Raw genomic sequence first — 70,257 nt, forward strand, 5'->3', positions numbered from 1 at the left:
AAAAGGCATTTTTCGAAACATTTTTAGTTAATATATCTGCCAGTTGGTTTTCTATAGGAACAAAAGGAAAGCTGAAAATATTGGCATCAAGCTTTTCTTTTATGAAGTGACAATCAACATCGACATGTTTAGTGCGATCATGTTGTACCGGATTATGTGAAATATCAATTACTACTTAGTTGTCACAATACAATTTCATGGTAGTTTTTGGTTTAACACCTAAATCACATAACAGGTTTCTCAGCCACAGTAACTCACACATTCCATGAGTCATACCTCTATACTCAGCTTCCGCCCTAGACCGTGCCACCACCTTTTGTTTCTTAATTTTCCATCTAACTAGATTACCTCCCACAAAGGTAAAGTAACCTAATGTCGATATTATGTATGTGAAGCCACAAACTAGATTACTTCAAGCTCAATTTGTATCTGTGAAGCCACAAACTTCAAAAACATTGTTGTGTTTAGAAAACATCATTCCTATTACTGGAGCTGATTTCAAGTACCTTAAAATTCTCACAACAACATTCATGTGATCCTTACTCGGATTATACATGAACTGGCTTGCCACACTTACTGCATATGGAACATTTGTTCTGGTATGAGTCAAGTATATCAAGCGCCCAACTAATCTCTGATAACGAGCTCGATCAGTAGGAACTTGATCTGGATATTATGCTAAACGATGATTTTGCTCAATATGGGTGTCAACAGGTGTACAGTCCAACATACATGTCTCTGCTAGTAGATCAAAGATGTACTTCCTCTGACACAGATAGATACCCTCACTCCCCTTGGCTATCTCAATCCCCAAAAAGTACTTGAGTGTACCTAGATCCTTCATATCAAACTCTGTAGTTAGCTGCTTCTGTAATCTATCCATCCCAATAATATCATTACCAGTAACTATCATATCATCAACATATATAATTAGGGCTGTTACATTCCCTTGTTGGTGTTTGAGAAACAATGTATGGTCTGGATTACTCTGTTTGTAGCCAATCTTCCTCATGAATTGTGAAAACCTTCCAAACCAAGCACGAGGTGATTGCTTAAGACCATACAAAGATTTTCTCAATCTGCATATGAAGTTACCTGGAGAACCAGCTACATATCCTGGCGGAAGATCCATATACACTTCATCAGTAAGTTCTTCATGAAGAAATGCATTCTTGACATCACACTGTCTAAGTGGCTAGTTTAAGTTAGCAGCAAAAAAAGCAATACCTGGATAGTGTCATCTTTGCAACAAGTGAAAATATCGCGTCATAGTCTATGTCATATGTTTGGGTGAATCCCTTCTCTACTAGACGTGCTTTATACCGACTTACTGACCCATCTAAATTATGCTTCACTTAAACACCCAGCGACATCCCACAGCCTTCTTTCCATGTGGTGGAGATACAAGATCCCAAGTATTGTTATTTTGTAATGCTTCCATCTCTTCCTCAATTACTTTCCTCCATTTTAGGTCTCCCAATGCATCATGCACTTTGTTAGGTACTGATACAATGAATATTTGATTTACCGATGATTCATATGACTCAGACAATCTTTTGGTGGACACAAAATTAGCCACATGATACTTAGCTTTGGCATGAAGGGTAGGTTCATACTTTTTTTTAGTTGACCTCGAGTAGACCTATTTGGTAAAGTATATTGTCTACTATTAGCCTCATTAGTATTAACTCCAATAGAGTGACTAACCTCATATGAGTAATCTTCTGTACCAGGGAAACATGGGTCAGGGATAGAAGTAACAGTTGGGGAGGCAGGAGGGGCAGTTGCGTTGTCAGCTTCTGGTACCTAAATCTCTGGAGCAACTGTACCAAAATCATTTGGTGGTGTCTTTTGAGTTGATGCATCAGTGATCTCAACTGAACCTATCTCAGCCTCTTCACGATACAGCTTTTCAAAATATGAATGCTCCCCCTGAAGAGTAGTATCAAAAGAGGTAAAATATCTCATGTCCTCAAAGAAAGTAACATCCATAGTGACATAGTATTTCCTAGTAGGTGGATGATAGCACTTGTACCATTTCTGATATCCTCCATAACCAACACATATTTAAGTACCCGGACATCCAACTTTAACCTCTGAATTTTTGGAATATGGACAAAGGCAACACAAGCAGAGAAATTATGAAATGAGGGCAAGGAGACATGAGATGCAAACACCTCATATGGAACTTTTCCCTGGAGGACACTAGATGGAAGACGATTAATGAGGTGAGCAGATGTTATGATAGCATCATCCCAAAGATATTTAGGCATGTGGGCACTAAAGAGAAGAGAACGAGCCATATAAAGTAAATGACGATTTTTCCTTTCGGATACCCCATTCTGCTCAGGTGTATAAGGACACGTTGTTTGATGAACAATCCCATGTGTTTGAAAGAACTCCTGAAAGACACGGTTTTCACATATTCCCCCCCTTGTCAGAACGAAGAAATTTAATTTTGACATGGTACTGTGTTTGGACATTGGTATAGAAGGCGTAAAAAGACGCAAAAACCTCATCCTTGGTTTTAAGAAGAACAATCCATGAAAGACGTGTGCAATCTTTAATAAATGACACATAGTACCTCATACCCGACATAGTAGGTTCTTTCGAAGGTCACCAAACATCAGAATTAATTAATTCAAAAGGAAGAACGCTTTTATTAGAAATACTAGGAGAATAACTAGCTCGATGACTCTTATCCAAAACACATGTTTCACAACGTAAAGTTGACTCATCCACACCAATAAACAAAGTAGGTATGTATTTTTTCATAATACTAAAAAATGGATGCCCTAAGCGACAGTGCCATAACCAAACTTCACTTAGCTTACCAGAACTAGAGCTTAACGCAGTCCGAGACTGTGCTCCTGGTTTCTCCCATGCATATGTCTGATCCAGATGGAACAACCTGCCCCTCAGATATCCCCGACCAATTAACTCCCCGGTGAGAAGATCCTGAAATATCACATACATGGAAGGTCACAGAGCATTTAGCTTCAATATTCAGTTGTGGGACAAAAATCAAATGATGAGATAAAGTGGGTACATATAGCACATTATGAAGTTCTATTGTGGGAGTAATACGAACTGACCATTTTCCTAATACAGGGAATGCATCACCATTTTTCATAAGTCATATAATCTGAAGCACTAGAATCGATAATCTATGTATCAATACCAACAAAGCTAGAAATGTTTAAAGCCATACCAATCTTACCACGACTAGCTATTGATGTTGTGGGTATTCCTCCTCCGGCTGTATGATGATCATGTCCGACCAATGTTCGAAATATCGGATATATCGCCGATATTTCGAATCTGATACGATAAGGACATATCGGTCAAAATTTATCAGTCAACGCAGAAATGAATCAAATGATGGTCTACGGTCAAATATTGATCAAACTTTGATTTTTTTTCTTTTTCAATTTTTGTTTAATTTTTTAATATTTATTTCCTTTTTTTAAAAAAAATTATAATTTTTTTCTTCATTTTTTCATATATATTTTTAATTTATATATATTTGAAATATATATGATGAATTTCAAGTCTAAATAATCATTTTTTAAATACCTATTTTGTATTATTAAATGTCGTTCGTGTACTTTAATTTTCATAAAATCAAATATTTATTTTCTTTAGTTTACTTAGTACCGTTTTTATAGTTTATTTGGTACATATTGAAGTATAATTTTATAAATTTTATTGAAAATAAGTAAATCCGATAAAACCGATATATCCCCGATATATCTCCGATATATCGTTTTACCTCTCAACAGAGACGATACCGATAAGCGATATTTAGACCATTGTGTCCAACCATACCATAGATATCTGGTTCTTGGAACAAATGAATGGCTGCATTTGCTTTATGACGATAATTAGGCATTTAAGGCCTAAGATGCGAATACAACTTCCAACAAGTCTCACTGGCATGGTGAGTATCATTGCAATAAGAGTAAGAAGGAAGGGGCTGATTCCCAACGCCTGGTGGTGGTCCTTGCTTATGAAGTGGAACTGAATTTGATTGCTGAAGGAGTGGTGCTGGAGATCTTGCCTGAAAAGTAAGGCTAGAAACTTCAAGGCTTGGAACATGTGAAAGAATCGGCTACTTGAGAGCTTGTTTATTTTTTGGGAATTCGACGACTTTGAGGCTTGGAACGTGTGAAAGAATCAGCTATTTGGCAGCTTGTTGACTCTTCGCGGGCGCGAGAGGCTTCTGAGCCTCAGAATGATTCTCCGTCATCTCAGTGTCTACGCCTAAAGTCTTCCTCGTCTTGTGCTCCTCTTCTTGGCTGAAGTCCCCTTTTTTGATTTTGGAGAGGGTATTTATAGTGTTAAGGCTCCTCTACGTATGGAATGCTTTTTATGACACTGAATTAATTGTATTTCCTTAATTGTATAATCAAATCAATTTATATTTACTAATTAATTTTAAATATGGTTATTTCCATAATTAAAATCAATCATTGACTCAAATGTGACCATTAAGGAATTCCACCAATTTAATTAAATGTTCGACTTCCATTTTGATGATCAATCTCTTTTAATTGACACCAAATTATCGAAAACATTTAATATTTGATTAGTCGAAATCAAGAAATTGTATTCCTGACTATCCATTTATGTGTTGCCATGTGTCCCTCTCGGATCACTACTGACTTTATCGACTTTCGAGCCACGTATGCAATTTCTCGGATCCATTATTAATTTAATTATTTAATGAATATTATTTTTCATTAAATTTTCTATGTCAACTATAAACTAGTATAAGAAAATTATAATTTCATTCCATAAGGCAAATTGCTAGCTTATTTTGTCTCCTACACCTGACATACCTATCCTCCACGAGAGCTCATAGACATTTTGTTTTCTTAGCTCCCTCAGAGATGCTATAATACCCAGAAAGAAACAGAAAAACAAGAGTAACAAATAATTTCAAGATTATAGGACAACTACTTCAACGAATAGATTTTGAAGGCTGAAGTTTGGATAGTTCTCTATAGGATGTGTCATTAATGAATCCTTAAAAACTAAATACGTATAACAAAGCATTTGTCATACTAGCTATGGAATAGGTATATTCATTTCAAAAATTGGAAAACCCAAAGAAACAAGATCACTAGGCCAATTGTTTTCATCACAGAATCATTCTTTAATTATGCTAATTCATTTTTTATTGTTGTATTCTACTGTCTCCTGGGATGTCATATATATATATATATATCACCATCCAGTAATGTTCTCTCCCAATGTAGACCATAGTATATATATATATATAGAAATTCTCAGATGCGGACGTTCGTACGTGCGGATTCGGCGATTCCGGCCACTGGCGACGCGCAACAACGCCGCCGACCAGCACAGCCGCACTCCCCTCCCCAGGCGCTCATGTCTGTGCCGGCCGGAGCTACAGCGCCGGCCTACGGCGGCCGGAATCTCAAAATCTCCGCACGGTGCTAAGAAATTTAAAATTTCGAGATTCCTACCGGCCCACACCGGCACTGCAGCTCCGGCCGGTACAGACAGGAGCGCCGGGAGGAGAGGAGTGCGGCTGTGCTGGTCCGCGCCGTCGTTGCCCGTCGCCGATGGCCAGAATCGCCGAATCCGCACCGTGCGGACGTCCCCTAGAAGCTCTGTATATATATTGAAGCTTTATCCCTGTGAAGTAACTATTAGTGCGTATCACTTGCTCTTCAAGTAACATAGATGGAGCTGCAAGCAGGCTTCAAGTACAGTGGAGTGAATGGACTGAGAACAAAAAGTTTTCGAGAAGAAGATTACAGTAATAGAAGAGTGTTCCTGAGAAGCTATCCTCTTGACTGGGGATTAGAAGGCACTTTCGATCATGTTGATCATCATCAGGAAGTCTTAAAATCAAATCCAAATCCCAACAAGGAATGCAGAAGCAGCAGCAGCAGAAAGAGACCCATGGGCAAGATAATCTTATCTGTGTTTCACTGGGGTGGGAGGAAGGTGTTGGTGTTGAGGAGGTTTAAACATAAGGTTACAATTAATGTCATTTCTTGTATTCATCTTTGATTTAAGCCTCCCGCGGCTCTTATTTCTACTAGTTAGTATGATGAGTCAAGTCCCTCTTATGCCTCTGTTTACTTTGGTTTGTATATATGCAGGTTCGGAAAGTGAATTCAAACACTTTGTAACTATTTTGTAATCTAATCAAATCCAGCCATGCTTACTTGCTTCTTAAGATCATATCTCATGTAACTAACTCATATATTTTGGAGACCCATTTGTTGCTACAACTGTACCATGCAACCTATCTATCTTTAATTACTGACCTTGAGTTTGATGTCCGAGTACATACTGCCTTGAAGGCAAAGCTGCTAAGGCTGGCCGGGTTTTGTTGTAGAAGATTTTATACTGATTTTCACATTTCTTTTGCTTGGGGGTACTACAGAGAAGTTCTGAAGCATTAATTTCCTCTGAAAAAGTCATCCTTGGAAGCCTATACGTGCAACCTAAAAAGATGTCATCGTTTTGGAAGCTAGAACATCACTGGTGAGTCGTGGAGGAGGTGATACTGATACAGCATGAAAGGATTAGCAATGGCAAGAGTACCCCAAAGGCCGTGCTTAGGTTGACGGATGAGGAGGACCATCGTCAACGTCAGGACCTCACCACAAAGATGAAACTAACAGGAGGACCTCACCTTATAGAGGGTTGTATTTTTTGCAGAAGGAAACTAACAGGCTAATGGCTATATCTCACTTAGGGAGCTGGAGTACCTTATGTATATATATGTAAGGTATACTGTCAAAATTTCAGATAATCACTGAACTGCCACAATTCATATCAAACACATTCTGGCCTGGAACTTAATATCACACTTCTGCACTTTCCATTGTGAATACTGCTACCATCAAACACAATTCCCAAAAATAGAAACAATTTCCGGCCTGTCACAAAGTTTATGATCCAAAATTTGTCCAACTCCATCAAAGTGATCTAGTAGCAACTAGCAAGTGTCCAACTCAGTAGTATATGCAAACTGCCGGTTGCCATAATCTAAGACGCATCCACAGCTTCAGGAACTTGGTAAGTGCAAAACAAGAGCCAGGACATAGTGACATCCATACTGCAAACAGTTCATGTTTCATACCATCTAAAGCAGAATAACCAAGAGAGTTCCAATTGCAAAACACAAGCAAGAAAAGCGTGGATGTAATTTGCTATTTTCGTATACAAAATTCAATATACAAAGGACTGAGGCAGAATACAGCATGTACATCACAGAGAAAAATGATCTGGAATGCTCTGCTCAGAGCCTCAGACTATTCTCAATCTCTTGTAATATGGGAAATAATGATGGATGCTGCAACATAGATATGAAAGATTCAAACCCTAGATCACACAGAGAATATAACCATAGGAAAAGACAATTATATGACAATAGACTTACAGAGTCGCATCAGTTGGGATGATGACTTTAAGGGCCACTAAAGATACAAGAATGTAACCACTAAAAAGATGTTTGTTTCCCATGCATGAGAAAAGCTTAAAGTCATAGATGGCTAAAACTTTTTTTTTTAAATGCAACTTCATTGAAGATAACTAACGATTACAATCGTTTATGATGGCATCCCGTATCCTGACAGGAGAAGTTACAAGCCAAATCTGATTCTCACAAGAATTTAGAGCATGATTGGCAAGGATATATATGAGCTACTTTGTTAGATTCACGATGGGCGTGAATCAACTTAAAATCTGGATGCCTATTCATAATCTCCTTCACCTCAGCAAGAATAGGGCCCAGGCTTGATATATCAGCTGCAGCTTGCTTCAAAGCATCTATCAACAACAAACAATCTGTCTCAAAGATAACTTTGGACAAATTCAAAGTTTCTGCCAGTTTCATACCTTCAAAGACTAACTGTGGTACGTAGTAAAACCTGTGGAAGTAAAAGACTATCTGTTCAAATGTTCAAACTTCAAGGACAGCTCAGAACTATATTTATCATATTGGAAAAAAAAAGGATCACACAACATAGCAAAACACACAACCAGACATTGTGGGAATTCAAAAGAGTAGAAGTTTTAGAACCAGCAATGCTGGTTAAGTTCTTCTAGTTTTCTTTGTTTTGGGCTTCTAGCCTCATCTGTACCAAAAAAAAAACACACAATCACTTTCATATTCTCTAATAACGATTGGTCAAAGGGAACTGAAAAATTGGGCACCATCAAAGTAAAAAAACAACCAACTTCGAAAACTAAAATCATGTACAGTACTGCAAATTGCCGGGAAAGGGAAAACTCTAGTTTGTCCTCTGACCACTATTAACTTTGCACATTGGACTGCTACATACAATTTAAATAGCAGTTACAGTTCTATCAGTCTATAAAAAGTAAACTGCAATGATCATACATAAAACTGTAAGAATTTCAACAATCAGCAAAAGGCATGCAATGTGTGTGTAGGTGTTTCCACAAACAAGCACAAGCGAAAGCAGATATAGACAAACTGGAAACATAAAATGGTGTCCAAAAGGCAAATTTGTACTTTTTCAAATTACCAGAACATTTTAAAACATACAAGGAGTGCACAAATATCAGGAGTTTCAGAACAAGGTAACACCTTTGGAAAGCAGATGATTATCCACATAATGGCTCGATTTTCATCAGAGGAAAAAGTTCTATCACACACTCGGCAAGTTTACAAATATCCTCATACTCAACAGCTTTAAGCAATCTACTATCATAGACACCCTTTCGTATCTGCACCTTAACACAAAACTGACAGCAAACCTTGCATTCACTATCTTCACAATACTGACACCCAATTTGAGGAATCGCCGTCTCAAGCTCCTGCTGTCAAGCATTTCGATCTCCCCAACACACTTATCAATCATGTTTTTGATAACCCTTTTTTGCTTATTGAACCCCTTCTCCGCCAAAGCTTTACTCGATCATAACCTCCACAATGATCCCCGCACACCCAATAGTCCTTCCTATTTACCTTCTCCTTCGTCCTCTCCTCTTCCCTCATCAATTCCTCCAACTCACCACCACCTCCACCCTTGGTTTTCACCTTAATTTACTCCAACTTGGAACTCTCCCTTCTCTCCTTCATCTCACTCTCCCAAGCGCCAACCCGATTTTCCAACCACTATTGCACAAACAGCTTCCAATGACATAAACATAGAACTTAAAAGTCCATTGTGATACTGAGATGGTCCAAAATACCCTTCTCTTTCTTTTTCTGTTTCTCACTCCATCATCTCTCCGATCTGCTCTCTCTCACCTTTCTTGGAATCCTCCACCATTTGACCGCAACCACCACCATTGTTAAGCCTCCTCCACCAGTTCAAAGCTTTATGTTTTTGAAGCTTTGGTGCAGTGGGTGAAGGAATGTCGATGGGGAATGAGAGCACTTGGGTGGGGAAGAAGCCTCTGAGACGCATCGGAGGAATGCCCGATGCTCTCTCTATTGCTTCCGATCTTGGCTTCTCAGTCGCCGCTGCACCTACTCCGGTAAAAATCCAAACTTTAACTTTCTACCAAGTCCAATTTTGCTTCTTTGCTCATTTTGGATCAGATTAGCTTTACCCATTTCAGTTATCAAGTTAACTTTTGATTTTTAAGTTACATTTCTGTGTTTCTGGGGTTGATTTTGAACACTCAGTTGAAAAAAAAAACAGTGGATGGTGTGTGTTAATTGTGTTTGATTGTTGGTTTAATTGTAATGTGGATGATTAGTGGGTGGATAGTTAATTATGGGTTAGTGTTTGTTTTGATGCAGGAAGTACTTCAGAACTGGTCGAGTACTGGTGAGAAAGGTGATGACTTGATAAGAGTTCTCAGGGAACTTACCACTGTGCAAAGGAAAATAGCAGATCTCCAAGTTGAACTTCAAGGCAGAAAGGTGAGCTGTTCGAGTCTCTTTTCTGTCCTGTTTTCGATTTCAGATGCATGTAGGTGTTTATTCATGAAGTAATAGGGATTTTTGATCTGTGTATTGTTTTTTACGATTCATTGGACTGAAATTGGGGTTTTGTTGTTTTTAGGATGACAAGAATGTTTCACATTTGACACACGTGAGCGAAATGGAGATGAAGTGCGAAACTCTATCAAGGATAACTACAATATTAAACGATGTCATTCAGAACAAGGTAAACTTCTTGCATTTCGTGGCCTGTACATTGTTAGTTCTATACTTCTATTGAATGTAAATGTTGAAGACTCTTGTGCTATATCCATTTGTCCCTGAAAATGATGTTGCTTAATGTTCTATATGTCTGCATTTTGATACGACATCTGATACATGGACTTGTGCATTCCAATGTTGCTAAGAACATAGTTGGGTAAATTCTTTGTTGGTTACCATGCACCACTAATTTTTATAATCTGTCCGAGGTATAATCGAATTGAATTTACTCATCCCATATTACGGTTTAAAACTAGGTACTGTTTGCCTATTCTAGTAAAGTTCATGGGGAAAACTTACAGGCAATGCCTTCGAAATATGGTGATGACGTATGTTGAATATTCATATAAGCTTTTCTAATATGCACTGACTGACTCAGGGATAGACATGTCAAATAAGAAGCCCTAAGAACTTCTCAGCTTTGTGGCATAATCTTTTGTTCTTTATCAGAGTTATCTTACCAAAAGATAACATTCTCAGCCATTTGGCTCATGATAGAATTGTGAATATTTAAAACGGAGTTGAAACTGTCAATATGTTAATTTTTTACCCTTGGACGATAACCACTCTTCTGAAGTAACTAAGGCCTGTCCTTTCAATACTATGTTCTCAAAGATATGTTTGGGATGGTACTATCGCAAATTTATGTTTGATTAACTTGTAGTTGTTGTCTAGAAGTTAAGTAGGATGGACATACAATAGCAGATTTACATTGTCTATCCTTAGTGGAGCTTGTGTTTGTTGTCGGCAAGTTATGCTCTCGAAGATAGTATGTTTCTTGTTTTGACATTAGTAGTTGACTTCATCTGTTTGTATCTCAGTTCTACCATATATTGTTTCCATGTTCTGACAGGATCGTATCATTGCTCGTCTCCAACAACCATATTCACTAGATTGCATTCCAGTCGAAGCAGAATATCAGGTTTTTTTCCCTCAAATCTCCTGTTGAATTACTCATTCAAAATGGAAGTTTGTACATGTTTACAGTATTATTCATCTTCACTACTATTTTACTTGGGCAATCTTATTTATTTGCGTCATTCTGAACATCCGTTGTCACTAACATTCTTCCCCGTATGCTAATTCATCAACTAATTTCATAAAGTACTTATATGTCACAACTATAGTCATAATATATACATCTATATATTTATTTAGCTTTTGGTAATATCATTCTTAGAAGGCAGTTGGAGGGTATATTAGCTGACAATGAAGATGAGTTTGTTGGAAATCTCATTTTGTTTGATATAAGTTATCTTAATGCTTCTTGTGGCATATCTGCTTGGTTTACGCAGAAACAATTCTCTGAATTACTGATGAAGGCTGCTAGTGATTATGGAGCATTAACAACATCATTTGCCGATTTCCAGTGGAGCCAAACATTTAAGGAGCCTCCTTCAGTATGGGGGGTATGTTTATAGAACATTATAATAATGTCTATTCATCCAGATTCCGCAAAGCATATTATTATTATTATTTGATGTTCGAGTTTAGATCACGTGTGAGTGTGTCCTTTACATTTTCTTTGAGTATTGATCTTTATTTTTCTTCAACTGCAGGAAATGCTTCGTCCAATTCCTGTTGCCTTAGCATCATGCACCCGGTTTTTTGAAGCAATGTCTGCTATGAGGGAGTCGTTTGCAACACTTCAACAACTCAGAGTAGGTCATTCTGATACCCCTCAACCTATCACACCAGCCAAGGATTCTAGAAGAGTACCAGGGATTTCCGATTGTGTAACTCCAACTCCTTGGAAAACTGAACCTAGTATTGATGACCTGGCTATTAAAAGCTCAAGTAGGCTAGATATCAAGCATCAAGAAGCAGAGGATGAAAGTGAGCTGGACAGCTCTAACCATAGGAGATTGTCATGGCCCCCTTCAGTTAAAAAGGCTGCTACTTAAAAGCTGACTCATCTTGTGAACCATTATATGTTTGTTTTGATGTACAATATAGGTCATATATCGCAGCAGCCTCGGGTACATTTCTGTATTGATTATACTACCTTGAAGCTTTGAACTTGTAAAACATTAGTTTATGCAGTAATACATGTGTTCTAAAAATTTGGGTTCTCTCCTTGGTTTACAGGTATACCTGTTCAATAATCAGCTTTCGGTTTGGTCCCCGCTTCAATCGGTAACTGTCATCTTCTTCAAACTCGTGATTTGAGCAACAATGCACTTAATGGTTCTATTCCTAGTCTTGCAAACTCCACTAGGTTGTTTAGGCTTAATTTGATCTTCAATTCATTTTCTGGTTCAATCCCAACTAGTCTCACTAGGTTTAAGTTCCCTAATCGTCTTGCTCTGCAAAACAACTTTTCTGTCTCCGTTCCAAGCACTTGGGGTGGAACAAACCGGACTTCCCAGCTTAATTTATTGACCCTTGACCGTAATCTCATCTCTGGAACTATCCCAAGCTCTCTGAGCAAGTTGCATTTTCTTGAAGAGATTTCTCTGAGCAATAACCGGATTACAGGAACCATACCCAGTGAACTAGGATAGCTCACAAGGCTCCAGACGCTAGACTTATCCATCTATGGCAAGCTTTTCCACTCTGTCCTCAATTGTGACATTAAATCTAGAAGGCAATCGCCTCGATAACCAAATCCCAGAAGTCTTGGAGAAAATGCAGAACCTCTCGGTACTTAATTTGAGGAGTAATGAGTTCAGTGGTCATATTCCAGCTTCTATTGGGAATATATCTGGGATTAATCAAGTTGATTTATCCAAAAACAATTTCACTGGAGAAATCCCTACTTCTTTTACCAGCCTAGCCAATCTCACTTCCTTCAATGTTTCTTACAACAATCTGTCTGGCTTGATCCCATCTCTCCTATCCAAAAAGTTAAATTCCAACTCTTTTGTGGGGAATCTCCAGCTATGTGGGTATACTGCTTGGACTCAATGTTCTTCTCCACTACCTCAGAATCTTACGGTTCCAACAAAAGAGCCTTTGAAGAAAAAGCATCACCACAGACTGAGTACAAAGGACATAATTCTCATAGTAGCAGGTATTGTCCTAGCGGTTCTGCTTCTACTCTGCTCAGTTTGTTGCTATGTTTGATCAGGAAGAGGTCTGTATTGAAAGGAAATAATAGTAAAAACCAGCCACTGGGAGTATTGATAAGGCAGTTCCTGCAGGCGCTGTGGTTTCATCTGGTGGTGGAGCTGGTGGGAAGCTTGTTCACTTTGATGGGCCATTTGTGTTTACTACTGATGATCTATTGTGTGCCACTGCCAAGATAACGGGAAAGAGTACATATGGGACCGCATACAAGGAAACATTGGAGGAGGGTAATCAAGTGCAGTGAAGAGGTTGAAGGAAAAGACTACAAAGGGTCACAAGGAGTTCGAAACTGAAACTGCAGCAATTGCGAAGATTCGGCACCCAAATCTCCTAGCTCTCAGGGCCTATTACTTGGTCCCAAGGGAGAGCAGCTCCTTGTCTTTGATTACATGCCTAAGGGCAGTCTTGCATCATTTCTTCATGGTAAGTTAACCGAACTAGCTCATGAGTTTTCTAGAATAGTCTTGATTTTTTGTTAAAAATTATGATAGCGCCTTGTGTGCAATTCTTTTTAGTCAATTCACTGGAATTGGGACTTATTGCCAGTGTGTTTTGAAACTTTAATACTCTTCACTGTCTGTTTTTCTGCTTCTGTTCTAACTGTATTCCAACTAGCTATGGAAATCATCAACTTGACGAATCCTTAACAGTGCTAAGTCATTTCTAGCCAAATCACGGCCACCTTAACCAACAGTGGTGGAAGTGTGGAACTACCACACACTACATCGTTCTTTCATTAATAGACCTTCTCTATTCATTTAATTTGTCTTCCTGTGATTTGGGATAACTGCGAAATTGGGTGTTTTAACTGGGTGGTGGTATATTTCTTTGTTATGCATAAGAATAAAAATTGGCCAAAGGTGAGTAAACGAGGCTCTTAGGAACAACTGTGAAAATGAAAAGGGGGTTAGGAACTTAAGATATACAAGTGTGATTTTGGGTGATGTATATGTAGAGGGTTATTATTATTTTTTTTTTCGGATTTAGTTTGCTACAGTATCGAAGAAGAGAAGGGGGTATAAGGCTATAAGCGTTGTAATTGTGGGGATACTTGGAGTGAACTCTTCAATTGAATGTATGAATGGCAATATGGTATCATTACTCCTGGTTCTAATTCTTTTCACTATATATAGTTCATTCACTCGATCAAGATTGCACTTGAACATTTGCATTCGTTGGGTATTCTATTGCACACAACTACACAAGTTGTTAGAGAAACAAGGACTAGAAGAAACGAACTAACAGAAATATACATAAAATAGAAGGTTTGAAGAATCAGATATATAATACATCCAAGTAAATCAACAACCCTAAAACTCATGTGCTGTCATACTCATCTATATCAAGACCAGATTTTCTTTGTCACGAACTCTTTTGAAGCCACTAAACAACGCAGCCCCCCCATGGTGAAGATACTAACAAGGCATGAGAGTTGCTTCCAGACCAAATGTCGACGCTATTTCGGCTCTAGTCCGCCCAAGTTTCTCAATTCCCGGCACAAGGCTAGGCACACCATAATCGCCTTCTCCATTATCTGTGTCATCATCAATAACATAAAGATCAATCTCGACCCTCAATCGCAAAATCTTGCGGCTAGCTCCATACTCTCATTCCTTCTCAGAGGCCTTGAACATTATAGTATCCACCAAGGAGCCACGAGCCCCAACAGGAACTTGCAGTTCTTGAAGCTTCTTGGATAGGGCAACACCTTGAAGCTCTCGAAGGAAGTTGTCGTTAGGGTTGTATTGCAGTTCAATGGAGTCTTGGTTCTCGCTGATGCGGACGTCGTCTTCTATGATTTCTTCCTCACGAACATCACTAGAGTGAAGGCGTCTGATTGTGGCGTTCAGGTCCATCAAGAACACGGTGCGCGGCAACTGGTTTTGAGGTTCGATGATGCCCTCGAGATATGTATGGCAGAAAGTGTCGCCCACCACGGTCCAGTAGTCACTGGTCAAGGCCATGTTGTTAATTTGTAAGAGGAAATCACAAATGTTGAAGATGGAATGTCTCTCTCTCTCTCTCTCTCTCTCAAAACCCACTCCTGATATAATGAGATTGCTCGACTTGCCTGAATTAAACAAATGGTGAATGGATCAAGATGGGGTAACCTGTGCTCCTTATATCTGGTAGTCTGCCGACTTACTTTTTCAGTTTTTCCCATCACTCGCTTTCCTACTCACATACGGACTCGGCTAAATCCTCATCCTCCACACATTATCACACACACACCCCATGTGCATGTTATGACATCCAATCTATACCACACATCAGTGTATGTATAACATACACTGCTGCACAGCAGATGAACCCCATTTTGATCATCTTTTCAGTTGGCGTGAGCCCAAAGTCTTAAATTAACATTCCTGATCTCACGAGAGAGAAGATCTGGGTTCCACCAAGATTATCCTTACGCGTCAACACCTGAACTACTCTAATTAGATTGATAAAGTAATTCAAAAATTATTCATCCTCGTTTACCAAACGTTTTAAGCAAAAAATTTATGATCCCAATTTTTCTTTTTAAAACGGGGTTTGGAACCCAGCCTAGCTGGGAGGCTTAGCCCTACGCTCGAATCCGTTTATTACTATGATCTCAATTTTTCAAACACATAATTTACCAAATCGTGACTTCAAAAGTAGGGCTACCACGAACCAATATTATTTTATACTCAAAGACAACATATTAGGCTGCAAAGGGATACCATCTAGACTCCGGGCTAAATTTAAAACATAACACATGTTCTCATAAAGAATATCTTGAATCCCATTTTGATCAACTTGCACAGCAGATGAACCACATGAATCTCTCTTAACCATAAATCATCCAAACTAGAAATTAGCAAGCTGATCGACCTAACTTGTTAGCCATGCAAGTTGCTTCACGGTAAACATGGTGTCGATGAATAATCGTGGTGAGATGCTTTATTACACAGAAATTATATTCACTACTAATATATTTAATTCTCACCGCACTAAGGAGGTCTTGTTTAGTATACATATTTGGTTTTAGTTTATTCTTTCTCAACCCTAGCTGCTAGGGTTTTCAGCAAATTCGACCACATCTCACTGATACTCCAGGGCCGACCAATCTCTCTCCCCTTCTTGCTTTCCTCCGCTCGCAACAACACCTTCGCTAGTCCTCTAGATCGGCGCCCGTGATGCTAGGGCCTCGAGGACAAATGTCGGCTCTGAATCGACACTCATATATACCTCATTGGACGCATGTTGGGTCTTAAATCGAAGTTCTCTAGTCTCAAGGGTTCTATGCCGACCATATGGCATCTCCGACGGGGTTTGGCAATCCATGATGCCGGCGGCTGCTTCCTCTTTCAATTTAACAGCATTTCAGATCGGGATAGGGTATTTTCTAGAGGTCTGTGGTTCTATCGAAACACCATGTATGGAGGGATATCTCTGGTGGAGGAGGTCCCTCTGTTTGAGATGGTGACATGGGTTTCAGTTCATATAATTCCGGCCAATCTCCGTTATAAGGAAGTTCTTTGAGAATATTGTTCATTTGGATCATTCGGCTTTGTTTCGTATGGAAGAGGAGAAACGAATCGAGCTTAGGTTTTGATGTGTGTCATCGGATCTGCAAGTAGATGTTATTTGAAGATTTAGACTTAGTGAAGATTAAGCTATCGTTGGTATTTGAGAAGGTCAAGGGCTTATGTAGGGCCCGTGGCTTGTTTATGCATGAGGCCTTCGGGTGTGATGAGTTTCTTGTTCATGAGCTTGAGGATTTACTAGGACTTTCTGTGAATTTGGCTAACTTGTCCTTGTGCTTGGTGTTACCGTTAGCCATCCATTCTCCGGTTGAGGAGCTAGTTTTGGAGACTTTGTGGAATGGTGGTGGGGTGTAGGTGAATATGGAGGTGAACGAGTCAATTAGGCAGATGTTGGGTGAGAGAGTTTTAGTTGCTGAGATGTCGAATGCTGCCTTGGCTATGATCACTGCTCCAACCCTGGCATCCCTGACTGGTCTGCCGGTAGGCAAAGGCAATGACTTAATTTCTTATGGTGCAGGCCGTGCAGCTCAGGTTCAATTAGGAATTATGGGTCCTACCGCCTTCAAATTTGTGGCTCCTCCTTTGGTGAATCATTTGAAGAGGTTGGTTACGACTGAACTTTGTCGCCTGTGGAAAAAGTATATCCAATCCAATACTCTTGAGGTTGAAGAGGATATGTCGATTGTGAATTTGAAGACAAGGAGTTGGGAATTTGAAGATTATACGACTTTCCAAATAAGTTTCTGGATTTATACGGAAGCTTAAATCGATAAGCTTCTAAGCTTTTGATCATTATTTCGTGGAGCTGGGAATTTGAAGATTATACGACTTTCCAAATAAGTTTCTGGATTTATACGGAAGCTTAAATCGATAAGCTTCTAAGCTTTTGATCATTATTTCGTGGAGCTGGACTCAAGTTCTAGCTTGCTTGTACTGGTTTCAAATTAGGAGAGGGCTGAAGGAGGATTATGAGGCATGAATGTCAATTTGCTGGGAAGAACAGATGACTGCCACCACCGGTTTTACCTTCACAAACGTGTAGAAGGTAATTTATTTGATTTCACAACTTCAACCTTCTCATTTTGATCCTTCGAATATGATATTGAGTTTGCTTGTCCTCATTTTAATCTAAGGAAACGGAGAGGAGCAGCAGAACACTTCCACACAAGCGAGTTGAAGAACAAAGAGGGATAGGACTCATAGGAGCAGCCTACATGTAATATCCTCAAATATTTATCACATGACAAAGATTTTATAATTAACATAGAGATGGTACAAATAGATGGTTACTAGCAAATTTTTTGTTCATTATATGAAATACAATTGGATCATACTCATAATAAATAAATAATAATAAAAATTAAAGAGCATACTCAGCAAATACGTGCCCTTATTCCCTGGTGGCACAGAGCAGATAGAGGGACCTTTTCTGGAGAACACCTACCTCTTGGTCAGATTTATCTCTAATACGAACCTATAGGGGGAGCTCTATCAGAAAGGGAGACTTCATATACAGGGGTTTGGGGGGAGCTAACAATAGAATTGGGGGTGGGGGGGATCTCGCTTGAAAGTTGATTTTCTACCAATTGGGGTGGCTGGGACGTGACTTTTTTTTGTCTCTTTCTCTCTGTCCCTTCTCCATTTGGACAACTCGGCAACTTCGTCGGCCAAGAAAAAGGTCATCTCTCGACCACAATAGTCATATGTGCTGGGATCAAATGAAGAAGAGCCTACAGGTTAAACTTTTATTAGCCAAGTTCAATTTATAGTGATACGTTCAGAATTCTTAATCTGTTCAATGAAATAAGTGAATTTAGCATTGGTTTATGAGTGATTTCTAGCTGGGTTAGGTTGTTACACTACACCAACTTTCTTTTTTGGAAATTCTATGATACATCCGAACCTTTTACCATTTCTTATACGATTTTATTTTTACATTTTTCTCGAATCGAGAGTCGTACTAAGTGTAGCAAAGTTTTTCGAGAAAACTTCTTGCACGAAACTCGGAGTTCGTATGAAAAGTTACAAATAAAAGAGGTATGGGCCATTTTTGAAAAATAGTATAAATATGGAGTTTACAGAAAAAAATTAGAAATTACTCGATTGGGTGTTTAAAGTCATTTAATGGTTGCCACCGTGCCGGAGATGTTTTCGACAGTGTTTCAAGTCGTTTAATGGTTGAGGATGGTATAGGAATATTTGTGAAATTTTCGGAGGAGTTTGGGCATAATTTATGCAATTATTTTCCCAAATTTAATTGGCTAAAGTGGTGAGATATCGATGTACCAATCAGGTAATTCTCGGTATTAAGATCCTAAAATATTTTGAAAAGTGTACGGAGGATGTGGAGGAAGTTGGAGAATTTTTGGTGGAGGTTAGGACGATTTAGTCACTTTTTGTTATTTCGCAAATTAGAGAGATTAATTATAAAAATGTCTCTTAAACAAGACTTGAGAGGACATATATTTTTAAATAAATGTATACATGATTATTGAATTATTTGTTCATTGGTATTTCTATTCTAATTTATTGATATTTATTCTGAAAATCCCTCATTGGTATTTCTATTCTGATTTATTGATATTTATTTCGGAAATGGGATTTCTAGAAACTTTATGATGTTTTTGAATAATTATCGGAAATGGGATTTTCGAGAAATAATATATATTTTTTTTGCAACATGTGGGATATGTCAGCTTATATCATCTTTTATTTATTGTATTCAGACTAGTGGGGCTAGTCTACTCGCTCTATCTATTCTTATTCCGGTATCCTCTCTTTTACCTACATAAAAGAGGCACGTGTCACATCCCGGAATGGAACATGAATGTCGACTCAAATGTCACCCTTAAGTATAAGGGTCAAGTTATAGTGTAGTGGGATTTTGAGTAGGAGATGACGTACCCAAGGGATTGGAAAAACCCTCTTTAGCTAGGAGAACCTAAGGGATGCTAGAAGAATATGCAAATATACAAGTCACAAATCAAGGCTCACAAGTGAACCCAAATTCATGGTGGATATATGCAAGATGGTGTAGTGATTTAAATTTGTTTCGAACGTGGAGTTACTTCTAAAAACTAAATGACCACTTAAAATATAAACTATACTATGCTAAAATAGATGTGATGAAATTAATGGGAGTTAGGACTTAAGGTTTCCACATCTAGCTTCTCTTGTGAACAATGATGCTACTAAATTGAATGGTGTCACTCTAACTAGTCAATTTCTCTCATTGTATCCATGTCGGGTATGACAAGGGACAATCTCCTTTGTTGGTATCAAGTAACCCCTCTCGGGTGTAGTACTTAACTACTCAAGCATATGAATCAGGTTAAGTATCAAATGCATTACCCTAAGTGCATAAAGTTTAGAGATGAAGAAATCATGCAAGCCAACCATGTTTATCTCTAAATTATTGTAGTTCATAGCTCTAACATGCACATATGATATGCTATTATGCTTCAAACAACTAAGGTTAATCAAGCTTTAATTATTCATCATGTTATGGCAAACAATCATACCTAAATTGATTAAGTTTAAGCATGAAAGTTCAACTTTTGAACTAGCATATTAGAGTGCTAATGAAAAGTGCATTAAACAAAATATTTATATCAATGTCACACAAGATTGGCTAGGGCTTTCACCCTAGCTCCAACAAACTAACTACTCACTCATAGCCAAATACACAAGCTTCAACATGTTTAAGAACATCAAAGTAAAGAGGAAGTAGAGAGGTGACTAGTGAATCTCAAGTTGAGGATGATATGGATGAACTCATAGAGGTCTTGACATGGTGGTGATGAAGGTGGTGGTGATGGAGATCCTCAAATGATGCTAGACTCCTCTTCTTCCTCCTTGCTTGATGATTGTGTATGAAAAATAGTGGATGATGAAGTGATGAAACTTGGTGTTTTTAGAATGAGATGGGTAGATGGAAATGTTCTCTTCCTCTATTCTCTTGGTTTGGTGGATATGATCCCCTTGGAGATGGTGGTGATTGAGGATTTTGTAGAGTAGAATGGTGGTAGAAAAAATAGAGAAAAGTGAGAGATAATGGTGTAGTGAGTGGGGTGGTTGGTTATGGAAGAAGTGTGTGATCAATGAGGAAGTGGGTGATCATGGAAAAAAGTGAGTGATCATGGAGGAAGTGAATGATCATGGAAGAAGTATATGATAAAGAAGGACGTGGGTGATCATGGAAGGAAGTGGGTAATCAAGGAATAAGTGGGTGGATGGCTAGGTAATGATGGACCTATAGATGATGATTACACCCAAAATCAAATCAGATTTTTGCATAATATTGGTGTGGATTTTTGGACAATGGAGAGCCATGATTTTGTGAGAAATAGAGAAAAGTTATGTAGTTAAATCTCAACTAAAAATATGGGATCTAATTGTGATAGAAGAATGTGTTGCTCCTCTCTTGTTCCTCTATAAAATTAGCCGAAAAATTCACGGCACCACCAAAAGTGGTGGTGCTCCGCCATAATAGTACCACTAAAAGTGGTGGTGCTCGGAAAATTGCCGGAATTTCACATTTTTCTCTTATTGCCAAGATATTCTACAAAGCATGGAAATAAATTAGTCTAAATTAAATTAGGCACATAGAATAAGTAAATTTTATGTTTTAGGGCATTAGAATATATGAGAATTATGATCCAACAATGAACAATATAATGGGGAGAATTTGAAGTTTAACTAACAAAAACAAAGTAAATTGGCAAGCGAGCAAACGACATAGTGCCATTTGAACATTCGCCAAACTAAACCTGTGAAAGAAATTTTACAAACAAAATAACTTTACTTTCATAAAACTAGAATAATAGCTTATACATTTTTCCGCGAAACAAAATTTACAAACACAAGATACGGAAGGTGGAGGTAAGGGTCACTTACCAAAAACTGGAATTTCTTTTGGACTCGCAGAGCTAGTCCTCTTTCTATTATTTTTGTACATTATTTAGACTAGCAGGGCTAGTTCACTTTCTAATTATGTTTGAGTAATATTATCAATATTCTTTCGACTAGCGGGGAATAGTCCGTTTTTTGTGAGAACATTTATTGTTATTAAAGTTTGTTATAACACTTGCATGCATCGAATTCTCTCATTAAAGAAAAATGGCAAAGTATATTAAACTGTGTATTTATATTCAATATTTGATTTTCGTTCACTCAGTGTAACACATTTGTTTTAAATACTTTATCCTGGACCTTTTGTTTTCAACCGCCTAGTTTGCAGAAAAAGCTTGATGAGGTCAAGGGTACCAAAAGACGAGGCATAGTCCATTTCCAGCTTCCGCCTGTTTACATTGTGAGGTTTTAGTTATTGCTCTGATAACTTTGAGTTTTAAACAAAATTTGAAATCTTGAATTGTGGTTGTGGAGTTGGTATTTGGATTGGGAGAACGTAGGCTCTAGGAGTTGCAAATTGGGCGATTGTTTTTAGAATTGTGTCGTTTCGTGCATGTAGGGTTAGCTACCTTCAAGAGAGACTATGCTGAAATTTTTGACACACTTTCTTTAGAGGTGGTCCTCGCACAACTTACTTCAGTTATTAAGGTAATATTTGGGGCGGGTCGTGTCATTTTAAAGTAATTTCCAAGTCTCTTTGGGTCTCTACCTTGTTTGATTTCCTGTTTTAAGTTGAATCATATGGATAAAAATACTCAATATTGAGGTTATAAGAAAAAAAAATACATGAATCCTTTTATACAACATCATAGATGAGCAAAGGAAGAAACAAGAATTTCGACATTGATATTTGGTTTTCCGACAAGGAATCGTCGTGATGGCTAAAACCCATTAATATAGATTTATCATGCTCTCTATTTGCGTAATCGTCAAGTTTCTAAATTGAGAAACCTATTATGAAAGTCCTTAGTAAATTTAGAGATATTGATTACATTAGTAAAGTAACTCCACCACACAAGAGTTATTCACAGTAATGTGATGTAGGACAAAATTGTTGTGTATGGCGGTGTTGTCTGATTGAAACATTCATACAAGAGATTAACTTTAGTTGTTTGACTCTCGACAGCTGCTTCGCATGTGGCTTTCTGACAACAAATAGAAATCACAATATTTGTTGTGTCTTCCTTATCAAACAACTAATTAGTTTAGGTGAATTTTTACAATTAGTTGTCATTAGTTAACGCATACAATAAATATTGTTTATAATTTATTTGAGATTCTTCCATTGGTACAACAACTTATTTGGATCATTTAGTTGTGGAGTGTTTCAATTATACAACAAAACTTATTCTCATAATTGGTTGTATGTGTCTTACTCATGTAACTAACACTTTGTCACAGTTTTGGTTGTAAGAGGGCAGAGTCAAACAACTAACTCCTCTTAGCCCCTGTTAGTTGTGGGAGGATTGCACTCATACAACAAAACTAGTTTTGCCTTTTGTTGTATGAGTTGCTTTTTGAACCAACTTCATTTAGTTGTGTGGCTTTGCATTGTACAACCAATCTTAGTCTAGACCATTGTTTTTAGTTGTGGGATTTCATTACACAACCAATTAATTTTTATATGACTTCAACTAGTTGTGTAATCATTTCATTACACAACTAACCAAAGCTTGAACGTACTTCAACTCGTTGTGTGAGTTTACATCATACAACCAATCAAGTTTGAAACAACATGAACTAGTTATGTGAATCAATTCATTTTCATTGTGCATATGATATCACCATGACAAAATCAAATGTAATAGCTGCAAATAATCATAAACTTCACAACAAAATATCACAAATATCACAGCAGCATTTAGTACTCCAAATGACACAACAACGATTTAAAATAACTCCAACAAAATACAGAAGCTACTGAATGAAATAGTCACAGCAGCTACTTAGATAGTCACAACAGCTATTTAGGTACCACATAATGCTCCTACATGCACTTGATGAAGATATGATCAGCTCACTCCTCTCTAATCTCATCGATATCAGCTTTGGTGTAAGCATGTTTGCCCTTGCATTCCCACTGAAAAGTCATTCAAGATAGTGTAACCGTGAATCCATGAAAAGTTGACAAGTGATATAAATTAAGTTTCATATATGTACTTGTTCTACAGAGCCTATGGAAGAAGATAACAACGAGGAACTCACACTGATAACTAGCAACATGATTGGTGGTTCCCTTGTCGATCATCAATATCCAAAGTGTCAAGTGAGTGTGGTAGCAGAAGCTGTAAAACCAAAGTTAAACCAAAAATTAGGAAGCTTCAACAAATAAAACCATATAAAGATCTTGGGAATCATTACACAATTATAGGCTTGCAATAAGCGCAATGAAGAAACTTTGCAAGCAATACAGACCTTATGACATAAATTAATATATTTGGGTTTTGAAAATAAACAACTTTATGGCAAAGAGATTATAAATAAAGTCAATACTAACAAATTAGCATCATGTTCGTACATGTAATATTATGATTATTCAATTCAATGTATCTGCATTGTTGTTGGTTATCGACATTTCTACATAGGTCAAACCATAATTAGATGTATATATGGAGGTAAACCTTCTCCTCTAAGCTATAACCAATTAACTTTGATATATGAGCAATCTCTAACTCTATCATATGAACAATGGGGTTACCTAACTCAGTTTCACCACAGAAAATAATTGATCAGTCTTTACCTATCTATTCATATAAATATACTTGTCATTTAATGAGGACTAATAAGTGATAGTTAGACCATGAAACAACACATATATGTTAAGAAAAACAGTTTATAAAACATGAAAGTATAAAATGGAATGAGTAATGTGCATTGTGTGGTGTGTGGTGTAGTTGCTCCTGTTTAGTTGAAGTTTATATAATAGAGTATGGTAGTATGGATACATCTCATATACATAAGTAAGAGGACTTTAGTATTAAATAAAAATATTAAAAACCTTATGAAATTACGAAACTATACTAGCAAATTAAATCTAACATACTGAGACAATATGATACACAAAAAAACTCAAGAATACATAATCCAAAGTATACAATGTGATTGCAGAAATTACCATAAGACAAGACATTACAAAGATGAGAACCAAATAGATGCAGGACACCTTCTTTCACCCCTTTCACTAGAAATAGCTGCTATCTAGCCTACATGTGCAATATAAAAAATAACCAACAGTCACAATACTGATAAAATGCAGCCGCAATAGCTGCACCAAAATTATGAATATATTGATATTCTAGAGTGATTTAACTATATAGTGCTAATTATGAAAATGACATATAATGCAACAATCAGAACAAAAGCAACCATACCTCATTGTCATTGCTGACAAATGCCCCGACCCCTACTTGATGTGAAGCATTAGCTGGAAGCATGAAAGGCCCTTATGGGATCCAGTATGTCAACATCACATATAACCTCATTCTGCCTGGTGGTACTAAAAGCCTTCCTGAAACTAAATAACGTATCTCAGGTACTCCCAGACTCAACACTTTTAGTAAATAGTTTAGATTAAAAAATGGGAATAGCTGCCATTTCTCACTCTGTAGCTAGAACATTCTTTTCTTTATACTTGAACTAAAATGATTGTGCAATTTAGAAAGAATTTTATTCTGGTGAACACCATGTCAAGAAATAATAGCTTAATAACTTGCAGTAATTTGTAGAGATGTTACCTTAATAGCAACTAGAAGGATGAGAAGAGGAAGAAGCCTTCAGAGGATTCCTTGGAAAGGAAATAAAAACAAAACATAAGAAATCATTCTAAATTGTTCATGACTTTAGTCTCAATTCCCACTAAGATTTAATTTTCATAGTACCCTAAAAATAAATGACATCCAAGATTATCACCTTGATACACCTAATGGGGAAACATAATTACATACTACGATTAATTTCTGCCACATAATAGAGAGAATAATCAGTTAAGGTTTTTTTTCTATCACTTCTATGATAGATCATGTCTTTTTCTCAAATGTTGTACTTATTAGCTACTTTACAGGGCAAAGCTGCAAACTCAACAAGAGTTGCCATGTTACTTGATTAACCGATACACAACAAATCAGGACATTGTAATACAAACAAAAATGCAACAAAGTATAAGATTGTGATATCAATTACCTCTTTATATGCTTGTTTAGACCATCTATCTTCAACATGATTAATCATCACAGAGTCTGGAGAAGGTTTTTGTGAAGTCAAGGGGAACAAAGATGTTCTCATGCTTAATTGCATTCACTTAATTGAAATTCAATTCAATATTTTACAATAACAGTTTCCTGTATCAATTATCAAAAATAATAAATGAAGCAATAAAAAAGAAACTCTTAAAGATATCAATTGAAACTGCTATTACCAGATCGTTTCGTTGTGTTTGAAGACGAACTCTATGATTATCCTTTTCCTGGTTCTGAATATCATTTTTACCTGCCTAGAATTATGTGTACAACCCAAAAACCCAGAATAATGTGAGGGCTAAAGCAGCTAGCATCTAGTTAGAAAAGTCCCAAATCTATAATCCAAAGACACTAAATCGCGAGCCTAAAAAACCCCAAATTGTAATCCCCAAAGTAAATCAAATACGAAACCATTGATTCATAGAGAGACTTACCAGTAGAGGAAAGAGCTAGACTTGGTGAATGAAAGTTTGGGGTTTGTACATAGGTGGTGAATCGTCGTAGAGGTTGGGATCAACCACCTCGAGGTCGTAGAGAGGCGATTTCCCATCTGTAAATCAATGGGAATACGAAGGATTTTGTCACCGTCGGCAGCCTCATCGCTGTCAAAGCCTTTAAAATCGTGAATGAAGAGGAGATGAGGATGATTTCAATTTTGGGGGTTTTGATTTTTGGAGAGGGAAGGGAAGAGAATGAAATTGGTTTTGAGGATAGGTCGTATATGGTTTTTTAGATTTGAGTTTTTGGAAATTAAGGCTGTAACGACCCTAAAATTTCGAGTATAAAAACTCAAAATTTCAAAGACGTTAAACACCAAACAATCTCAATGAAATCGAAATCATTTAAAATGCCACAGCGGATCATCTCTGAGTTCAAAATACAACTCAGTCAAACCGATTATTACAAACCAAATTATAATTCAACATTATAACAAATGGAAATGTATAATCCTCACAACAACCTCACAAGATAGTCACACCAATTCCTCACACAAGTTGGAGATAAATAACTTCAAGTCCTCTGAGCGGTCCGTCAATTCCTGCTAATCCACACCTGCGGAGTTATCCACTACACCATCGAATTGGTGCACCGGGATTGTAAACACAAACCCGGTAAGCTTTACAGCTCGTATGAGTAAAATGAAAATATAACTCGCAAAACAATATATACGAAAATCCACAAATCAAACAAATATAAATGCACTCATGAGTCAATGGACGGTCCATCTGGTTGTCCCAAAAAAAATATGAAATGAAGCGCTCATGAGAAATTAAGCAACCCTTCTGGTTACCCAAATGCATTTATAATACGGGTACTAAAGAACGCTGGTAGACATCTGTTACCCCTCTCGTAGTACACCACCGATATTGGGCAACCACCCGCTACCCAACATCCAAAAATATGTGTACTCATGAGCAGATAACCACCCGTTATCTCACATGCAGTACTCCGGCAGACAGACTAGAGCTCTAACTGTATCGTAACTTTCGCCTGGCCAAAGGCTAGGTTCCGACATGCCAATCACGTACAATAATCACACCTCATATTTTACCAAAAATCAAGTCCGAAGACAAATCAACATTTTAACAATCTCCATGTTAAATTCATGTACAATAATCACCTCATATTGTACAAATCAAAATCACGTACAATAATCACACCTCATATTGTACAAATCAAAAAAACGTACAATAATCACACCTCATATTGTACAAAACAAAATCATGTACAATAATCACACCTCATATTGTACAAATCAAAATCACGTACAATAATCACACCACATATTGTACAAATCAAAATCACATGTTCGATATATAAATCTCGTCATTAAAATGACATAATCACGATAAAATCATAACAGTATATTATATAGCAAACTATATATATATATGTACCTATTTACCATTTATACAATATATATATATATAATCCACTATATCATATACATGTCTTATTTCATAAACACGTCTGAAGACAAAAACTCATTCGAAGACAAAACTCGTCCGAAGACAAAACTCATTCGAAGACAAAACTCGTCCGAAGACAAAACGTTTTAACAAACTCCATGTTAAAATCACGTACAATAATGTCACATCATATTGTACAAAAATCAAGTCCGAAGACAAATCAACATTTTAACAATCTCCATGTTAAAATCACGTACAATAATCTCACATCATATTGTACAAAAATCAAGTCCGAAGACAAATCAACATTTTAACAAACACCATGTTAAAACCACGTACAATAATCACATCTCATATTGTACAATTTAAATCACATGCTCAATATAATTCTCGTCATCGAAATGACCTATTCACAATGAATTCATAACAGTATATAATATAACAAACTATATATATAAGTACTTATTTACCATTTATACAAATATATATATATATATATTCCACTATATCATATACATGTCGTATTTCAATATTTAAAACTCTTGCAAAAATCTTGAATTCACCGCAAGGGTAGATTCGTAAATATGTGAGATTTTACTCACCTTCCTTCCTGCGTGCAACTTCCACGACACTGAAAGTAATTTCTTCACTTGTTTCGTCATTCACCTAATAGCATGATAAATGCTTAGAAAATGATACTTAAAATATCAGGTGACGAGTCCAGTACAACTAAATGTTGTTCATAAAACATTGTTCACAGAACACTGTTCATGATTTACCAATCACAGTTTTTACTAAAACACTGTTCACAGTTACTGTTTTTACCAAAACACTGTTCACAGCTGCTGTTTGGCATGCACTGTTCACTGTTGCTGTTTTACCGAAACATTGTTCACATTTACTGTTGCAGAACACTATTCACAACTATTATTCATGCGGCGTCACTGTTCATCGACCGTCACCAATCATCACCAAATTTCACCACCACAACCTAAACAACATTTCCAACAACGAAGAACATAAATTCGGCACTATTCACAAACCCTAGAAATTGAAATTCTTGATTCGGGTACTTACACTTCGATTTAGCTCGATTCCTTTTGTGGGAATGTTACTGGGACTGAGACAAGCAAAACCCCCCAAGAATCTCGAGCTATGGTGGCCGGAGGAGGCGGCGCCGACACAGCAGCAACTTCCGGCGGTTGCTGCACTGTGTGTGATTGTCGCCGGGGTGCAAGGCGTAGCCCAAAAGATGGAGATCGTCGAGCCCGTCAGTTTGATAGGTGGCACGACACGAGGCGACGTCGGATGGTGGAGAAATCGGCCGGAGAAGATTTTTGGGTCGGGTGAACAGTACCCGTGCTCGGGTGAACAGTAACCGAGCTGATTTTTGGAAAAACAAAAAACAGATTTTCTGATTTCTAATCTCCTCTCCTTCCTTTTATACTATTTCCAAAATCGGAAACCAAATTTCCGTTACTAACAACTTCCACATACGATATCCGATTAAAGCGTGTTGCGCGTCTACGAATTCGTATTGACGGATTCTACGACTTTCGTGAAGGAAGTTTCCTTAAAAGAGTGACGGATTAAAAGTCAACTCTTGGGTCAAATAAACTTAATCGGATAACACACATTTGGCTCTCGAAACAAATTTCTACTTCGAACGATAAAATAAAAGGCGTAAAATGTGAATTAAATCAAATTACCATTCCCTTAATTTCTGATAAATTAAAAGAAATGATATTGAAAATTTAGGTTATTACAAAGGCTTTCTGTTTGGAGCCAAATGTTTTTTTCCGTATATTGGGACTTTCAGCGGCGTAAGCCTTCGATTTTTGGATTGTTTTGTTCGGAATAATTGGTGGTGGTGAGATGAGTTGGTGGCTCGAGAAGAGGATAATAGGAGTTTAACAACATAGAAGAAGGATGGAGGGGTTGCCAAGGAGGAAGAGAGAGAGGGAGCGGCGCGTTGAGAGATAACGAGAGAAAATGGGATTTAGGGTTTGTTTGAGCAAGAGATCTAGCCATCTGGGTAATTAAAGACTAAAGAGGATGAGTGAGAGAAGAGGGTGCGGCATAGAAAAGAAAGAATGAGAGGTTAGGGTTAATTTTTTTTATTTTCATAAGGTGTTTGGGTGGTATGGTAAGTTTGGCTTCTCATTCACACATAAGTTTTAAACTCTATTCTTGTATGAGTTTCCATGTTAACATGCCAAAATGAACTTTGAAATGTTAAAGTGAATGAGGCAATATTCCCGCCTAGATAGGGCTTGAGTAAAAGTGATTCTAACATGCCATCACATAACAAAACACGTTTTTTTTTGGGAATTTCTTTTTTTAAACTATATGTTTAGGGTGAATTGCACATTTTGTCGTAAATAGGTGATTGAATCTTGTAATACGTAAATTTATATTTCACTATAGTGATCACATCTTATGTACAGTCTAATTTCCTTCAAGATCGAGAAAATCGAAGATCAGTAGTTAAAAAAACAATTTCGTGTAATAAGTATATATGTATCGGTTGTGTTTAGGGTTAATCTTGCGAATTAAGATCTAAAAATTGTCGATCATGTTGATTTGGTACCACACAAGTGTTTTGTTGATGACGTACACTGTACTATTTTACGATTGATTGAATTTCATCTGTTTCTAACTATTGATCATTTAACCACGACGTGTGTACTAATGTGATATAACAGTCTTACTACGTTATATATGAACGTGTGTCATTCTAAATCAACTATCGAGTAGACTATATTTTAAAAAATCGAGCGTAGGATGTGATCGCCATAGTTAAATATAGTTAAGGTTCAAATTTCATTTATTTTCGACAATGATTAGATCTTGATCAATCTGGTCAACCCTTATATATAAAGTACATGTCATAGATTTTCTTTATACTTCCCTAAGGGTAGTCGTGTTACGTGAACATAAATCTATGTAAATTTTTATACGGGTGCGTAGAGCGTACTACCGTGCGAGCGTAATGTTTTTTGACAACATTTTCAGACACCTAAGTTATTTTCTATGATTTTTTAAAGAATTTTCGTTATTTAAATATTATTTAATAGTCAAATATGACCTATGTGGCACAATACATATCTTGTATTCAATTAATTTTATTTTAAAAGTATTTTTCACAATATTTTAAAAGTATTTTTCACAATTTCATTTGCAACCCTAAACCCTAGCCCCTTATTCAAAACCCTAAACTCTAAATACTAAACTAAAATCTTACAACTAAAACAATATGTTTAGTTGAACTAGTGCTTCACCCATTGCAAGTGGCATTCCCTTGAAACATAAGCACACAACACAAAAGTTGTATTAGTTGTATAAATGATTATTCATACAAGAGAAAATTCATTTTTTCTGTTGTACAATCAAATGCACTTGGCATCCTTAAGGACGTGTTGAAAGTTCTGAAACATAAACACACAACACAAAATTTGTATTAGTTGTATAAATGATTATTCCTACAAGACAAGACTTATTTTCTGTTGTACAAACTTTTTAGCAAGTTCGGTTGACATCCCCAGCACATTGTGGAACATGGTCATGCCAAATTATACGTAAAATGAGTTTTCTTTAAACAACAAAATATATATTGTGTGTTGTAAAAGTACTAATCATGGAACTAGTAGTTTGAATTTGTTGTCTCTATAATTTTGTATTTTGCGAAAATTTGATGGAAGATTTCTATACAACACACAAATTTCAAATGTATTGTGTAATGAAATTTAAAAATGAAAAGTCATTGATAACACAACACATGGTGATAAGTTTAGTTGTATAAAGATAATCGAGTCATGAGACAAGTGGTTACCTTCATTATGTTGTCTAATGTGTGTTGTATGATTGAGTTATTGTAGTAGTGGTATTAGCTAACACGACTTAAATCCTAAGTTGTAAGTTATACTCTCTTATATTATCGACATATTAATTTGTTAAATTCATACATTGGTGATAAAAGTATTGGATACGAGTACTCAATGGTACTCAAACATAATATGTTGATAAGTGGGGAAGTATACTTAGCTATAATCAATGTTTGACCATTACTTTGGTCAAACCAGATATACAGGGTTAAATCTCCTATTTTATTTGTGTTACGATGCTTAAGTAGTTCGTATTTACAGTCACTTGTTAATCGGTTATTCGAGACTTGATAGCTTGGAAAAGACAAGAGTTAGCCTTTGTCAGTAGTCCCTACACGACTTATCCTAAATATTAGGTTAAATTTTGGGGTGGGTCGTGTCATGACGAGTGATAATTAGGGATGAAAAACAACATATGAGTACAGTAAGATGAGAAATCGAGGCCTTACTCAAAAAGCTTGCTATTTATACTAATTGGATAATTTGGAACTAGCATGGTGTGACATTGACGACGTCCTAGAGACACTAAGCATATAAGACCTCTCAATTTAGAAAATCATATCAATGTAGTAAGAGTAAGCACATGTTTTATCGTTCACAACCAAGACTTCAGGGTGCTCCAACAAACATTCACTATACAAAATACAATATACAAGATATATGGGATTTACAATTTGGTTTTGATCGACAACAAATTTTCACACAAGCTCATAGTAAAGATGAATGGATAAGAAAGATGCAAATATGATCTATATGCAAAACATCATATTCAGTCAAGATGAAGGTGCACACCCAATTAAGGGACACTCAACTCTTTTAAGTCACTTTCATATATAAAGAAATATTTTCTCTATGACCAGAATCTCTTATCAATCATGCATAGACTAGATGAATCACGACTTCACTAACCTAAAAATAACCAACACATAAAGAACTTTGAAGTTAGACTGAATAACACATAACTCAATCTATGACTTCTGAAACAATGTCTGATATCAAAATTCACTCTCGTGTTATCCCAATACTAGCTGCAATACGAATCAAATAACCCTAGCATGCATTCTAGAATCACTCAATACTTAAAGATAAATCCTCTAAGGAAACTTTCAGTCATGTATGCATATGTCATGTTTCAAATCAAGAATCCTAAAAACCTAGACATATAGAAATCTTAAAAACTAAAATCCTACTTCAATCTATCATGAAATCGAAATAACCAAAGAACAAACTCTAAAAATAGTTATATTCTATAAAACCAAAAAAAATATCAACAAAGAACAAAGGATTACAACTTTGTAATTGATCACTAAAACAAAGAGGTGAAATCGGTGGTGATGATGGTGATGGCTTCTTGTCGAAAAATCTCTTGATCTCCAAGGGTTTAATTGCATAGTTAGAGCAAAGGGAATAAAGGCGTGTGAGCTATGTGTTTTGTAACAGTTCTGGGGATCAGATGCATGACGAGCCATAAGAGAGATAAAAATGAGAGAAATATAAAGAAACTAACAAGAGAAATAAACTGATATTGATTGTTAGATCCCATTACAAAGGAACTTGATTGCCTTATATAATAATAGAAAAAACCCTAAATACCCATTTAAAAGACTACCTGAGTCTAATAACCTGATACAAAGAGGCCCAAACCTAAGTATACTATTTAGAGTCATTACATTACTGCCCCCTTAATAGAAACTTGTCCTCGAGTTTCACATTTTGGGTCAAGACACTTTCCAAGCTATCATATGAGATGACTTCCGAAATCAGTTGGCTCATGATCATAGTTGCCCCCGTAAACCTTAATATCAACTGAGCAAAAGCTGTAGCAAAAACTGCCTTCAAATTTCGGCCTGACATGTATAGAGCACCAAGGAGCAATAGAAATGAAGTACCAAGAGCAAAATCAACTATTTTGACTGGTTGGAAAGCCATACCAAATGTGGTAGCACCCGTGTTCAAGAATCCAAAAATAATGGTGTCACTACCATGAAGAGTAGCATGACTATCATCACGGAGAGCATGGAATAAGAAGTGAGGATTTGAGTGGTAGCTCTCTGAGCAATGTTTGCAGCAATATGTAGTGCCCATTGGTTCACAAACAGAGTACCCTCAAGACTGAACAAAATGTATGTGAACCAAGTTATTATTGAATAACTTGAGATTTTATATGTCAAGTAGCAGAAGCTACTGTGCCAGACTTTAACCACCCACAAGGAATACAAGATCATGGGAAAAAGTAGATAACACATCTTTCTATCAATAGACAAATAAGATGATGCCATCATGTCAAGATTCAAAGGCGAAATATCAATATGGTCCTCTGTAGACACACACTTGCTTGTTTCTGTGTTGCTCATAGTATCTGCAACTAACTCTAAGAAGTAATCAGAAACATAAATCTGAAGAAGTCACTTAACCAAAATGCAATAATACTCACACAATCAGGATGCCATGGTTCAACATTTCCCACTAAAGAATTAGAAGATGGTTCACTTCTCTGCTCTGAACCACCCATTTTAGATGGCTCTTTATCATCTCTAATGACTACATTCCTCAAGCTGTCTCAAATATAAAATTCTCCTCCCCAAACAAAATTTCGATGTCGACATCGATGGGATATGAGCATTAGTACCAAGAAGTGTGTCATACGTTTCATGCATATAGTATGACATAGTCTTAATTTCCTCAAAATGCTCATCCCTTTAGTACCCTGCCTCTCTAACTTCTTTTCCCTGCTACCATTCAAGTTATTACCAGATGTCATTGCCTCTGCAAGGTCTTCCATAATGAGTTCACTTGTTAACTGAGTACTCCCCTTATCGCGAACCCTTTTATCAAACCCAGAAAAGCATAGTAGCAGTGCAAATTGATTCATCTTTGTTGGACCAATAGTGTAATGTTCAAGGCTTACAAATAATGCCTTAAAAACATCCACCACAGAGAAAGCACCCATATCACCGTTACGACCCTTATCTATCATTTTTCTGTTATCGCTACCGACATTGACTCCAAAAAAAATGGAGTTGAGTAAAGTAATATAGGCTTAGTATGCAAATTCAGAGTTTTACCATCTGATGTAGCTTTCAAGCTAGCCACCTCTGGAGTAGAATCAAATGACTTTGTTCCACCTCATTCGTCATCTGTAACCATTGAGAAGGTACAGATTGTAGCAGGTACTGATTATTCTATAACAATAGGGCTTTTAGTTATAGACAATTGTCCAAAGTCCCTCTGATTATAACTGCCAGTTAAACCACTGAAGCTAACATTTATATTTAGAGCATAATGGTCTTGAGCATGCTCATTTGCATCTTCCAATATTTATGATATAGCATGGTCGTCATTAACATGATCATATTTTCCACCAGAGTTGTCAAAGCCTTCATCCTCTACTTTATAATTGACCCCAATTGCATATTCTAAAGGTTGGTGAACAAATCCCCCACCCTTGTCACGGATACTTGTAAGAGTTGCAACAATACTTCCTACACTACACAACTCCTTTGACTCAGGCATTTCATCATGTAGATTGGGTGCATCAGGTTCTCTCCCTTTTTAATAAGAATTTGGTTCCTGAATATCTTGCTTGATACCAAGACACCCAAGCCTAATCATCTCTACCTTTTTCTCTCTCAAAATTCTCATCAACATCATCTAATTTAGCACTAAGCACAAAACCCACAACTTCCATATCATTAGGCTTAACATTGATACCCTCAAGCTTATGAGTACCATCATTGTTTTGAAACAAGAATCCAAAACTTGAGCTAGTACTCGAATTCCCTTAAGGAGATATTGAAGTTGATAAGGACCATATGGAGAAGCACCAGCAATATTTCCAACCCTTTTGAACTAAGAACCAATTTACCAAGTATAGAAACAATAATATTTGCACCAGAGGTGACACTCCGAGGCTCATTAATCTCTCTGCCATCCTTGAGTCTTCCACTCAAATTGCCAAGAGCAGGCCCACCAATACTTCTATTCGCATACCCCGTATTTCCCATACTAATATCCATTCCAACATTAAATTTGTCAGCCATATCAATAACAAATTTATCTGCACCACGATTTCTAGATGTCACCCCAATACTTTTCAACCCCAAAATCACATCAGCAGATATTGCTAAATTAGCAAATGCCTCAGTAGTGCATTCACGTATAACTGAGAGAATTTCAAACCCGTGTCAATAGCAGGTCCTACCAGTTCACTAACGGCGAAGCCTCAGTGGTAGCTGTGATCGTGATAAGCTTAGCGGTTGACGACTGCAGCGGAGAGTCCAACTTTCATCGACTATCGACTTTGATTTATGGAAGTTGCCATGAAACCCTCAATAGTCGCATCCCCTCCTTGAATTTAGAGATGATGGTATCTGTCGATCTCTTCAGAGATTCACGCAGCTCACACATCTTAGCCTCAGTGAGCTCCTTGTGTGAAGTTGAATGAAGCCGAGGGTCAGCTTGCTCATGAGTTTGAGGTGCATGGATAGATGGGTTTGTGGGAATGAAATGAGCTTGCAAGATGGTTGGTTTAGTTGTGGTTCTGGTAGGGATGAAAGGCACCATGGTAACTGGAGATTGAGTACTCTGTGGATAGAAGCTAACACTCAGAGTGGGTGTTTGTGCTTGTGGGTGTTGGTTTGTAGGATGGAAACTTGCTGGCTATTGTAGCGGCGGAGAACTGAGGGAATAGAGGTGATTAGGGGTTTGTGCTAGTGGATAAATCGAGTGGTTAAAATTAACCATATTACCCATCTGAATGTGAAGTTGGGGGATTGAATGCGATGGCGGTTGGTAGTATTGGGTGTAATGTGGGGGTGGAGTGTGATGGGTATAAGAATATGAATAGGGAGAGAAGCCAGTGTAACCACTAGGCCGAGCAGAACTCCCATCAAGCACTGCAGTTCCCATCGGAGTAAAACTAATAGAAATTGGAAACTGCGCTGCGGCCACAGGCATTCCCAGCAGCCCTTGCCCCGTTCCCATTGGCCCAACCGATGGGTTTTGATACTAGATGTAACAGTTATGGGATCATATCCATGACACGCCATAAGAGAGATAAAATGAGAGAAATCTAAAGAAACTAACTAGAAAAATAAACTAATATTGATTGTTAGATCTCATTACAAAGGAACTTAATTACCTTATATAGTAATAGACAAAACCCTAAATACCTATTTAAAAGACTACTTATGTCCAATAACCTACTACAAGGAGGCCCAAACCTAAGTATACTATTTAGACTCGTTACATGTTTCTAAAACGTTGTGATGCAAAACACATCCCTCTTGCCTCCTATATATAAAGGATAGCAACTTGGCAAGCATAGGTTACCCCTTCTCCAAATAATCTTCGACCAATCATAACATAGTAGAATCCAAATCCTAAAGGGAAACAACATCTTTGATGCATCATAGCCTTTTCGTTTTCCTTTTTCTTCTAGGACTTGATTCATTCCTTATGCAATTAGATCTCCTTGTATGACTTTAATTCAACTTCCTTTTCTTTCTATGTCGAGCCCTTATTCAAATTCTAAAGGATTTGGGCTTTATCCACCGATCATAACTCTTGTGATCTTCTAGAATCATCTTATCTAATCCATGGCAAATCCACGCAAGAAAGCTTCCCTAGTCGACTTAGGATTCCTTCTTGGATTTGCATTTCACATTCCTAATCCAATTTGGTCTTCTCATTTTGAGATGGTTTCATTCTCTCAGCCTCATTCACTCTCCTTATCCAACTAGGAAAAGGTTTCCTAGCTAAACTTGGATTCTTGGCTCTTTGCACGGCCTCTCTTCTCCTGTCATCTTCTTTGTCGATTCTTTCACTCTTAAAAACCTAAAACACAAAAATAAGTCAAATTAAAAAAGATAAGGGAAATAACATGCCAAAATATAGAGAGTAATGCCTTCAAAATATAGACAAATTTACGTTGATCAGACACCAATTATGGTTATTGGTGGTGCAACGACTAGTAACAGAGGTGACATGGCTAAGGCTAGGGCTCTACAAAAGAAGCGTGGTAGACCTAAAGGTTCTATGGATTCGTGTCCCAAAGTTAGAAGGGATGTTGGAAAGGCACCTAATTTTCACATCATCGATACCGAAAACCCATCCCACGAACATGTTCTAGATTATGGCTATGTCCACGAAGAACATTAGCGTCGGGGACACACTCATGGCTAGAAAGCATACCCATTCAAATGTCAGGATCTCGATAAATTACATTGATGTGTATAAGATGTTGGATTGAAGCTCTATCATATTTGGTGACGTCTTTGCGTATGCTTGTGCACGAGAGATCATCTAGTCTGATGATATTGAACCTCACTCTTTGATAAATTTAATGGAGAGTTAATTGGCCTGAATGGAAAAATGCGATCCAAGTTGAACTAGACCTAATAACAAAGAATGCAATGTTCAGGCTCATAGTTCCATTACCCTTAGTAATAAAACCTATTTCATACAAACCTATTGCATACCCTCGGTAGAAAACACAATGAGAGAAATAAGATAGTAAAATATAAAGCTCACCTGGTGGTGTAAGGTTTTTCACACGGTTCTTGAGTCGACTACATGGAAACTTATAGCCATGTGATTACATTCCGCTACCTTTTCAGTTTTGTAGTTTTCTAAAAAACTGAACATGCATTTGATGAATATGGTAACTACCTATCTATATGTGGACTTAGATATAGAGATCTATATGAGCATCACTAAAGAACTTCATGTTCCCAAGTCAAGTAATTTTGGACCGTGGAACACGTACACAATAAGGTTGCGACATTTACTCTACAGACTTAAGTAGTCTTAATGGATGTTGTATAAGTCTGTATGAGTACTTGATTGGAAGAGGAAATGCGAACAACAAATTGTGCCCGTGCATGTTTATCAAATGGACAAGTTCTAGATTTATAATAGTTGTCATTTATGTCGATGACATGAACATCATTGCAACTCTCGAAGAGTTGAATGATACTGCAAGCAATCTAAATTAAATATGAGTTTAAGATGAAAAGAACTTTGAAAGACATGGTTTTGTCTTAGTTTGGAACTTGAGCACTGTCAGACTGGAATTCTGATCCACCAATCTACATATGTGCAAAGATGCTCAGGAGATTTAATGTTAATAAGGTACATCCTTCGGCTACTTCCATGATTGGTCGCAGCCTTAATCATCTAAAAGTAACTGACGAAGAAGTGTTGGAGGCTGAATTGTCATACTTAACTGCAATAGGTGGATTATTACACTTGCCTCAGTGGACGAGACCCCATATTCATTTGATGTGAAGTTGGAAGCTAGATATAGCTCTGCATACACACGATGCCATTGGAAAGGTGTAAAGACGATCTTTCATTACCTGAAAGGTACGACTAATCTGGGCATGTTCTATCCTTACAAGCCTAAGCCGTTCTGTCAAACTGCACCATATATCCAAAATACCTGGAGATGTGTTGGTTGGCTTGGTTGATGAAGGGTACCTCTCTAACCTTCTGATTAGTTCGATTACTCGACATCAATATTAACCCTGTAAGGATCGTTAGTAGTATAAAGCAAGAGGTATCGTTATAAACCGGGGATCCAACCAGGGACTGAATCACAATCAAATAACAATGAATTCACAAAGAGTTTAAAGGGTATAAGTTTAATATATGGAGTATAAAATAGAAAATAAATCTAAGCTAATATATATATGTGATCAACCAACCAACACACATTACATCACCATAACAAATCATGTATGAACAAAACCATCAAAATCTATACTCATTCAAATTCATGCCTAGGTATCATAGTTCAACTTAGGTTTGATCATGCATCAAGTTCCAACGTGGTTCCTAATGCATAGACACTTAACACATTCGAGCTCAACTACTTGTCTTGCAACGAAATCTAACACAGTATCACATAAAGAGATTAACATGTTCAAAGCACCATCCAACGCCAAACTTAAGCAAATAATCAGTGAGATAACAAAGAACAAACAATTAATCAACTACTTGTATCATAATCATCTTTGAATGATTAACATATAAAACATCAACTACTTGTATCAATTACACATGCAATATAAGAACACACCGAAAATTAATCAAGAACATAGGTAGAAACTCACGTCATAAAACCTAAAATCATTTAATATAAATCGAAAACTTTATATCAATACAAAATTCAAAAGTCACAACTATCTCATAGACAAGATCGAAATAAACTTTAACAAAACAAAAACAGAAATCATCCAAGAACAAGAACATAGAAAACACGAAATAAACATGAAGATCATAGAGTTACACTTTGAAATATTCCTACGGGGTTTATCACAAAGAGGAGCACCGAAGCCTTTAAGTGAATGGATATCCTAGGCTACTTGCTTTGGATTGAAAATTGATGAATGATGAATTTCAGATTCTAGGGTTCTTGGTAAGATGAATGTGTTTGGGCAGAGCTTTGGCTAGTACTTGTGCGCAAGGTTGATGATGATTTCTGATGTAGATTCGTGCCTCTATCTATATATAGGAGAAACAAGGCCACAACCTTCCCTCACAACCCTTAGATCAAAAGCAAATCAATAGCTGAGATAATTTTGCTGAGCCCACTGGACCTCCGGATAAAGATTCGGTCATAACATCATGTAGGAATAAGATATTGATGCGATTCTAAATCCTACAGAAAATAGACTCGTGGAACTTTCCATTCATATAAGGCACGTCTTCTAATTCATTTTAAGCTGTACACGGGAGCCCGTCGAAGTTGGACTACGAATCCTGACATATTTTTTATTCTTGTATGGATTGGGTTCTAAGTGCATATCTTCTTCTCCTTGATAATTCTGATTATATGCACGAAAATATCTTCATATACCCCTTGGAAATCCATCTCCAACTTGGATTTGAACTCGTTTTCCGAATGTGAATCCATTAAGTCGCACGACCTCTCCTTATCCTACTAGGAATCTGATTTTCAATCTCTCTTCTTTCCGTGCGCAACTAGGATTGCTATCATTCTCCAACTTGGATTTTTTTTTCCTAATAAGAATAAGTATGTTAGAAATAAAGAAATAGGAAATGATGAATCCTACTCGAACAAAGAATCATATCTCAACAAGGATTCTTAGTACTTAGCACGTTTTCATCATCAATTCACATGTATTCGAATTAAGCTCTTCCAAAACACTTATTCTAACAAAATGATTAAAAACGTCATATTTTGTGCTCCTATCACCCTCACAAAGGTTGTTCCCAAACTAGTTATGTCTTTACCATGGGCTCCATCGCCATATCTTGAAGGTCTATGAAATAGAACCCTGCCTTCATTTCGTCATATCATGCAGTGATCATTGCGCACCACAAAGCAGTGTTTTGAAGACAATGCATCTTATATTGAGAAGACCAAACAGAGTTACATCAAGAGCGACAACACCAAACATATCTTGGCGAAATTCTTTTGCAATAAGCAATAACGTGAATTCTTGAAGATCCAAGTGAAGCCAGTTTGTTCAAAAGAAAACATTGTAGAGTTATTTACAAAGTTGCTCCTGAAATCCACAATTGAGAAATATGTTAAAAGCATAAGAATAAAGAAGATTTCTATTATCTTAAAAGACCAATCTAGCCTTCAAGAGCAACAATGCATCAACAGACGAATCATAGTTACATCAAGAGCGGCAACACCAAGCATAATCAGCGAAATTCTTTTACAATAAGCAATAACAAGAAATCCTAAAGATCCAAGTGACGCAGGTTCGTTTAAAAAGACAACGTAGACTTGTTTACAAAGTCGCTTTTGAAGTCCACATTTGAGAAGCATGTTAAAAACATCAAAATGAACAAAAATATGTCAACTGGGATTTCTTAAAAGGCCACCCTCGAGCATGTTTCTTCATAATATAAACATTTATAACTAAAAAAAATATCTATTTTAATCTGAGTAAAATACCACAATGGTAGGGTGAATAAACAATTAATCTTCAAGATCAGAAATGAGATATCACAGAAGATGCACAAAAGTTTTTCCACATCCTACATGCTTAGTACGTTAGGCTAAGAAAGTAAACTATGACATAATAGTTGTAAAGGTATGTTGCTTCTTTGTTACCAAATTGAACCAGATAGCCGTCGTTGTCAATCACACCTCTAGCGTTAGTGACATCCCAAATTGAATTTAGTTTTTAATAGTTTACCTTATAAGTTCTTTTGGAGAAAAAGATGTAAAGCTTTAATTATATTGATAATGTTGGAATCAACATGAACACGATACACCCTCGTGCGACATGTTAAAAGCCAAGTATGCAAAACTACCAAAATCTTAGCAAAATTACACATGTAGCTATTTATACGAAGAAACTCTAAAATAAGCTCATAATGTTTGTAGCTAGAATGTGTTAGAATAATCTAACTTATTAAATCTAAAATCAAGACCTCCTTTCACATAAGGGATCATCGATGTTGATGATATACTCTCTGTTGTGAAAGAGCCTGAACCATCACTCATCACCATCTTGGTATCATCCTTCGAAAGGACTACCTCGCAAGCCACTAAATCTCATATTCTTTGCACGTTATAGACCCGAGCCTTCCATTATGTCACTAGTTTTTGTTTTGTCATTAAAGTCTACTGAACAATATGTTTTCCTCTTTAAATTAGGAGAAACCTTCAACTCCCCATATGCATGAGGATAGACTCAATCTACTTTACCTTATAAGTTGAAATAGACAAATCGATTCGGCTACTTTATATTGATATAAAGTCAAATGTCATCGAGCTATGCTGGCCTAGAAGACTTAATTAACCTTATTATAGTAGTATAAGAATGATTAGATCGGGTGATATAACGCAAGGTCTTCCAAAAGTAGAACATGTTGATTTGGGCTCTAACCTAAGTAAAACAATATTCCTCCCCTAACAAATGTCGGTCATGTATCCTCTAAAAATGGTTCTATAAATTTTTATTTTCATAGTAGTATATAAAACGCTAATGAATAATGATTTTATTTTTTCACACTCTTCAAAATAAGTCAAATTTGAGATTATTAATTAATTTATGATAAAATAAAATAAAAAAGAGAGAAAAAAAGAAGGAAAAAAAAAAGCAGACGAACAAAATCAGGGCAACTTTAGGCAATCATATTTTCTCCGGCCCCTCTCCCTCTGTATAGTTTGTGTTCTTTTTGAAAAAGCCATCGGAGAGACACAAGAACCCCGAGAACGCCATGAAAACCATCCCCCTCTGATCTTCTCTTTAACCCAAACCCATACTTAATTTTCCATTTTTATTTCAAAAATCCCCATAAATACAAATCATCTGTCTTATTCTTACAACTGTTTCGCATTCCATTCATCGCAAACTTAAGAAAAAATGAATTTGGTGAGTGGTAGATGATCTACCTAATTAAAAAAGGAAGGGATGTTTGTCAATAGATCTTCTCAATCTTTGATATGTGTTTCTGCATGTAGGTAAGAACTGACTGAGAGCTAGGGTACGTCAAGTAAACTTTGGTCTTAGCTTATTTAAACAAATTAGCAGTCAAATTAAAAACTCCATCGCAAAGTGTGTCGAATTGACAATGAAATCATAGTAAAAACAAGATGTTATTCATGACAACATAATTAAGTTGCATCACTTGCATGCGTGTGTCATTGGCAGGAATAATTGGCATATTGCTTAAAAGATAGGACGTGATTTTCCCTTTATTGCTCATCTGTTATGAGCAGTTTGGGAATTTCGTTCTGCTATGAGATTCCTATAAGTACTCCTATACTATTGCAATATTTCTATGATCATATGCGCACAATTTTTCTTTAGAGCTCTAAAGCTTCACGCAATTTATGATACGTTGAACTCAATAGAATCAAATTGCGCAACTAGTAAGTTTGATGTCATGCATGATTACTCGAAGTTGGGATCACCTCCAACCTTAATCTATCTATAATTATGTAATATTAATGCAGGCTGATCGAAGACCAACTGACCAACCATCATGACATCAAAAGATTAAAGATTATTTGCCCTTTGAAGATGCTAAAATAGGAGACTCGATCATTTGTTGTTGCAAATAAACCAAGCCCACCACCACAAGCTCATTGGACCACAATTAATCTTTGCTTTACTTATTCAACATAATTTCACAATGTTTAGCACTGCACTATGTAGATATCTACTCACCACACACAAATTCAGGCCCAAAATCCACTACAGCAACCCGAGCCTTTTTCGCATCATAACACAAAAACAACATCGCAGACTCGCACCCATCAATCCCATTAGCACACCCAGTTAGTCCGACACCGATGAGTTGGGCATGTGTAGTTTTCGTTTTGTTCTTGTTATGGGTGTTGAATCCAAGGGATCCTGCGCCTCGTAGCCTGTATTCCGATGTGTCAACTCAGTGGAATCTGCACACATCAAATGTCAAGTCAAAGGGTCAGCAGTGTGCCGACCTTTGACCCTCCAAGCTTAAGTTAGTATCCGGTGCGGAATTCAAGTTCGGGAGTTAAAAATTTAGGAATACGTTACCCTTTTTAGGAGATTTTGGCGGGTCTTTATAGGTGCATTGGGATAAGTGCAATTCCCTATTCCCGATGTGGGAAAACGTGCCTGAGCACTGGCATTTACTATTCTGGCGAGCTATTTTGGACGGTGCCGACTACGGCGCTTGAGCCAGAGATTATGTGAAGGTCATGCCAGCTTGTCATTTGGCCTAGTTGGGTCCCCTCTTGCCGGTCTGGCGACTAGAATGAAAGGAGATTATGCCGGGAAATGTCCCGTCAGGGAGAGGTGTAAACAGTTCCTAATTTCTTGAAACTCGTCACTCCTCCTTGTTAGGTTTCCTTTGACAATCTCTGTTGGGAACTCTAATGATGAGATTTGATATAAAACAGAGACAAAAAAGGCTTTTTGGTGCAACAGACTAGGGTTGGCAATGGGAAGAAAAACAAACCAACCAACCGTGTACCAACCAAAACGGGACTGTTGGCAACCAAGAAACTCGGACTAACCCAAGTCCAACAATACGGAACAATAGTGGTACATGATTTTGTGCAAAATATGCTATAACTTTGCTAGAGTCGAGATTTGGAAACTCGGATCTGCAAGGCGCACAAGGATGTTGAAAACTATATAGTAAAACCTCTATAAATTAATAAGGGCGAGATTGACGAAATTTATTATTTTAGCGAGATATTAATATATCGATTAATTAATAATATATTAATTTATCGATTAATTAATAACTTATTAATTTATGAAGGTATAATAAATATATTTTTCCACTTTAAAGAAGAAAAAAGTTTTACTTTGTTCATGCACCACATTGTTTAATTATCACTAATTTCTTATAAAATATACTTATTTTTTTGATGTATTATATTGTCTAAAAGTATTATATTGTTCAATGATAATTAAATCAACAAAAGATTTTAATGAGAACCTCATAAATGTAAAATTTATTATATAAATTACATAATTATTAATTTATATATTCGATGAGATCTATATGTGTTCTCGAATTTTTATTATCTTATAAATTTAGCGAATTATTAATTTAGCACGTTGGTTTCGAGTCAGGACCGGTAAAGTATTATTTTAGTGATGTTATTAATTAATCGGGTATTAATTTAACGAGTTATACTGTACTTATTATATCTTTTGGGAATTCTTTTGTTTTGTTGCATAAAATAATTTGAGTGCTACTAAATGTACCAAGTAAAATTCTAACTAGACCTGTCAAATATTTTTTGTTTAAAATATAATAATTAAACTCAGCCAAATTGTCCAAAATGCCCTCACTGAAAAAGAGACTGAAACCCAGCAACTTTCGTATCTCTATTAGTTTAAAACCTACTATGGGTTTTCAAATGTTTTGCTCAACTATACAATGCTTTTCCAACTTATCATGACAGAGAGCTATATCTTCTTCTTCCCCCGCCCTATTTAATTATGTATGACCGCATCAATTGCTATGAATCAAATTCACTGCCCCACCCCCAACCCTAATTCCAAACATGATTTCATACTCACTAAACTTGGACTGAATATCTATCAAACAACTTATTTTGAGAATTAAAAGAGGTGGAAATTGAAATTAAGAGAAGGCCATTACAAATAAGCAAGCCCAATTTGCCACCTCTTTTTCACCTAGGCCCTGCTGCCTCTTTCATAATCCTCCATCGTGGCTTCATCGGTAGGTTTGTTCTTTGTTGGGTTTGATAAAAAAGAAAAAGAAAAAAGAAGGGGGTGATTTGCTGGGTTTTCATGTAGAAATGACTTGTGTAATGAGTAATTATACGGGTGTAAAAAGTCTGCTGGTCTAGTTAAAACTTTGCGGGAACATTTAGCAGCACCCGACATTTTTGCAGCTCTATATCGAAAGTTAAATGCACGAGTCCTAAACCCGGAACGAAAATTTTCTTCCTTCTAAGATAACCTTCCTCCCCATAATTTTATCCAACAAAACTCAAAATTCTAAACCCATCATACTTTAATTAGATCTTTCTCTTTCAATTTCCTTGTTTCTTTCATCTTCTTCATTCTCCTCCAGATCTCCACCTCTGCGAAAAAGTGCACATCTAAACAGGAGGTCTCTTTTTCACCTCTATCTTTGCCTCACCTCCTTCTCCACCTTCGGCTCTTCCATCTCATCGCACTTCTTAGTCCAAACGTCTCCAACTTCTGGTAATCGGTTACCGACCCATACCAACCGAGATATCGGTAAGGGATCACTTTGGCTCGGTTGTGGCATCAAATTTGCGATCGGTTGGTAGGTGGTACGAGCAAAATGGGGTCGGTATTCTACCGCAGACTCACGCAATCTAAGCTCAGGCAATTTGCCCGTCACATTAAGATCCTTCCTTATGCTTCTTCTTCTTCTCTGCTGAACCCAACTGTTTCCAAGCCATGCATTTCAGACAACCCATTGTTCTATCTCCCTGGTTTCGGCAGTCAAGTTAGGTTTTTTGCTGCCCCTGTTCAGGTAAACCCATTTGGGCTATCAAATAGTTATGTAATTCTGTAAAGATTACATTTTTGGTTTTGTTTTTTTTTTTTTGGTGTTGGGTTTTGTTATAGTATGATTTTGTTTGTTGATTGGTTTGGAATGTTGGGAAGACAGAGAGCTTAAAGTTGAGTTACTGAGCAGAAAGTTTGAAGATTTTGTGAACTTTCATTTTGGGTTTATGCAAGTTTTGATTGGGGCTGTGGTGGTGTTGGTAATGCTGATTGTTGTGCGTTTTCAATGTGTCTTTATTTTTGGATTTCAGGCAAATGGAAATGCAAAGAAGGCAGAGCAGGGCTCGGGTGGTCCGAGGCTGAATGAGCATATTCAAGCCGATGTTATTAGGCTTGTTGTGGGTGAAGGTATTATCTTTTCTTTGTGAGAATTGGTATTGCTATGTGGATTGAAGATCGTAAAGCTTTATTTCTATGTGAAGATGAATTGTTTTATGCTGTATGCAGATGTTATTAAGGGTTATGTTTCCTAGTGCATGAATAAGGTTTCAGAGTAAAAAACATAATCAAGTACAAGAAGGAAATTGAGTGTCAACCGGATTCCTGATCAATGATAGAGAAAATTAAGAACAAACTTTACAATACAACTAATCACAACCAGTCAATGTGATTTGGTGGTTTTAATCTGTGTACTCATAGGGTGAATGTTACTGTGAAACAGATATATGCTCTGGTTGGCAAATATTTGGGACTCAGAGCTATAAGGATCAAAGCAGAAAAGAGAAAAAAAAATATAAACAGAACGCTTCATGTTGTTTTTATGAACCTGTGGATTTAAAAGAATGATGAGCTGTATTAGGGTGTTAAACTTTAGGAGTGTGGTGAACCTCCATTAGATGTTATTCTAATTTATTACATATCCAGAACATTTTGTCATGTCAAAGAGTGAAGCTCTGCAACGTGCAAGGAAACTTGAGCTGGATTTAGTCGAGGTAATTTTTTTAAATCATATGACCATTCAATTTTCCTTCAAACAATGATTGATATTTTTTCTCTATTCTTCAAGAAAATTCCGAGTGAGAGTTTATGTCAAGCCAATATAGCATTATTCTTGAGTTGTGATGAAAATTTGAATGGTTAACTACTTAACTTTCATAAATTGATATTACTTTGCCGATCGAAGAATTTATTCGATTTTGTTGTATATTTTACAGGTTCAACACTCGAGTAGTCCTCCTGTTTGTAAAATCATGGATTACCACAAAGAGAGGTATAAACAAGTACTAAGGGAGAAAGAGCGAATTAAAATCAAGGTAGGGTTTATCATGTTTTTGTATTTTTATGTTTGGTGCTGTTAGATTTTCACATTATGACTCCCTCCCTCTCGCCTTCAATTTCTATTCATCATGTTCAAGTCACATGACCCCCAATAATAATTCACCTCCTTTCCTTCCTTCCTCCCTCCATCCTGCCCTTTCAAGATATAAATTCGTCTATGAGTTCGCCAAATTACTCAAATGTATTTCTGTTTGTTGTGTTCACTAGACCCAAGACGCCATAATTATGCGACTGGCAAAATGGACTAGTTTGACCAATAGATGGATGCATTACCTAGGTTATAGGGTTTACATTAGAAGTCTAACAAAGTTTGTGAATTCATATAATTTTGAAATGGTAACAGCTTGAAGGGCCATATATACTTAAACTTACTCCTCTTGCTTTTAGCTTAAGCTCTCGTGTTCCTGACAGATGTATATTGACATGGCTAATCCTGTCCTATTCGAATTTCTAATACATGCAGTCTAAGGAAGTTAAGACTTTGCGTTCAGACACTAAGGAAGTCAAGTTTTCACCAAAAACTGTAAGTTCTTCAATGATCTGTTAAGATTTCATGCGACCATTTTTTGATACTCTTCTAGCCTTATATTTCAAAATAAAGGAAATGCACTTGATCCTTATATCAAGTAAGGAGTTACACTCAGAAGATATCTCCTTATCTGGATATCCTTCTCATAAGCCCGCACATGTCAAATGTGATTGACTTGTAATTAGGCTGTTCAGTTTTAAACTAAAGCACTGTCACATGTCAATTTCTTTTTACTGATTTAATTTTTTTCTTTGGACATTTCGTGAATTGAACTTGTGTTTTGTTAAGACTTAGTTGAGATAGATTGGCAAGTCTGATGTTACAACATTTGTGCTGCAACTGATTCCAGGAGGCAAAGGATCTCAAGATGAAAGCAGACAGGGTGATAAAATTTATGGACAAGGGTTACCGAGTGAAGGTACTTTTTGGATCTTGTTAAAGAGTTCTATTAATCATGGGAACCATGAGCATATATACCTGGCTGACTCTTCTCTCTCTCTCTCTCTCTCTCTGCACCGCTGCTCCTTCTTGTTCCTTTGTTTCTTGTTCCCAAACTTTAATGCATGTTTTCTCTTGAAAATTATACAACTAGCCACTACTTTTGTAGTTACATGTCCATCAAGCAGCCTCAAAATAATCAATATCAAATAATAATTCTATTATGTTATTCTCAGTTTCCTAATGCCTTTTACTCCTAATAACTCCCGAATCCTGACAGTTGAAGTCTAGTAGTGTCAGTTTAGGTTCAGCATCAGGTCTTTGAGTACTTTAGTATCAGAATAGCCATGTTAGGTCAAAAAGTTGCTGAACCTCAAGCCTTAATGGCTTAATGTATATTATCAAATGCTAAAAACATGATGACTTTTACACGGGTGCCAAAATACTTGTAAATGATGTTTTGAAGTAGCTGAATATTAGTAAGCAAGATTATATATGATAGTGATTTAAGACAAGTTCAACTTTTTCCTTTTTTTTGTGGCCTTATTGTCTATGGGTGTTTCACATTTTAACCAGTCCTTATTCTGTTGACACTTAAATATTGAAATATTCATATTCGAATGATCCCTTGCTAATAAGGAAATGCAAAAACTATATCATGAGCTAACCGAGAACATAGTACTGAATTTTGTTTATTAATTACAAGAGTGACTTACAGATTTTTACATCCTTCCTATAAAAATACTGATGCATTCCCATACTTATTTATTAAATATTCTATATAGTTGCTTCGTTTTATATATGCATGCATCTTCTTATATTCATGGGAGAGTAGAGTTGTTTTCCCACTTACAGTTAGTTAGATCTATTCACAGAATCCTACGAGGCTTTTACTGGACTATCAACTGGCTAATTGTGTTCCATGAATATGAATCAGTGTACTGCCACGGATTCTGAAGGTCGGAACTTGGATGCAGTTTTTTCTGGTCTCATTGCGCTGGTATGGCCAGATGTTCTTTTGTTCACTGTATTCAATGTCAATGTCATTAGTATGACTCTTCCTTTTCTCCAAGTAAGAAGTACTTTCCGCTTGCAGATAGACGACGCAGCGTATATTGAGTGTGATCCTACTGTAGGAAGAGGAAAAGAGTCGTATATAATGGTCAGGCATGTGAAGTTCGGTCCACCAAAGTCTGGTGTGAAGAAAAAGGCTGAAGACAAAAAGAAACCTGAGAAGGCTAGTGATGATGGTGTTGGGGTTACAACAGCAGACACAGTTCCACTTCCTTCACATGAATCTTCTGGTATGGCTGAAAATAGGTATAGAAACACTGAGATTTCACCAACAAGAGAAATGGATGGTAAGAGAGGAACCCCAGAGAAGGGCGAGGCCCAACTTCCCTATCAAAGTAGGGAAATCCCAATTCCACATTTCTCACCATCAATGGGAGAGCAGCAGATTCCTTATCAAAGAAGAGAAGCACCAACAGACGTGCACTCCTCATCACCAGTGAGAGAAACCAACAGAGCTACTCCATCGGCATTTAGAAACTGTGATCCTCTTCCTAATGGTGTTCCCAAGCAAGAACCACGTAGTTCTAATCCTCCCCGCCCTGCAGGGCCCAAGCAAGAATCATTAAGTAGTCGTATACCTCTTCGGTCTCGTTCTCCAGGACTTGGTTATGGGATATTTAGCAACTCAACAGGTAATAGATCTGTGAAAGAAGATGTGCGGGATAGGTTTCCAGCAAATCCAAACTCACCGAGTTCAAGACCTTATAGCAGCTAAAGACCAGGAACACACTGATAACCCGCAAAACTAAAGATGCAGACAGATGATAATGCCCGTTTAGATGATTATTTAAGAAGTATCTAGCTGTATGTGCCAATAATTATTCGTAACTGTGTTTACCCTGAGATTGCGCCCCTTTTTCAAAATCGCATGCATTTGGGTTACAAGGGGGTGTAATGAGATTTTGATCTGTCCCTGTATAGTATTAAAACTTCCATTCAGTGATTTGAGTCTGCAGTTTATAATGATTTTGACGGCAGCCACATTTATAAACCATAAAGCTTGTAAGCTAGTTTTGCCTCATGAAATAATAATTTGAGCATTATATTGATTTGTACTATACAATAGCACAAACCAGATTAGATGGGTTTGATTCTGAGCTTTGAAGCCTCCACACCCAAATCAAGGCTAACCAAACTGGGAAGATATAGGTTAGTCATGCGATTTTGGAAATTGATCGCACAACACAGCACTCGGGTTATCCATGTATATTCTGCATGTATCTTCACCACTGTTCGTACCCCCAATTATTTACTAATCACCACCCCCTCCATGTATATTTAACTTCACACAGCTTTTATATATATATATATATATATATATATATATATATATATATTGAATTGAACTTTGTAGTTCTTAAAACATCCTATGTCACCCTACCTGATAGGAGCACTTTGTGCGACGTTCTTAACATGTTTTTACCTCAATTTGTACTTTGCTTAGCCCTTATTGTTGTACTATTGAGTCATTAAATCGTAGTAAGAGTCTTGGGCGGTATTGGATGCATTTTTGTGCTTACATGAGTTAAAAACGCATAATTGGTCTAGAGTCCTAGTTTGACTAGGAATCCTTGTTAGGTTTTGAAACTAATTATCTCTTACTTATGATTTTATTTTATTATTTTCAGATTTGATTGAAGAGATAATTAAAGAAAAAGAGATGGAGCCAAGTCATGCAACAATTAAATAGAAGATGATCACTAAAGGCATAAAACATGGCATGTTTTAGGGAATAAAACATGGCATGTTTTAAGGATTAAAGTATGACATGTTTTAGGAAACAAAACATGGCATGATTTAAGGGATTAAAGCATTGCATTATAATATGAGGAAAGATGCAACTACCCTCATTCTTTCCTCTATATATACATGGTTTCATCTCTCAAATAAGATCACTTCTCCTTTGCATTCAAGAGCCAAAACTCTACCAAAATACTACCTTAAACATCCTTCACCAAAACAACAGGCCATTCTCCCTCATATACAAATTTCATCTCCACCGAAATCACCATTGAAGACACACCTCCAAGGTTCCTACAACGTGTGATTCTCGCAACTCATCTCCACGGGTTTGTTCGTTTTTGATTTTTTTTACAATACTTTGTCTATAAAGATTGTAGTATGATGTTTGTGTGGGATTATTGTTTTGTATTAAGAATCGAAATTTTCAGATTGTTTTATTGGATTTTTGGATCTTTGCCGAATTGATGGTTTTCTATAATTAATGAATTTGTATTTCTATTGTTGTGTTCTAATCATCTTTCTCATACTTTTAGATAATTTTCGGATATGTGCATATGAATTTAGTGCTTGGATGCATTCCCTAAGATTGTGTTTGAGTGCTATATTCATCAACCATATTGACACAGATCAAATCATGCCCTAAGTAGGTTCGATTTGTGTTGATTAAAAGTGGTAAAAATTCTGGAAATTTGCATGTGAAACCATGGTGGGTGACGCCATACATGAAACATGTCTCCAACAAAGATTTGGTGCTTAAATGTAATCTTGTTTGATTTCTACTCTAAGTGTTATTGAATTCGATTGCATGCAAATTTAAATTAGGCCCTAAGTCAATCTAAATGTTAATTGAAATCTTGCACGATTAGATGATCCCCTAAGGCTCTAATTGTATTGGTGTCTAAAAAGTATGTAATTGGTCGAATTAGAATGCATGATAGGTTCGAACTTGTAATTATGTGGTGTAATGGTAAATTTGGTTTAAGTTTGTTAAAAAGAAGTCGATCATGTAAATAATAATTTAGGTTTTATTTTAGTAGTTAATAATCAATCTCAAACCCCCCATTATTTGTTAACACTAAAAGTTTAGAGTTCCCTTCAATTCCCCGAAAAGAACGATCCTTGCTTATTCTATACTAACGATGCTGCTTTTCAGAATTTATTATAAATGTTTTAATTAACGCTCTATCACTACCATTTAGAAAATATTACTCAGAAGTAGTTGAAACCCTTTAATCGAAAGAGCAGGCGGGTTGGCTGAAACAGGGAGGATATGATAATTTCCTCACCACCCTCTTTGGAGAATTCTTCTTAGATTTGCTATATATAGACATACAGCATAGGCCTAGACGAGTGACTAAGGTCGGTGTCATTGGTGGAGGCTTGATGATAACTACAGCATTTATTCTTAGTAATTATCCAGTGATCCTTAAAGAAGTAAATGAGAAGTTCTTGCACACTGGGTTTGGTAGAGTCAAATGTGAGGTTTACTGTCCGTTAATGGTATGGCTTGTACTTGGTTTCTAGTTTTGAACTGTGTTTATTTTTCTGAAACCTTTGCCTCTGGTATTTGAGAGTACCCTTGATAATGTTAAAGCTTGTACTTGTAGAATTTTTTAACTTTTTTGTATTGATAATACACTCTAATTGCAAGTAATCTTGATTTCTGTGGCATAATGATGGCTAACTTGTTAGATTTCAATTTCGTGTTCCAGCCAATCTGCAGAGCCGTGTCAAGAAAGGGAAATATACTCCAGAGAAGTTTGAATAAACATTTTCTCTTCTTAAGGGTGCCCTGGACTATGAAAGCTTTAGAGATGTTGACATGGTTATAGAGGTAATTCATAAAAATATGTTTGTCTGTGTTCTTGTAATTTAATTGTGAGGAAATTAAGGTCTAAATATTCCTCTATGCTTGAAATCAAGGATCGGCGATAATTTCGATTTTTCGAGGTAAGGATATATTCTTCACATACCATTGTAATTTCGGTCGATATTTTGGAAATTTCCACGATATATCGCGATATTATCGATATTTTAGATATATCCGCGATATAATCACTCCTTCCGCCACGTGTCCTTCATATACCATGGTAATTTTGGTCGATATTTTGGAAATTTCCACGATATATCGCGATATAATCAATCTTTCCGCCACGTGTCGCCACCAGAAATTAAAACTCAATTTGAGTTTAAGGGGAATCGAACCGTGGTCATTCATTTACAACCAAAGATGTGAATGCCAACTCTACCAAGCATAGTTATTGTTCTATATGACTATTTTTAATATATATTTCATTCTATGTTTCAAATAAAATTCAAATAAAACATTACTTGTTGTTGAGGGGAATCGAACCATGTTCACCTCAATAGAAAATGAATCACTTAGCCAACTCTACTAAGTCAATTTGTGTTATATTTTGACACTTTATAATATATATTGTATGTGTAATAAATTTGATAAACAAAGAAAATTGGTTATATGTCCAATCCCAACTAACTTCATCACATTATTTACCTACAATTATTTACCTACAATTCAATTTTTAACTACTTTTCAAATTAAAACTTTATAACACTAGACATACATTAGGATGTTAGTCCTTGGTTGCACACTTGCATCACTACTCAACTCTATTCTATTTCAAGTTCTAAATATATTAACATCAAATTCCAAATATATTAGTGAGTGAAGCTTTGTTGATATTCTCTTTTCTTCCTTGTTGGTAAGTATATTAATATTATTAAGTTCTAATTTGTACCTCATAGATCCTCTATGTGATTCTAAATCACTTATGTAATTTCATATTTAATGTATCATATGTATATAAAGCGTGATGGCCTAGCCTCCCTTTGGGTTCCCGGCCATTAAAAAAATTTAATAATTCTCGACGATTGTTTTACCTTAAATTACTATAACTCATTATAGACTAATAGTTATATAATAATTTCTTATGAAATATAGTAGTAATTGATCAAATAAACATCTCTTAAAATTTCATTCAAAATTTCCATGTTTTTATTTAAATTTCCATCAATTTACTCAATTATTTTTTAAAATCGATATTTCCCCGATATTTCTGTCGATATTTCCAATTTTTAGACCCTCGATATTTCCGTTCTCGTCGATATTTTAGTCCTTGCTTGAAACAGGCTGTTATTGAGAAGGTTTCTTTAAAGCATGAAATATTTGCTGACCTCGAAAAATATTGCCCACAACACTGCATACTTGCAAGTAACACTTCCACAATTGACTTGAATCTTATTGGAGAAAAGACCAAATCCCATGATAGAATTATTGGAGTCCATTTCTTTAGGTAATACTTATTGAACCTGAGCTTGAATTCTTGAATTTCTCCTTGTTCTATCTATGACACATGGTTAACTTGAGCCCTCCTTTTTGCGCTCTTGATGCAGTCCAGTAGGGGTGGACACGGGTCCATTCGGTTCGGTTTTGGACAAAACCCATAACCCAACCCAAATTTTAAATTCGGTTCGGTTCGGTTCGGTTTTTCTATTTTAGATAATGTGACCCACAACCCAACCCAACCCGTACGGTTCGGTTCGGTTCGGTTTTTTTTTTCGGGTTTACCCGTATGTAAAATACGTAATATTATATATTAATTTTAAAAGTACAAAATTTAACATAAAGATGAAAAACTAATAGTCTAATGATTATTTCATACCTAATTGACTTATGCCTCATCATTTAGCCCGTGGATCTGAAAAGCTCGTCGAGGCCCGCAAGCCCGATGGGTTTTTACCCGAAAACAACACTATTATGTCATAAGGGAAGACCCATTACCAATATGCGAACACTAAAAGTCGTTTGCATATATGAAATCACCTAATTTTTGTCACCGATTGTGTGCGGTCGCACAAAAAAAATCCATGTGGCAAAGCCCCGGTCAATGAGGATTTTAATGTCAAAACGCTTTTTTTCTTGACCATAAGTATGGACGATCAATCAATATCCAAATCGGACGAAATTTTTACGGGTTCCCTAAATATATATACTGATCACATCTGCTGGTGTCGATCGACCATATTTCGAACTGGAGTTATCGATTGCTGAGGTGTCCACTAATGTATCATACCTTTATATTAGATTTATAATAAAACTATCGCATTACGAAGCGACTATATGAAGTAAACTTTTAGGGATCGATCGACACCATCCGATGTGATCATTATATATATTTAGTGACCATGTAAAAATTTCATCCAATTCGGACCTAGTTTGACCGTCAGAATTTCCGGTAAACTGAAAACACCACTAATTTGTCCTAAAGGAGAATCCATTACAAAGATGTGAGCGCCGAAAGCCGTTTGCATATCTGAAGTCACCTAATTTTTGTTACTTATCATGCGGGGTCGCACTGAAGAAATCTATTTGGCAAAGCCCCGGTCAATGAGGTTTTATTATGTGAAAACGCCTCTTTTTTGGTTGACCGTAGGTACGAACGGTCAAACCATGTCCAAAATGGACGAAATTTTTACGGGGTCCCTAAATATATATACCAATCACATCTGCTGGTGTCGATCGACCATATTTCGAATTAGAGTTGACGATCACCTAAGTGTCAACTAATGTATCATAACCTTTATATTAGGTTTAAAATAAAACTATCGCATTATGAAGCGACTATATGAAGGAAACTTCTAGGGATCGATCGACACCAGGCGATGTGATCGTTATATATATTTAGTGACCCTATAAAAATTTCATCCAATTCGGACCTTATTTAACCGTCGGAATTTTTGGTAAATCGAAAACATCACTATTATGCCATAAGGGATGACCTATTACAAATATGCGAACGCCGAAAGCCGTTTGCATATCTGAAATCACCTAATTTTTGTTACTTATGATGCGGGGTCGCACTGAAGAAATCTATTTGGCAAAGCCCCGGTCAATGAGGTTTTATTATGTGAAAACGCCTCTTTTTTGGTTGACCGTAGGTACGAACGGTCAAACCATGTCCAAAATGGATGAAATTTTTACGGGGTCCCTAAATATATATACCAATCACATATGCTGGTGTCGATCGACCATATTTCGAATTAGAGTTGACGATCACCTAAGTGTCAACTAATGTATCATAACCTTTTATATTAGGTTTAAAATAAAACTATCGCATTATGAAGCGACTATATGAAGGAAACTTCTAGGGATCGATCGATACCAGCCGATGTGATCGTTATATATATTTAGTGACCCTATAAAAATTTCATCCAATTCGGACCTCATTTAACCGTCGGAATTTTTGGTAAATCGAAAACATCACTATTATGCCATAAGGGAGGACCTATTACAAATATGCGAACGCCGAAAGCCATTTGCATATATGAAATCACCTAATTTTTGTTACTTATCATGGGTGGTCGCACTAAAGAAATATATTTGGCAAAGCCCCGGTCAATGGGGTTTCAATATGTGAAAACGCCTCTTTTTTAGTTAACCGTAGGTACGAACGGTCAAACCATGTCCAAAATGGACGAAATTTTTACGGAGTTCCTAAATATATATACCAATCACATATGCTGGTGTCGATCGACCATATTTCGAATTAGAGTTGACGATCACCTAAGTGTCAACTAATGTATCATAACCTTTTATATTAGGTTTAAACTAAAACTATCGCATTATGAAGCGACTATATGAAGGAAACTTCTAGGGATCGATCGACACCAGCCGATGTAATCGGTATATATATTTAGTGACCCTATAAAAATTTCATCCAATTCGGACCTCATTTAACCGTTAAAATTTTTGGTAAATCGAAAACACCACTATTATGCCATAAGGGAGGACCTATTACAAATATGCGAACGCCGAAAGCCGTTTGCATATCTGAAATCACCTAATTTTTGTTATCTATCATGCGCGGTCGCACTAAAGAAATATATTTGGCAAAGCCCCGGTCAATAGGGTTTCAATATGTGAAAACGCCTCTTTTTTAGTTAACCGTAGGTACGAACGGTCAAACCATGTCCAAAACGGACGAAATTTTTACGGGGTCCCTAAATATATATACCAATCACATCTGCTGGTGTCGATCGATCATATTTCGAATTAGAGTTGGCGATTTCCTAAGTGTCAACTAATGTATCATAACATTTATATTAGGTTTAAAATAAAACTATCGCATTATGAAGCGACTATATGAAGGAAACTTCTAGGGATCAATCGACACCAGCCGATGTAATCGGTATATATATTTAGTGACCCAATAAAAATTTCATCCAATTCGGACCTCATTTAACCGTTAGAATTTTTGGTAAATCGAAAACACCACTATTATGCCATAAGGGAGGACCTATTACAAATATGCGAACGCCGAAAGCCGTTTGCATATCTGAAAATCACCTAATTTTTGTTATCTATCATGCGCGGTCGCACTAAAGAAATATATTTGGCAAAGCCCCGGTCAATAAGGTTTCAATATGTGAAAACGCCTCTTTTTTAGTTAACCGTAGGTATGAACGGTCAAACCATGTCCAAAATGGACGAAATTTTTACGGGGTCCCTAAATATATATACCAATCACATCTGCTGGTGTCGATCGATCATATTTCGAATTAGAGTTGGCGATTTCCTAAGTGTCAACTAATGTATCATAACATTTATATTAGGTTTAAAATAAAACTATCGCATTATGAAGGAAGCAAGACGGCTAAATAATGCGCCTCTTATACATTAGGTCAATTATGTTAGAAATTATGTGCGGCTGTGAGGCCGACCACACTATTTATTTTATTAAAAAAATAATAATGTAAAATTATAAATATGACAAAATGATGTCGTTTTGTAACGTTGACCATTGACTTCGGGTTGTTCGGGTCGGTTCGGTTTCTAAGGGACTGAATCCAAAACCCAACCCAAATAAAATCGGTTCGGTTCGGTTTTTTTATTTTCGGTTCGGTTTGATTCGGGTTTCGGTTTGTTTGGATTCGGTTTGGGTTCGGGTCCGGTTTTTTTCGGTTTTCGGGTCAATTTGTCCACCCCTACAGTCCAGCACATGTCATGCCACTTTTGGAAATCGTTCGCACTAATCAGACATCTCCACAAGTTATTGTTGATTTGCTAGAAGTTGGGAAGAGGATAAAGACGACCCCAGTTGTTGTTCTTATTCCCATCATAGATCGTTAGATTTGAAACAGTAACATATGAACCGTTACAACCGTAACGTCAATGATAGTGATATAGATGGATACCGTAAAACAAGACACGCTACAAGCAGTAACTTATGATTTAAATCGTTGGCTTATCGTTGGAAGCATGTTCTCGTCAACAACCAATACCAAAACTCTGTTTTACAATTTCTTGAATGGTTCACTAAATTTCGAACCCCAAATGCTATCAAATTTCAGGAGCAAGTAAACATGTGTGTTAAGATTCCAATGCTACCGGTCTCACTGCCGGAACCGCTTGAAAAAACACCGACTAGAGGTCAGTGACCTCTTTGTGTCGAGCGGTTCATCATGTTTCAAGTCTCTAAATGCCCTCAAATTTTATGAGTAGGTAGCATTGAATGTTAGGAATCAGTGATCACAAGTAGCACACCAATAGCCTCACCGAGAAGTAGGTGAACCGGTCCTCACAATGACAAGTCTACAATCTGTAAATCCTAAAATTTTAGGCTTTTCTAACTTTTTGTCATTATTTGGGTGCTCCATAATATATAACAGTTACGGTTTGAGTTTAACCATGATATATGTATCACCACAATATATTTTATCCTCAAAGTGAATCATGATAAGCCAATCTAGGTTTCAATCTTATATCTCATTCTATTTAGCGTAGGAGAGTGTATGTCACTCATAAACTTTACTAAAGAATAGACTAGAGTAATGAGCGTAGTTAATTAAGGATATAGGGGGGTGTGGTGTTATGCACTTGTTAACGCATTGATTACGACTCCATTATGTTGGAGGAATTATATTGATCCGTTTTACATCTTTGCTCAAAATAGCCTATACAAGTTACCGAATCATAGTAACGTAAAAGAATACAATTCACACTATTCCGACTTTTTAGATGCGCTCCATCATTAGAAGCGATACATAAGAATTCTTTCACAATGACTTTCGAGGTGATAAATGTTGGCACAAATATTGTTTTCAAGTAACTTATCACCTCACCAATTTTATTTATGGTTATGTTGTGAATTCATCATCGTAGATAACTACTATGGCAAAACTAATGAATATGTGTAATTGTTCTCATGCATAAAAACATGTGACTTGAATCACAACGTCATAAGGCATTTAAACTTGAGCATTAAATCACTCTTTGATTCTCTGTGATGACCTAGACTTGTTATAATAGTATTTGTTCGTAAGTATAATGATGAAGTTTAATTGATTTTCTGTATCTTTAATTGATAGTCTTTGTTCGTAAGTACAATTCACACGATATTTTTCAGATTAACATTTCTCCTATATCTCCATCGGAATTTCCTTTCTCCAGCTCCCTTGGAAAGTTTAATTGATTTTTTGTATCTTCATGGAGGACTCTCAATTATCAAATAACAACATAAACCCAACTCTCATAGAAGAAGCACCATACATTCAACGACTCAGAGAAAGCACCTAAGATTTTACATGCCCCCTGATAAATTGTTCCACCTCAATTATGTTTACCAGTAATACCAGCACCTTCAGCAACTTTAACTGTGGTCTGACATTGAAGGAATGAAAATGGTTCCCCAAGTACCCCGAGCGTAAAATCATTTGCAATTTCAGCTGTTGATATTGCACTTCTTGATGCTCGTAATTTGTCGCTGTCATATGTTAAGAGATATGTATATATCAGGCAAATAGACGAATAGTGCACAATTAATGAATATAAATCATTAGCAGAATCAATTGGAATCAAAGAGCAGTCCTGAGTGAGCGAGGTGATAGACCATATGAAGAAAAAGAAAATTAAACTAATTGTAAAGTGTAAGCAACAGATTTTTCGAAGACATTGCTGTTGCCAGAATATGAAATATAAAACATATTTGTTCTGAAAGTTTGGAACTTTGGATGTTGAGAACATAAAAATTGGTTGCAAGCGCATAAGTAGCAGCACCAGTATTTAATTAGAAATTTCGGTAAAATTATAATAATCTATCAGGAAAATACATACTCAATATATTGCATACGAGATAATTCATATCATACAGAAAGTTTCCGAATAAAATCCTTGCTATTATGTGCTGTCACTTTGTCCGTCTTATTGCAGAGAATTTTTTTTTGGTCAATCTTATTGCAGAGAATAAGAACTGGAATTTTCTTCTTCACTACAGATGCCTTGCCTTGGTCAGGATATCATACAGGTACCTGTGGCAATTAGAGTAGCCAAGGTTATCTTTTATGACCTCCTGAACAGCACCTCATTACACCCTTAATAACCGGGCGGTCAAACTGATCAAAAAGCGATGACAAGCAAAACATTTCACTTTTCAACCTCTTATTGTCACTATAAGGAAAATTTTACTCTGAAGCAGCACGCAGTTTGGTAAAAAATCCAGAGAATCCACCACAAAGACTATACCAGCTGCTTGGGGCAGAAACTCGGGTAGCTTGGGTCTAAGGCGAGAATGCCCAGGAATATCAACAAGATGTACAGGCTTTATCTTACCATTCTGTCAGGGAAAGCCGAAAGAAGGGTTGAGCCTGATGAGCCCTTTATGCACAGTAACAAAAACAATGGTATAAAGTGTGCAATGCTTTTAATGAGTATAGAGTAATGTCTTGCTCATAAACAAGTGCATAGATAAGTTAGGTATATTAACTTACATATTACAGGAAGCTGTAACATATTTACCTTTGATTTTTCAGAATGGAGCACAAAAGTTCCCTCATTTGGTTCCATGGCTGTGACAGTCCCTTGATGAGAGGAGCCATCCCGAAGCTGACACATTGCCCCAAATTGTGTCAAGTTAATTAGATAAACATTGCCTAAACTTGGTGTGAGAAACCCCGCGCAGAGGAAATAGCAGGCTTATAGTAGTTCAGAGTTTTACCCAAAACGAACTGTTTGAAATGGGCAGAAAGTCTTAAATTTACGAACCCTTGAACACAAATATAAGATGCATCAAAAGAAGAGGACAAACATTATATATTAATTTTAAAAATAAGAAAAAACAATGATACTGAAGCCCCACATACAAACATTGACCAATCTTTTGAATTTTTAAGTAAATAACCAGTCAACTTTTGTTTGCATTACGTATCATTCACCAAGCATTAGCAATTTAGAGATATATTTCAAACGGTGTATCTACTAGACATAAAAGCCATACTATATTGTCTAAAAGAACTTGGATGTGTGGTTTTATGATTAATATCAGAACTGGTGAAGTCTTGCGGGCTGAGTCATGAGGTTTTTTTATGACATATAATTAACCTTGAGTTAGCAAATTGCTAAAGTTGAAGTGGAATCTGATTCAACCATTATAATAAATTTGTTAAAAGATTATGATGTTGACTTGCACTCTTTGGGCACAATTGTGCTGAATTACAGAGCTATGATGGAACACTTTAAATCTATTCACATTAGACATATCCATCGTGAAAAAAATACAGTAGCAAACATATTGGCCAAGAACATCAACCTTAATGCTAAAGGAATTTGTCTTTTACATGAAACCTCAGTATTGGTTACAGAATCTTTGCTTGATGACATTGTGGGAATTCAAAAGAGTAGAAGTTTTAGAACCAGCAATACTGTTAAGTTCTTCTAATTTTCCTTGTTTTTGGCTTCTAGCCTCATCTGTACAAAAAAAAAAAACATCACCCGATATTATCAGTGCTTATGTGATAAAAATGAACAGTCTTCCCACTCCCACTAAGCCCAGTCAAGAGTAAGGTCTTAGCTTTTGGCGCTTCAACAACCTCCCTACATCACAAAAGATAGAAAGCATAATAATTAAACTTGACATTATATGACAAATAGAATAACAAAATTACAAGGACACATACCCCGATATGTGTAAGAAGAAGGTTACTAGCACAATGACAACAGCAGCATAGATCCGAACAGGTGGAACCTGTTGAAGGTTATTGATGTGCCTGAAAGGGCAAGTGCTTTGCCTGTTCCTTCAATTGTTGTAATACTCGAGAAGACAATCGCTCTGCCTGTGTTGTCCATTGTTCAAATCCTTCCATGTCGGCCTGGGAACTTGAGAGGTATTGACTTTGAGCTATGGTGAACCTTGGCCTATTCAATGAAACCAAGAAAAATGAACTCGGTTAAGAGTGACTAGTTGACCAGAGACAAAGACTAGTTATATTATGAAACGAACATATGCATGAAGGACAAAAGACCATTCACACATGCTGTAGAAAAGTGAGACAAGTAATCCCTAATATAGTATGTACCATTCAACATACTACAAGTTTTTTTTCAAAAAAAAAAAAAACAAAGAAAGAAAGTTACCACAGATCATAGGAAGTTGAAAGTCCTCTCAAACACGATTCTACTATCCTCGAACCTACCTGCAAGAATGATGGTCAGCTGAGAAGTGAGAACCCAATAAAGAACAGTAAATTGACATGTTTCATCAAACAAATAACTTGTATCAAACAGAGCAATTCTTTCTCAATGAGTCAAATCAGATCTACAAATTGCATAAAACTATAAGAGACTCAACATCAAAACGAATGAAGCAACAGATAAGTGTAAATGACTTTTCTGAATATCATTACAGTCAGAAACTGATTCTAGGAATTAAAAGGAAATTTCAGTGATCACAGTACAACGCAATCAGACAACTCTCCTTTCAACGGAACAAATTCTGTAATACAATCACTGAAAAAGGAATTAAGTTATGTTATTAGGTGAGAAAAGAACATCCGTGCTAGTTAGTAATCTAATTTACGCCTGAAACATACTGTTTTCGTGCATGTCAAACTGTTTTGTTCTTCCTTTATTTCAGTTACATAATGCATACACTTTATGCTACAAATCCCGTATTCTTCTTGTACATTTGTGGAAGAATAAATCGATACTTTTAAATCAAGCCAAGCTACAAGAAGAAGCAAGACAGCATAGCAATTAAAAATCATCAAAAGACCAAACCAGGAGAGAGGAATGAAAGAAACAAGGGGCAGCTCGATAGCCCTGAGAAAGATGACTGAACATAAGGCGGGAAAGAAAAGAAAACATCTCAAGAAAAGTTCAACTGCAAAAATGCAAATGGCTGTAATAATACGTGTAGATGCCTACACACACTGTATAAAGTGCAACAGTATAAATGAAGAGAAAAAGCTTTGCGAAGAAAGCTTAAGAGTAGGGTCATAACCCTAAACTTTTAGAGCCCTGCTCGCCGTTCCTCCGGCATCTTCCCGTCGGCGTTCCTCGTCGGCGTTCCTCGTCGGCGCAACCCCTGCACGCCGTTGTTGCAGCCCCCACCCCCCCACCCCCGCTGCTACCCCCACAGCCACGCATCGCTACCCATGCAGCCCCACGTGCATCCCTGCATGCAGCCCCGCGCGCCGCCCCTGCAGCTCCCGCACGCAGCCCCTGCGACCCCTCCGCAGCCCCTACATGCAGCCCAGCCCCGCAGCCCCGCAGGGTCTCTTCCGCATTCGCTCCGCAGAAACATCTTTTTGCCCCGCAAGTCACCGCATCAAAGCATTCAAAATTGCTCCTCCCGCATATTCACGCAAGAAACGCGAAATTCACAAATAAGGACTTCGCTCAAGAGAAGCTACTCCCGTATACTACGAACCTTCAAAAGTAAATTTTTCATAAACGCTCCCGCTTTTGAACGTATAGATATATTATATCTGGCGCTATTAGCCTTCTTCTTGTCTTAATTCCGGCCTTCTTATAACGCCGATGAGACTTTAGAGGGATGGGTTCCCCTCTTGGTCGATGTTTTCTATGTGACGGTCCTGGGGGAGTCACGTTATTAATTAAAGGGAAGAAATCGATTTCGTGTGGTCGCCTGAGTGCACCGCTGTTTTTGGTGCGATCATGAGAATCGCCGATATGCATCGATTATTTTGTGACCATATACATCACGACTCTTTCTAATTCCGGTTACATTCTTGAATAGTTTTGATTATTCGAACCTATACAGCCCTCGTTTCTTATGGATGCGTCGTCCTCACGACTGTTATTTGAATGTTTGAGTTTTCTTAAACTCATGTCTAGAAACGATAATCTCAAGGTCTACGTACTCATTTATTTGAGTTGAAATTCATTACTCTGAAGCAGCACTATTTGCTGATAAAAGATGTCAAAAATAACACATTCTATGCGACACACTTAAAGTGATTCAATAAACGTCTATGACGTTGCATTACCAGAGTTGACCTTGAAGTATGCTCCACATCCGAGAAACACATGTCATTTTTGGCACCTGTATCTATTTCTTGAGGGAATTTTGGAGATGCAAACGTAACATTCTTCCATGCTCCGCCCAATCCGATATGCAAGATTTTGTTGCTACGGACTTTTGATTAGTCAAACTATTTTGACTATGTCTTCTGCTTACTATTTTTCAAGTATGACGTTGGCATTGCCATGATTATTGCTTGATTTTAGCTTAAGTCGTCTATTGGAATTGGAAGCTTGTTTGTGTTGTATTAAATATTGGCATATTCAATAAAATTTCTCGTATTTCTTGTTTACAAGATGGACTCGTGAGAACTTTATTTGCCTTGGCTTAGCATGCATGGTCAACGTTTGTAACTCACGTGGTTTTTAAATTGGCCGCTTTTGGGTTACATGGGACCCTAATAGCACTACATTGTGATTTTGGACCTTCAAATTTGGAAAACGGACCTCGGAACGTCAAAATTGACGTCGTTTTTCCCGGTTACTGTTCCGGCGTTTCTGGAATGTTTTCCGGCGTATTCGCCGCCTTCCGGCCATATTCCGGCGTTTCCGGCAAAGCCACCCAGTTCCTACCGGCGTCCCCTATCGGATATGGTGAAATTAGTACCGTTGGAAAGGCCTATGTGTCTACTTTTCAAGAACACCAACCATTTGTTCATAGCTATCATATTGAGTGAGTTATGGCTGTTTTAGCAAAGTAGGACAGTTCTGTCCGGAAATTTGTAAGTCAGTCAACTTCGACAGAGTATTGTGAACTGCTCTGATCGGATTAGATTGTAAACCTTATGTCACTGGAAAGCCACGAGTGTCTACTTTTCAGAACATTTTACGGTTCACTGATACCTATTTTGACGAAGAAGTTATGGCCGTTTAAGTGAGTGAAGGTCATTCTACCCGAGAATCTGATTTTCATTGCAAACTCTTGTTTTGAGTTGTTATGCAATCTTGTTTCCTAAGATTTAAGTTTGGCTAAGTATAGCATGAATGATCTAAGGATGTGTGGCTAGATTAATGATTAATCATTAGCCCAAGACTACGTTTGAGAAGTATGTAATGAATGTTGTATACGTTGTTATTTGAACTCCATGATTATGGCACTAGTCAGGGGGAGTTGTTTCGTAGACTTCAGGGGGAGTCTACCTCACATGATGCTATCAAATGTAGACGGTGCGTTATGCTCTTTTTTCCTTCGATCAAGCTTTTGTTTTTACCCAAGAGGTTTTTATTTTGCTTGACAAGGTTTTTACCGAGGCAACGATGTGTGCACCATGCAACCTAGGCATGCGACACAAGGGGGAGTGTTACGGGAGAATTACTATTCTACCCTTGTGTGTGTCTTAGCCTAATAGGTTTCCTATTAGGAGATAGATTAGCATCTCCGTAATAGATTAAGACTCTGAATCATACGGGATTGTGGTTTTGTAATGCCGGCCCCCATATCATTCAATAATACACAATTATTTCATCCTGAAACATTCCTTAAATTCTTTTACGCGATCTTAACTTAGTTGTCGTTTTAACAACGTCGAATCTCAACATTTGGATCAATTCTTACTGGCTGATTTGGGCTTCCTTTCTAGGCTTAACAAAAAGCCTATTTTTGTTCTTCACGTACCTTAAAACCCGAGGCCCATTTTATGGGCCCATTTCCACTTTATTTTCTCTCTTTTTAACTCTTTCTCATTTCTCTCCCTCCGCTTGACAACTCAACAGAGAGTTCATTTCTCCCTACTCTTCTCCACCGAATGCCACTGCCAGGCTCATAGTGTTGTTGTCTCGGCTAGAGTCACATATGCAGACCCATCACCGCATTCACCTCTCTTTCCTCTACCTGGTGATGCCCTTCGATCATGGCTGCAACTCAATCCAAGGTTTGGCTGAAAACCACAAGTAGACCAAGCTTCCATGGAATCTGATCTATGATTCTCCCTTCGGCGAGCTTCCATGTTTCTTTTGGTAAGCCAAGCCTTTACTCCTTAAACCCAATTCGATTCTATCTCAAATTATTCAAATCGAACTAATTTGAAGTTCCTTTTTATGGGTTTTGTTTTCGTCTCTGCACCACATCGCCGACGTTGTTCTTTTTGGCAAAATCGAGAGCACCAGCAAACCCTTACATTCCAAATCGGAGACAAGGATAGCTGAAGTGAGTTGCGGAAAAAGCAAGGTAGCAGCAGCAGCTTGGAATTGGAGCCGAGAGAAGCAAAATCTTTCTCTTCTGGATTTTGGTTTATTTGAGGTAGAATCACGATCCCTTTGGTTTCTATGTTGGAAATTGATGTTGTTGCATTGTATTGGAAGTAATAGAATTGTTGTATGTCGATTTGGTTTATCGGAGAAGGGTTGTGTACATTTTCACCATTTTTACCATTTTCGGAGAAGGGAACGAAAATGGAGAGATAAGGTGAAAATGGGGTTTTTACTCTTGTAGATTTACATTTTTACCATTTTACTGAATATGTGAAATTACTCTTCTGCTCCTGGTAGGGAGTTACCATTTCAATGTTTACTTTTACTGTAACATCCTTAAATTCAGAACAGTAAAATTTTGAATTTTTGGATGCTAGCACTCTGATATAACTTCAATAAATGAAATTACGTTACAGCAGCTGAATATCTTATCCAAGTTTCACAAAACACTTAGATTTCAAATTGTAAGAAAACGTAAATACACGTGTAAGTTGTACAATAGTCAACTCTCACAAGTCTTCACCAAAATAGGAAAATGAACAGAAATAAAAACAGTGCCTTGTTGTTACACTGCTCACTCCTTCCGCCTTTACTATTGTGAAGTACCTGCAGTACTACCCCCTGCACCAATAATGGTACACCAGTATTGTAAACACAAACCTGGTCAGCTATAAAGCTGGTATGAGTAATCTAAAAGAAATACTCAAGGATAATGTAACATATTTCTAAACTCAGAAATATATAAAAAAAAACAACATTATCATCACCACACTAACAATGTTAACTCGCAACCAATGTCACAACAAACACCACATATTGCCACACAAGCATAATCACAACTCACAATCACATCGCAACATATGAAGAACATTCTGGGTTAATGCGACTCTCAAGTCGCACCCAGAATACTAGAGCTCTAGATGATCATCCCCACAACCGGCCAAGGAGTGGTTCTGACATATTTCTACGCCACTAAGGCCGCCACACAGGCATAACATTGAAATACATTTTGCCACTTGGGCCGCCGCTAAGGCTAAATCATATGTATTCATTTTCATTTGCCAAACTGGCCGCCACTAAGGCAGAACAACTCACACAAGTCTTTTGTCTAAAAAGGCCGCCACAAAGACAACACCACAACCCACAAAGCTATACACGCAATAATCATACCGGATGGTACATTTTCTTCCCTTCCGATTACACAACATATAAGCACTTCGACTATACAAATATTTCATCCAAGAACCTCTAATTTACGGAGAGGTACATTTTATTCCCCCTTGGTCCCATACTCCACAGTTCAATGAAAACCAACTAAAAATACACAATATATTTCACAAATATAGTAGCTTTTATATATTTAGTGATAAATATATGCATATCATATTACCATTTAGATATACGTATATAAATCACCAAATATATACACATTTATATTCAATCACATAACAAGTAAAAATATATAAAATGTAAGTTCACACGTCTAGTTACCGCCAAGGGTAACTAGACCAAACGTGAGGTTTACTCACCTTAATGCTTGCTTCCACCTCTAACTCAACAAGTCGAACACTTGTTTCCAACTCAAGCACCTAAGTTGAACAAAGCTCCACTTAGTAAAAAAGAACCAAAATAAACCAAATAATAAGCACTTCATAAATTTCGGCAAGAATGCTGAAATTACTAAGGTCACCAATGCCACACACTAGTGGCATCTACTCCAACCTCTTCACCCTCTTCTTCTCTTACTTCCCAAAACCAACCTTTCCAAAATGTCACAACTTAACTAAACAACTTTCCCAAACAATACCATGGCACTCCCAAACATCCCCTACTCCCTCAAGCCTCCCTTGCTTTCTAAAAGAACCCCTTTACTACCCAAAACACTAAAACAGTGGCCTAACTACTTCCACTGTATCAAAATCTCTCACAGGAATTGCATCAAACACCTTTTGTGCATTCCCTTAAACCCTTCCACTTCTCACAACCAAGACCCCAAACTTACAATACCTCTTGACCTTCAACTAACTCACCATTATCACTAATAACACCACCAAACAACAATATAACATAACCATCAAGGAAAAGCGAAATTACCAAGCTGAGCTCCTTAAGTCACTGCCCAAAATCATCAGCAACCAACCAAGCCACTAGTGCACACAACCAGCAGCTTTACTAGCACCTCAAGGTCTCCTTCTGCCGGCTACAACTACAGCAACACTCCCCAGGCAGCAGGGGCAGCAAGCAAGCAGCAACAACAACAAGCAGCAGTAGCAGCAAGCAAACAACAAGCAACAACAAGCAGCAAGCAAACAATAAGCAACAACAAGCAGCATGGTGGTTGGGTGAGAAGATCATAGGAGAAGAAGAATTTATGGAGAGAAAGAAGAGAAGAAGAAAGAAGATGAAGAAGCAGAGAATGAGAAGATAAGCACGGGGCAGAAATGAGGAAGAGATGAGAGGGAAAGAAGATATTTGTTTCCCAATTCTCTCCCCCTTTTACCCTTTTCAACAACTTCCGTAATTAAAATCTCACTCCTCCAACTTCAGATTACTATGTGTCACATGTCCACAAACTTGTTTTGACGACCTCTACGACTTTTGTGAAGGAAGTTTCCTGAAACGAGCGACGAATTAAAAGTTAACTCTTGAGTCAACCGAATTAAATCGAAAAACGACTTAATGGTTCTCGAACCGATTTCTACTTCGAATGAAGACTATTTAAAAGACGTAGAATATAGATATAACCAAAATATCATTTCATTAATCTCCATGAAATTACAAGAAATGAATAATGAAATTCGGGTTATTACATTCTACCCCCCTTAAAGGAATTTCGTCCCAAAATTCTCGTGCCCTACTGCTCAAACAACTGCGGGTATTTAGCCTTCATGTCTGCTTCCAACTCCCAAGAGGCATCACCCTCGTCATGGTGAATCCACAACACCTTCACCAATTCTACTTCCTTCCTACGAAGCTTC

General features: G+C 37.0%; 3 protein-coding genes and 1 pseudogene across 5 annotated transcripts; 3 read left to right on the forward strand and 1 right to left on the reverse strand.

Moving 5' to 3' along the window:
• Positions 1 to 9,292: 9,292 nt before the first annotated feature.
• Positions 9,293 to 12,399, forward strand: LOC126785949 (AUGMIN subunit 2-like). Of its 3 annotated transcripts, none has more exons than XM_050511631.1 (7): positions 9,294 to 9,495; positions 9,764 to 9,886; positions 10,029 to 10,133; positions 11,022 to 11,090; positions 11,464 to 11,577; positions 11,728 to 12,060; positions 12,257 to 12,399. In XM_050511631.1, exons 1-7 carry the CDS (start codon positions 9,373 to 9,375, stop codon positions 12,335 to 12,337), a joined length of 948 nt encoding a protein of 315 aa, XP_050367588.1. In that variant the 5' UTR covers positions 9,294 to 9,372; the 3' UTR covers positions 12,338 to 12,399. The 3 variants fall into 3 exon arrangements, 2 of the variants coding, with proteins under 2 accessions (XP_050367589.1, XP_050367588.1); XR_007671146.1 differs by having other exon boundaries at positions 9,295 to 9,495; positions 11,728 to 12,147; positions 12,257 to 12,396; XM_050511632.1 differs by lacking the exon at positions 11,022 to 11,090 and having other exon boundaries at positions 9,293 to 9,495.
• A 307-nt stretch (positions 12,400 to 12,706) lies between these two features.
• LOC126785948 (probably inactive leucine-rich repeat receptor-like protein kinase IMK2) lies at positions 12,707 to 13,815 on the forward strand (annotated as a pseudogene).
• A 32,304-nt stretch (positions 13,816 to 46,119) lies between these two features.
• On the forward strand, positions 46,120 to 51,050 carry LOC126786577 (translation initiation factor IF3-1, mitochondrial-like). The gene is made up of 8 exons (XM_050512430.1): positions 46,120 to 46,656; positions 46,943 to 47,039; positions 47,556 to 47,623; positions 47,846 to 47,944; positions 48,433 to 48,492; positions 48,848 to 48,916; positions 49,874 to 49,936; positions 50,033 to 51,050. Exons 1-8 carry the CDS (start codon positions 46,462 to 46,464, stop codon positions 50,723 to 50,725), a joined length of 1,344 nt encoding a protein of 447 aa, XP_050368387.1. The 5' UTR covers positions 46,120 to 46,461; the 3' UTR covers positions 50,726 to 51,050.
• A 9,183-nt stretch (positions 51,051 to 60,233) lies between these two features.
• Positions 60,234 to 62,935, reverse strand: LOC126788225 (uncharacterized). Its single transcript, XM_050514196.1, is given in 10 exon segments — positions 60,234 to 60,390; positions 60,392 to 60,545; positions 60,920 to 61,053; positions 61,056 to 61,080; positions 61,238 to 61,253; positions 61,256 to 61,385; positions 61,568 to 61,658; positions 62,564 to 62,641; positions 62,725 to 62,804; positions 62,806 to 62,935. Coding segments are annotated over 10 exon segments (858 nt in total). The 5' UTR covers positions 62,911 to 62,935; the 3' UTR covers positions 60,234 to 60,345.
• Between the last annotated feature and the right edge of the window lie 7,322 nt (positions 62,936 to 70,257).

The sequence above is a fragment of the Argentina anserina genome, chromosome 3 (genome assembly GCF_933775445.1).
Source record: "Argentina anserina chromosome 3, drPotAnse1.1, whole genome shotgun sequence".
Lineage (NCBI taxonomy): Eukaryota > Viridiplantae > Streptophyta > Magnoliopsida > Rosales > Rosaceae > Argentina > Argentina anserina.

Bases quoted from the DNA above. Each gene is read 5' to 3' on its own strand.
- LOC126785949 (XM_050511631.1), top strand. From the start codon at position 9,373: ATGTCGATGGGGAATGAGAGCACTTGGGTGGGGAAGAAGCCTCTGAGA. The intron at 9,496-9,763 runs GTAAAAATCCAA...GTTTTGATGCAG, and splicing joins TCGCCGCTGCACCTACTCCG to GAAGTACTTCAGAACTGGTC. The intron at 12,061-12,256 runs GCTGCTACTTAA...CTTGGTTTACAG, and splicing joins GGCCCCCTTCAGTTAAAAAG to GTATACCTGTTCAATAATCA.
- LOC126786577 (XM_050512430.1), top strand. From the start codon at position 46,462: ATGGGGTCGGTATTCTACCGCAGACTCACGCAATCTAAGCTCAGGCAA. The intron at 47,040-47,555 runs GTATTATCTTTT...TTACATATCCAG, and splicing joins TAGGCTTGTTGTGGGTGAAG to AACATTTTGTCATGTCAAAG. The intron at 47,624-47,845 runs GTAATTTTTTTA...TATATTTTACAG, and splicing joins TTGAGCTGGATTTAGTCGAG to GTTCAACACTCGAGTAGTCC.